A 72,089-nucleotide genomic window follows, 5' to 3' on the forward strand; every position below is an offset into this window, starting at 1 on the left:
TACCACAGAGTAGCCATTGTAGAAGTATTTTAATGACGTGAGAATTGTGCTTTACTCTAACAGGTCAGTAGTAATTGGCTTCCCTTATATATAGCATTTCAAATGTAAATGCCCTCGAGTCACATATTAACAGGGACATATCACTAGTTGAATTAGTTGGGTTCATTTTGCAGAGAGGGACAACACATTCACAAGGAACTATAAATCTCTCAGTAAAAGGGTGATAGGAAGAGCATAGTATGAGTTTGGACTTGGGTTGAGTGGTGGTAGGAGGGTCTGAAGAAGTAGATGTTTGCTCTATATTGGATGATGCCAAAAATAACAGATAAAGCAAGGATAGAGCTGCAATAGGCAGCAGTCACTCATTCTCATATTAGCCAGGAGAGGGGGCTGTTCGTCATTTTGTGGTTGTGTGGTGACCTTGTGTTTGTGCTCAAACGAAAGTATGAAGTAGCCTTGTTAGGCTCATTTGAACCCCACAATAAATTGAACCTATCTGATATTGATGTTCTGTGAAATTATTTATGTCCAATAAGAGACTGATACAGTTTAATTGTGAGTATATACCAGCCTGAAATGTCACCAATGCCTAGCTGAAAGTGAGTTCTTATAAAACCTATTTCTGTAGTTTATGGCTTTTTGAATCCTCTGTATAGGAATCATATAGAAATATAGTTATCTTTTGGGGCCCACGCTGTGGCACAGCAGATTAAAGCCCTGGCCTGAAGCGCCGGCATCCCATGTGGGCGCTGTTTTGAATCCTGGCTGCCCCTCTTCCAGTCCAGCTTTTTGCTATGGCCTGGGAAAGCAACAGAAGATGGCCCAAAGGGCCCCTGCACCCACATGGGAGACCCAGAAGAAGCTCCTGGCTCCTGGCTTCAGATCAGCACAGCCCTGGCCATTGTGGCCATCTGGGGAGTCAACCAGTGGATGGAAGACCTTTCTCTCTGTCTCTACCTCTCTCTGTAACTTTGTCTTTCAAATAAAAAATCTTTTTTTTTCTTTTTTTTCTTTTTTTCTTTTTGACAGGCAGAGTGGACAGTGAGAGAGAGAGACAGAGAGAAAGGTCTTCCTTTTTGCCGCTGGTTCACCCTCCAATGGCCGCCGCGGTAGCGCGCTGCGGCCGGCGCACCGCGCTGTTCCGATGGCAGGAGCCAGGTGCTTCTCCTGGTCTCCCATGGGGTGCAGAGCCCAAGGACTTGGGCCATCCTCCACTGCACTCCCTGGCCACAGCAGAGAGCTGGCCTGGAAGAGGGGCAACCGGGACAGGATCGGTGCCCCGACCGGGACTAGAACCCGGTGTGCCGGCGCTGCAAGGCGGAGGATTAGCCTGTTGAGCCACGGCGCCGGCTTTTTTTTTTTTTTTTTTTTTTTTAAAAAAGAAGTATAGTCATCTTTCTAGAGTCTTCTGAATAAGACTTTAATTTAAAGATGATTGGAGCCAGGTAGGGGATGAAGTCTGACAGGAGTGTTATCCTCCAAAGAGGGAGAACTGACTCTGATGCAGGTGGTGTTAGATAAATACCAGTGAAGGAGGAGATGTAGTAAGTGGTCATCCCTCTACTGTGTTGGCATCCATGTTGACCAAAACCTTTGTATTTCTTGGTAACCTTCTGAATCTGGTCTCTGGATGTGTGTAAGCACCCAGGTAGATGTGCTTCTGTCCCTGCAGTATCATCATCTTTGTCAGTCATTGTCTCTGCCGTGGCTTGCTTATATCTTTTAAACTATCAAATTTATTATTTTTAAGACATAAAAGTCTGAAGAAAAATGTAACAAGTATTAAGATACTTATTACTCAAAAATAAAATGTTGGCAACTCAATTACCGTTCTATCATCCCCTGATGGTCTTGCCTATCTGCTACCCAAAAGTAACTATAAAGTTGATTTAGAGTTTCTTTGTCATACATTTATTTATACTGTATACTTATGTATACATCAGAAAGCAATGTATTATCCTGCTTGACTAGTTTTTAAATTTCAAATGAAGAGTCTCATATTCAATCTACATATTTTGTTCAACATGTCTGAGACTCACCAATGCTGACATATATAGTTCTTGTTTACCTATTGTTTGATATGTAGAAATTCTTTTAATGAATATACTCTAATATATTACTGATTTTCCTATTTTTACATTAGCATTTTAGAGGTTTCTTTTGTTGCAAAAATACTTCTATGAATATTTTTGTACACATTTTCTACACTACAGGTGGGTGAAATTCTCTAGGATTTTTATGTAGGAGTACATTATCTGAGTCAGTGTATGTGTCTGCAACTTCAATTCTCTAGACTGATCGCATCAATTTACCCACCCAGCAGCAGTACAAAAGAACGTTCCCCCTTGTTCCACATTTTGTTATAGTTGGACTTTAAAATTTCTGTGGTATGAGGAAATGAAATAGTATCACTCTGATTTTTATTTTTATTTTTAAAGATTTATTATTTGAAAGGCAGAGTTAGAGAGAGAGAGAGAGAAAGATCTTCCATCTGCTGGTTCTTTCCCCAGATGGCCACAATGGCCAGGGCCAGAGCAGGGCTGATCCGAAGCCAGGAGCTTCCTCAGGGTCTCCCACGTGCATGCAGGAGCTCAAGGACTTGGGCCATCTTCCAGTGCTTTCCCAGGCCATAGCAGAGAGCCAGATTGAAAGAGGAGCAGCCAGGACCTGAACCAGCACCCATATAGGATGCTGGCACTGCAGGCAGTGGTGGCTTTACCTGCCACGCCACAGCACTGGCCCTGATTTTCATTCATATTTTTCTGTTTTGCTATGATATTAGGAAACCAATGGCAAAGGAAGACCTTTCTCTGTCTCTCTCTCTCTCACTGTCCATTCTGGCTGTCCAAAAAAAATACAACAAACAAACAAACATACAAAAAAACAGACCAGAGGAAATATTTTAAGAGAATGCAAGTGAAGGGGATGCTCCATCCCTAATCTTTGGACTAAACTAGAAATCTGTAGTCTTAGGCATGTTCTGAAATTGGTTTTTCTTTGACGTAGACAATGCCCATGAGGGGAAGCTATGTCAAAATGATGACCACTTTATTGATAAAATTTTAAATCATTAGTAAAACCCTCTTTTTTTGGCTTTAAAAAAAAAAAAGGATGTTTTGCCTTTTACTGTGCCTATGGCAAAGTAAATCGAGCTGTGGAATCATAATTTAAGCTCTCATTTTAGCTATGCAGAAAAGTGTTAGCCATCTCTTTTATAAGGTCTGAAGATCAAATTGTACATCCTAGAGAGTCCTTCAGAATAGAATTAGTTTCCCATCTTGAAGAAAATAGTGAAATGAGGGAACAAGTTAGGCTTCCCCAAGCTCTTACTGACAATAGCAATATCAAATGAAGACTTAGCCAACAATTTTAACTGTTAAATAACTTAAGAAAACATTTACCAGAAGGTCCGATGCCTTTTATAATTTTCAAGGCAAGAGTGCACGTATTTGGAAACATTACTTAAATAACTAACACAAGTATAACTTGTTTGACCAGCAAACCCATGTACAAACATGTCAACAAATTTAAAACATCTGGTACAGAAATTTAGGTCACATGAACCATAAAAAGTATCTTTGATTAACATAGCAGTTTAAGTTCATGAGCAATATTATCTATAAGCCTGTTAAAACAGAGCTCCAAATAAATTTTCCCATGTAGACATACAATATGTGCACGTGTGTAACATAACATACAAGATAGACAATAAAGCAGCTTCAGTAATAGTTTCCTAAAATATTTAGCTGTTCTTATTAACATCAACCAATTAGAATTACTTTCTGCTCTTAGTAATCTGAATTAATCATACTTTTTCTAAGGTGGAACCTGTAGAACATTATTTGCTTTATCTGCTTACAAAGCTGTCCCAGAGTATTGAACACAATAGAGGTCAGGGAAAAAGAGGTCCTTTGGAACCTAAAAGGACACATTTAAACACAGAGCCAACAATGTTTTTACTTCATGAGCAGTAAATCTGATTTTTAGGATTTGGAGAATACAGAACTGTGGATGACAAAGGATTTAAATAGCCATATTTAAAATTATGCTCATTTTTTAAAGATTTATTTCATTTATTTGAAAGTCAGAGTTACACAGAGAAGAGAGAGAGAGGTCTTTCATCTGCTGGTTCACTCCCCAACTGGCTGTAATGGCTGGAGCTGCGCCAATCTGAAACCAGGAGCCAGGAATTTCTTCTGGATCTCCCATGTGGGTGCAGGGTCCCAAGGACTTGAGCCATCCTCTACTGCTTCCCCAGGCCATAGCAGTGAGCTAGATCAGAAGTGGAACAGCTGGGACTCGATCCGGCACCCATATGGGATGCCAGCACCTCAGGCCAGGGCATTAACCCACTGTGCCACAGTGCCAGCCCCTAAAATTATACTCATTAACTAACAGGGAGCACTTGCTTATTCCATTCAGTATTTTTGAAAGCACCTGTAGAGTTATATAAAGCATTTAACCCTATTAGGCCTCCTGGCCTCTTTCATGAAGATAATCATGATGTCTGGTAACAATGCAAGATCATTATACACTAACTTTTGGACATTTGTATCAGTAGCATTTTACATTAACATAACAGAATTTCACACTGCTTCACATCTTGAGAATACTTCTAATATAATCCAAATAGCCTTATTAATTGGTACCTTTACAAGTTGAAAGATCCTTTGATATTTCCAGGGGCCCAACTGGAAATATGAAGTCCAAGCGATTGGGACTTTGATTTTTTTTAAATGCCTGTCAAGGATGCCAAGAAGGCTCAAAATACCTGGTTGAAATAGGATCCCTTAACATCATGACATGATATATATACCAGATTTGATCATTGATACAAAATGATACTCAAGTGCTTTAAGATAGGCACATATTTAAACAACCCATGGCTTTTAATAAAAAACTCAGCTGATTTTAAACAATTAGAGCTTAACAGAGACATTAAGAGAACACAATAACTTCAATAGAACACAATCTCTTTGGTAATCTCAAGAATTATAAATAAAAACAAATAGCACATGGAATTATCCCATAACTTGGAATAATTTTAAGAGTCAGAACTAGGGAAGAGAAAATAGCTTACTGCAGGTGGCTAGAAAACTGAACAGAGAGTCACCAATTAAACAAAGCTAAAAGGAAATGTTGCAGTTTTTAAATTTTTAACACTATTTCAGAATATTTACTAACACATGCATTACAAAAACCTCATTGCTTTAACAGAGGATCAGATTTTAGTGCTATGTCAAATAGACTAATAGCTTTTGCTTTCTGCTTATTTCCTTGATTTACTTTTCAAAATGACCCTTTAGAAGTCTCCAAATTAAGACAACATTTTCTAAATAAGATAACACATCGAATTTCAAGCTTGGTTACCTCCAAGTGGTGAATAATTTTCATGTGGACAATTTATGAAAACATGTTAGCAAACCCAAATATTTAATCTTAGCCCCTTGTAGTCTGTGGAAAAACTAAGTTTACATTTAGACACATTTTTATCATTTGCTTTACCCAATTTACATTTAGTGATTACCCCTAGATGACTGAAGATGCTGATATTATTTCATATCTCTATCTGAATTAAGGTCAAAGTTAAACTTATATCAAATTCTACTCCGTTTTATAAAACTCTAGGTATAAATCAGTGACATTAAGCCAGAGATTGCAAAATACACTTTGGGCAGGGGGTGTAACAGGCATTGCTTACCCACTGCTATCAGAAACCCATTAAATCAAGTTGTAAAACAAGTTTCACAAGTTACAAAGCAATATTTTTAAAGGCAGTGATCTTTCTAGATTCAAAAAAGAAGTTTCTTTAAAGCCGGTATTCAGTTACAGTTGAATTAAATTCTATTTACCAAAGATATCATTTTAGATTCTAATTGAATTTGAGTCTAGTTTTTCTTTTACTCAAAGAAAAAAATATCTTAGGCCATTGATGCCTGTTCAGCAGTCAGCTATGTGGTACTGCCTCTGAAACTAATAGCAGCTGTGAGATGGGTCTGTAAGCTAGGGACCCATGTGCCAGACAGGAAGTCCACTGGAGCTTGCTCACCCTTGTTAGGTTGTAGTGGGAGAGGGCATCCATCAGAGCAGGTGGGCACCCCTCCAGAGATTCCTAAAGAGAATATGATAGGTGATAGAATAGAGGGCAGTTACTACAAGGAGGCTCCTGCCCCCTAGGCTAGAGGAAACTGTAAGCCCTGTGAAGAAACAATAACCTTATACTGCAAAACCAAAAGCCAATACCAGAAGTGTCTAACACTGAGGCTGGCAGTCAAACCAGTCTCAGGGATGGGGAGTCAGGTCGGAAGGTGTCTCAAGAAGTCATCATGTGGATTAATCTATATGTGTGTAATAGCATCTGAAGTTATTGGGCCTAGAAACCCCCAGGCAAAATTAAAACAGTGGGAGCAATTGTCACCTGATTAAAAAAACAAAAAAAAAACAAAAACACCTCCTACACTGGGATTAAAACCTCAACAGTCACAACAATAATAGAAGAACCTTGGTGGCTCACTGAGCAGACCCAAGGACTTGGACACTCAGGAAAAAAAATTAATGCATATGAGAACCCTTGCAGGGTAACAGAGGGAAGAGGTCTGTTATGAGACAGAGTTCTGAGATGGGGAGTCAGAGTAGAGGGGCTGGCACTTTTTATAACTCACTTAAGAGAACTTCCCCATCCTCTAGCTTATAAGCAGGCCAAGTAGTGGTGCAGAAAATGCCGAAGCATTTTTCTGTAAGCTCACAGGCCAAATAAATAAAAGTAAATGGTTTGCCTCCTGGCTGGAATGAGAGCATAAAAACAGAAGCGTACTTCAGGTCTTATGGTCTCCTGAGTTTGAGAAATCTCTCAAGACTGTCTCGCTGCCTGTGGCATCTAGATGTGCACGAAGCCCACAGGGAAGGAAGGAAGGTTAGGGTGGGATTAGCATGTGTCTCCCGCACTTGCTCAGCCTTCCACGCCTGCTGGCTACAGCCTAGGGTATATATTTGTCAGAATGGCACACGCAGGGAGTGATCACTTCCCTTACTGGAAGTATGCTAGACTGGGCCTCTGCATGGTCAAATATATACTGTTGCTTTGTTTTTATACAGAAGGAAAAATAGTTCTATGCCTCTCCTTGAGTCTTGTCTAATAGGCCTGATTTCGACAATGAGCTTTCATGGTGAGAGCCTTAGCAGAGGTGTCTGTAAGCTAGAGTGCCAGCCCTGGCTACCACTTGTGTTGGTGACTACACAGGTGAAGTCACAAAGCAGACAGTGGGGACCTAAAAGAGTGGACTCAAAGAAAGTTGGGGGTTACCAGAGATGTGCTGAGACTCGTCTATGCCACGTGGGGACTACATCTAGTGGGAGTTGAGATCGAGGGACTGCCTGTCTGCAAATGAGATGGTTAGACTTTAACCCAGAACTAACGAGCTAATTATCTAGGAAATAACCCACTAATGAGACCAGGAAATGGAGTTTGTAGAAATTGTGGAGACTTGACGAGGTATAGAAAGCATTTAGAGAAAGAGAGAGAGGGAGAGAGGGGGAGGGAGGGAGAGGGAAAGGGAGGGAGGGAGAGGGGGATCTGTTGAGACCTGGAGTAAAGGAAAAACTCATGGAGGCATGGAGCCGGGAGCCCACGCCTCACTCCAGGCTGCGCCCAGTCTCGCCAACAGATTCATCTCCGGGAAGGAAGAACGGATTGCAGTTTTCAGCTGACACCCTGATGGGCCATTGGGATCTGGTGTTCAGTCAGGGAGTCCTTGAAAAACGCCAGGGAGTGGCCCTGGCCTGAATTTCAAGGTTACTCCCAACCTTTCTCCCAGTCCCATGTCTCAGGCTGATCCCTGTGAAAGGTAGCTGAGTAGTGCCCGCCCAACACTCCCGGAGCTGAGCCGAGAAGCAAGAAGAGTGCAGTGTGGCTTTCCAGCTCATGAGGACTCCAGAAGGGCAGGGGACTGGCCCCCTGCTGGAAAGCGCGTTTCTTGGCCCAGCACTATTCTGGCAGTGGGAGCCTGATGCCCAGCAGGAGGCCTTCTGAACACGCTGGGGTGTAGCCCCGGCCAGAACCCATCAATTGTCTCAGGCCTTCTTCCAGTCCCACGTGAAGGGCTGATCCACGCAAGAGGAAGGGGAGGGAGGTGTTAGAGTGTTAGGTAGAGTCCCAGCTCCGGGGCATTGATCTGGCCTTAGTCAGCAAGCCTTGCCCCTGAGTCTTAAGACCAGCAGCCGTGCTAATTGCTTTTAACTAGCTGGTAGGGACCCGGTGTTTTGAGAAAAATGCGATTTACTATAGGGAGAGTAAGACTCTCCGAGAAAAGCGACAGCAGTCCAGAGGCTCACCAGTCCAGCGGGATGATGTGACGCTGGATCCGCATCACATTGGAGTTGCAATCCGACTCATGGCACCGTGTTACGGGAAAATGGCGGCAGAGAAAGTGTTACCTTGGTTCTTTGTCTCACAGGGAAGAAGAATTTCCAAACAGATAGCAGAGAGATTTACATAGATTTATTAGAGTCAAAGGCCCCCAGCCAGAGTGGCATGGAGGGGACTTCGAGAGGAAAAAAAAACCCTAAAGATCTTTTACATGCAGCATTTTAAAATTAGTCTGATTTCTTTTTGTACCAAAGACTCAATTGAAACCAATATTTGAAGTGTTTCCATTTCAGATGCCCATCTTAAAAAAGTATCTGAAGCAATTTCTTCCTTAATTTGGGACTTTAAAAACTACATGAATAAATGATAGAGGAGCATTAGGGGAGCATTGAGACTTCATTTTAGAATTAATATTTTGTAGAAATTGATTTGTGATCTTCACCTTCAGACCAAACTCCTTATTAAAAGGGTATTAAATCAGTCATGACATGGGTGAGGGTAAATGGACTTTCCAAGGCCCTAGGAATCGGAAGGCTGAAGCATTAATCAGTGACATGTGGAGAATGACTCTAATGTTGATGTTCAGAGGAGTCATAGCTTGGTGATGCAGAATTTTAAGAACAAAGAAAGCCTGGTATAATTCTCTGAAACAAAAACCCATAGATATTTGGTACTCTAGTCCTCTCTGGAAAGCAAAGTAAGCCCAAAGTGAAAGATGGGTTAGCAAGAATCGAATGCTTTACAGTTGGGGAGATGCTAGCTGTAATGACAAAGCAACTAGATGTCTTAGAAAGGCTAAGGCCACACATGATTAGGAATCCTGTGTATGTTCCAATCCTTGCTGCCCCATATGGTTGATCTGTTTTTGAATTATCAGCAAAGCCTATTGGAGACTTAATCTAATCCTGAAGTAATCTTATGAGAAAAGCTGCAGAGCTTTACCCAACATTCCACGTTCTATCAAATACACTTAAATAAGCAGTAAGAGCTAGCCATCTAAATAAAATACACTGTAGTTCTATGCAATCCTAATGTGAGACTAACTTACAGTCACTCCTCTAATCAATGGATGTAACCAGGGCAGTGTGGGAAAATGGATTTTCTCCTTTCTGATGTGGTCAGTTTTTCTTTTTTTCTATTGCTTTTTCAGATTCTGCTGTATAATTCAGGGCTCAGGTTTGGACCTCATGCCATGTCACTTAGGTTTAAATAAAATAAGGGAACCTGGACTAGACCAGGTTGAAAAAGGAACTGTTTTAGCTCATGCAGTTGGACAGTCCCTAAGTACACAGGTTGGGGAACGGCTGGACTCAGGTGCGCACAGGTTGGGTGGCCTCTCCTTTCTCCTTCCTCACTCCCTTCACTTCCTTCTTGCTTCCCTCCTTCCCCTCTCTATTCTTTTTCTCTTTGCTTCCTCTTTCATATATTGACCCTTTTTCTTAGTTTGGCCTCCATTTCTGTGAGCTTTCCTTCCCTCCCCTGTGGCCCTGGGTGGCAGGAATGATAGCAGAACTCAAGACGAAGATGGCACTTAGAGCCCTTGGCTCCCTCCAGTTATCCACATGTCAAGCCTTAGAGATGGGCTGATGGCCCCTGTGACCTCATTGCTGCATTCAGATGAATGAAGTGTTCTTTCTGTCCACCACGAGACTAACGGCCATCACTGTAGACAGGAAGCAGGCAAGGTCAACTCCACCCAGGTTATAAGGAAGATATTCCTCACAGCCAATTGGAGAATTTTAATAATAAGGCAGAAAGTAATGCTAGGTTAAAAAATAATAGCAAAAAGCACATCATTGTCTGTCCCAAGTTCTGCTATTCTAGGGCAATCCTTACATAAGGGCCCTTATTGAATATGTACAGTATTTAGCATCTTGGTTCCAATTTTAAATACTATCTTCTTTAATATCATCTTGATTTATTTGCATAATGTTAGCTCTATAAATATATCTTGACTGCATAGAAGTTAAGGGCATTTCTCTTCTAATGGACTTTGCTTCTCTTTCTCTCTCTCCAGTTGTGGATATTGACGTTTGCTTGGTGCTTCTGTAACTTAGGTATTCTCTGGTTGTTGAGTTAAGGCAGAGACAACTTGAGGACTAGTGATCCCCTTCCCAACAGCTGACCTGAGGCAATTTGCCATCTTCTCAAATTGCCTGAGTTAGGCTTTTTGCATGATCCGATTTACATTTTATGCCCTTGTCATGTCTCCATTTAGAGGAATTTTTAATTAGTATTAGTCACAGTAATTACTGGCAATTCACTTTTTCGATTGATTTCTGTTGCTTATAAAGTGCCTCATTAAGCCCTACTACAGTGTGGTTTTACAGCTCTGATAGCCAGCATAAACAAGCACCTCCATGCATGAGCAGCACATAAGAAGCACATTGCTAATTTCTGATTGGTTATGTGGAACTCTAGTCCAGTCATTAAACATTCAGTTGTAAACATTCAAAGGTTATAAAGTTTAGTCTCTTATGGAAGAATAATATTTAATTCTTTTGATGATTTGTGTAATGGTTCTTATTTTTAACACACAACAAAGCTAGGGCTTAAAACACAGTGGTTTCTCCTTTAATAGGACTGAAAAAACAAATGTACAATACTTCTGTGAATCATGGAAACATGTTCATGCTAAGTGCTCAGCAGTTCAGGATTGAGATAAATGGTCCAGGGTAAGATCAAATTGTACAATGCTACTTTATCTGTTGCTACCACAGATTCTGCGTTCAGCCACTCATCATGCATGGTAGAAGATCTGACCTTTTTGATAAGAAGATTAATTTTATGGTTGGGGTCTCTTAACTTAGCTGCCAATGATCTTATATGTCTTCATGTCTTCTATTCTGTGAGCTATAGTAACACTTGTAACACTAATAATGGAGGTTTATTCATTGAAAAGAGAATTTTTATTAGGTTCAGGGACTTTAAAAAGTTCATGGAAAAACTATTATGAAAAACTATATAGGATTTTCAAATTTTCTTTTCATTAAAACTTTTTTTTTTTAAAATTTGTGTTGAGGCCAGTGCTGTGGTGTAGTGGGTAAGGCTGCCACCTGCAGTGCCGGCATCCCATATGGTTGCCAGTTTGGGTCCTGGTTGCTCCACTTCCAATCTAGCTCTCTGCTATGGCCAGGGAAGGCAGTGGAAGATGGCCCAAGTCTTTGGGCCCCTGCACGCATGTGGGAGACCCAGAGGAGGCTCCTGGCTCCTGGCTTTGGGTCGGCACAGCTCTGGCCATTGCAGCCAATTGGGGGTGAACCAGTAGATGGAGGATCGATCTCTCTCTCTTTCTCTCTCTCTCTCTCTCTTTCTGCCTCTCCTTCTCTCTCTGTGTAACTCTGACTTTCAAATAAATAAATCTTTTTAAAAATTAGTGTTTATTTTAAAGGTAGAGGGAAAGAGTGCTCCCATTTGCTGATTTACTCCCCCAAATGGCCATAATAGCCAGGGCTGGGCCAGGAAGAAGCCGCACACTAACAGCTCCATGTGGATCTCCAATGTGGGTAACAGGGGACTAAGTACTTGTGCCATCTTCCACTGCTATTCCAAGAGCATTAGGAGGGAGTTGGGTTGGAAGTAGATCATCCAAGACTTGAACAATACAGAATGCCAGTAACTCAGTGCGCAACAACACCAGCCTGATAAACTTATCTCTTAATTCCATTTTCCATTTCTCCCCCAAACTTTTTGAAGTCCTTGTATGGAATTTCTGATTTTGTTAATTGTTACATTAAAGTGACATGCAAGCAATTAATGGAAGCATAAATTTCTTTTTCAGGTTGTCATGAGGTAACCATCATTAATACTTTGATTAAGAGATTTTTTTCTTAGCTCCTTTCTCTTGCTTCATTATTTTACATAAATGAGATGATAAATGTTGATTTGTCATTGTAATCTGAAAATGCCATGCACCAATTTGTTTAGTTCATCTATTAAACTTTTTATTATCTGATAAAAATCAGGTTTTATAGGTTCAAAAAGTTCTATTTGTCCTGTGATTCTATTTTACTTCTTAATTTTATTTGAAATTTTTCAAGCAATTGTCATCCATCTCTTCAGTCACATTTTCCTCAGTAGTTCTTTGTTCAGGATTGTGTCTATACTCTTCTCTCTGGCTAGGTCCCCTAGCTATGTCAGTCTCCTTCGTGTAACTCGCCACGGCTAAGGTGAGTATCCATCAATGACACTGATGGTGTTTGCTGGGTCCCGTGGTCTGCCTCTCTGTGCTGGCTGCACACTGGACTCTGCTGGTTGTGCTTGCAGTCACTCTGCCAGTCTCTTCTCAGGGCTTCTGAAACATGTCCCTTGTTGCCTTTCTCATAAGCTGTAAAAGCATACATTTTCTCAACTTTGTGGGAATACAGAGCTCAACCTGTTTTTCTATCCAGTTGCTCTGAAGGGCCACAGAGACCAGAGTCCTCTGAGGAGTTTCATGTTGGCTCACTCTGTTCTTCATCTTTGAAGGCCTTATCTCTTGTAGGATAGCTCTCTCTAGGAAACTCTTGTTCATTGCCCCATATCGCTCTTCTGCTGTGGCCCAGGCTATCATGTAGCATGCAGTGGGGAAGTGCTACACAGGTCTTTATGTCTGGATCCTGGATCTTGTTAGCTCCTTCTAAGTATTCAATTTCCAACTGTAGCCCTAAGAGCAGCAATCCATTGCAATTATCTTAGGATGGTTGCTGGGGTTCTTAAAGACTCTACGCTTCCTGGAATTTTATCATTACTCTAAGAGTGTTTTCTTTTCTTTTCTTTTCTTTTTTGATAGGCAGAGTTAGAGAGACAGAGAGAAAGATCTTCCTTCCATTGGTTCACCCCCCAAATGGCTGCTACGGCCGGCACGCTGCACCGATTCGCAGCCAGGAGCCAGGTGCTTCCTCCTGGTCTCCATTGCGGGTGCAGGGCCCAAGCACTTGGACCATCCTCCACTACCTTCCTGGTCCACAGCAGAGAGCTGGACTGGAAGAGGAGCAGCTGGGACAGAATCCAGCACCCCAACTGGGACTAGAACCTGGTGTGCCAGCGCTGCAGGTGGGGGATTAGCCAAGTGAGCCACGGTGCTGGCCAAAGGAGAGTGTTTTCTTATTTAATCCTTAAAACAACAACGCTATGAGAAAAATTTAGTTTTGTCCTTACTAATTTAGTTGTATATGAATTTCCTTTAGGAGAAATTTGAACTAAAAAAAAGTCATCTTTCTGGGGCCAGCTCTGTGGCGCAGTAAGTTAATCCCTGCCTGTGGTGCCGGCATCCTATATAGGCGCTGGTTCTAGTCCTAGCTGCCTCTCTTCCAGTCCAGCTCTCTGCTGTGGCCCGGGAGGGCAGTGGAGGATGGCCCAAATGCTTGGGCCCCTGCAACAACATGGGAGACCGGAAAGAAGCTCTTGGTATTGGATCAGCACAGCTCCAGCCATTGCTGGATTTGGGCAGTGAACTAATGGATGGAAGACCTCTCTCTCTGTCTCTCCCTCTCACTGTCCAGAACTCTACCTCTCAAATAAATAAACTCCTTATAAAGTTGTCATTCTGTTTCAGCCTATATTAGATATCTTTAAAAATTAAGGAATTCTTTTCTACTGAGTTTCCATAATGAATTGCAGTAATTCTCAATGCACAACTGGAAACAACTGCTTATTGTCAGAGTCTGAGATCAAGGCTACAATTCTCCGCCAATGTTGATGTGCAGTCTTGAGCTCAACCATTCAACTGCCTGAGTATTGCTTTCATAAGTGGGTAAGATAGATCTGTGTGTCCCAGTTTTCCTGTGAGGATCAAAGGAGGGTTTGTATGTGGAATCATTTTGAAAACTCTAAGGATTTCTTTGACTAAAGAACAACATATTGAACCATTCTCTCCCTGTAGACTTGGTTCTGCCTTTCTGAGTTTTGTTGTTACTTTGCTACTCTTAACTTATTACTTTGTATTGCAATTGTAATTACATTTTATAGCTCTGTCTACTCCCAGAGGAGCAGAATGTGAAGATTTTTGTGGGCTGACAATGTATCTCCTTGTTTGCTCAGGACCTAGAATTATGCTTCATAAAAAACAAATGAATGGGTAAACTAGTGAAAGCCATACCATACTCCTGCCAAACCCTTCCAGTAACTTGAACTGTACTTAGGGGAAAAAAATATCCAACCTCCAGGTCACAGTCTACAAAGCTCCTCATGATCAGGTTATAGATAATTTTTCCTAGACTCATCTTAATAAATTTCTGCCTCATATCTGTCTATTGCTCTTTGTATTTTTTGACTACACCAAGCAGGTAACAAGAATATACACTCCGTTCACTTGTGGGGAAGATGACTATTTTGTGCATTTTATACATAAATGTTTCCTCTTGAATGAATCATGGCTTGAACAAAATCAGCTCCAAACAGATCCAATAGTGTCATGAGGTTTGAAATGTGTTTGGTAATATTTCATGCCTTAAGACCAAGATAATATAATGTCACCCATGTCTTCCTTGAATAATTCAGTTTCTCATCTATAAAATAGATGATTTCCAAAAGGCCTTTCCAAATTTGAGCCCATCACTCATATTCCTTTTTTGAAAGATAACAATATTTTCTCTTTCATTCTAGGCCATGTGAAAACTAGGGAATAACATTCTACCATGAGCTAATTGACTGAGACAACCTCCATTCCTGTATTTAACCTAACAGTTGTAATGGGGCTTACCCTATCAATAGTATTCATCTCTAGGAGGACTTCAGGGCTCAGATAAATCAATAGTAAACACTTTAGAGCAAGTAATCTCTTTTGGAGTGGAAAACAGATACACCAATGTTTTTGTTTTTGTTTTTTTCCATGCTCAGTGGTTTGCTCACAGATGGACCTTTTTCGTGATGTAGTTGGTACCTGTTAGGAAGCCCTGACCTTCGGCTCTGCATCAACATTTTCATTCTTTCTTCTTCTCTGTAGACATTTGATTGATCTTGAGCAGTCTTGTATATCATGGCCTTCTGAAACGTCTGCCTAATCAGTTTCAAAATCTCTATGTAAGCTCCCAGCGATTCTTAAACTTTGCCTTGCCTGGAATCAAGGGGGTGATTTGGATTTGGATTTGTTTTTATTCAGTTTGTGATACTCTGATTATAAAGAAGATTGTTTTGGTGTAACAAAGACTTGGACTTCATTGACTAGTTCTTGACCTTGAACTACTAGCTCAATGTTCCTGGTTCTTCAATTCCAACCTTAAAAATATTTGGCAGGTGGCTATGAAGGTTAAGCAAAGTAACACATGTCATAGGTTCTGCCCATTCTCTATTCAGGATGCAGTGAGTTCACACTCCTCATTCCTTGTCCCTGCATCTATCTGCCTTTTATCACGAATTCTTGTGCTTTCATTTGCCAGCTTGAACTTTTACCTACTTGGCATTTGTCTTGATTCACAAATAGATGACCTCATTACCTTAATTAAAGAGGACTGCTATATTTAATTAAAAAATTTAACTTGAAGATTTCTAAGATATAGGATTAGGTATACAATAAAAAGAACATTTTATGTAAGAGAAAACAAGCTGCTACTTGCATTCTCACCCTAATCTATCATTTGCTGATATTTAGAATATTTTTTTCTATTTGATCTCCTGTTAAAATAAAGTTCAGGACAGCTGACTCTTGTGTGATCCCCTAAGAGGCAATGTAATATATGGTTAAAGCAGAGATGTTGATGCCAACTGATTAAATTTTGGCTCTCTTGTATTAGGTGTCACTTTGGAAAATTACTTGATCATTGATCCTCAATTCCTCATCTGTCATATGGAAATAAGCAAATAGCACCATTCTTAGAGCACAGTAGCCAAAATATGGAACCAATGTGTCCATCATAAAATGCGTGCATAAAGAAAATGTGTGTGTGTATGCATGCACACACAGTGGAATATTATTCAGTTACATAAAAGAATAAAATTCTACCATTTGCTTTGAAGTGGTTGCAACAGGAGGTCATCATATTGAGTGAAATAAGCCAGACACAGAAAGACAAATACAAAATGCTCTCCTTTGTGTGTGAGAGCTAAAATTAAAGAAAAAATAAAACAAAAAAGGAAAGAAATGCCCATGTGTATCAGTATTGCTGCAAATACAGTTTTGTCAAACTTTGTTTTAGGTCTTTGTAAAGCAAATGGCTAAGAATGATGTACTAGTATAGGTTTAATCATCTGTGATTATTTTAAAACTTACTATGATTGAGTAAAAGTGACATCTCTTCATTTGACTATTATTTAGAGCCCTTGCCTATGTATTTTTTTTCACTTGCTAAATTCTTTATTTAGTAGAGCACTAAGCCTTTAATTATAAGTTAAAAATATGCTATCTGAAAAATGAAAAAGGAGGGAAGGGAAAAAGGGAGAGGGAGAGAAGCAAGTACCATTATATTTTTAGAATTATGTCTATCAACTACATTAACTTGTTCTTTTTTATATTAATCAAAATATATACAATTTTAAAAGAATAGTACTTGCAATATTATCATGAACATTAGATTTATGTGTGTGTTTGGTAGATGTGTCTATATCTTAAAAAATCTTACCTATCCATGAAAGAGTCCTAGACCACAGTAAGCACCATAAAAGTGTTAGCTGATACCATAATCATTGTTCCCATTGCTATTTCTACCTTATTTTGCCCATTGTAATAGACAAGATAATAGTGCATTAAACATAACAGAAAGTTTGTTTGTTTATAGTTGGACTAGCTCCTTTCATCCCCTCAACATCATTGACAATTGGTGTCTCTAGAGGAAATGCGTTCTCACATCTCAAGTGATTTGCCCAAGACCACATAGCCCATACATTGTGAAGCTGGATTCAAGCTGGGTTCAAGCTTACTCACTCCTTTATTCAATCTTACTTGCTCCTTGAGCCCCACATGCTGTGTGCTCTCTTGGTGTTCTCAGAGCAGATCCCAGCTGACAGGTTTGATGAGCTGGGAGGAGGCCTCTGCAGAAGGCTCTGACCACATTCTCTCTTGCACAGAGTAAGTCTAGCAAGTTGATTTCTGGCTTGCAAAAAAGTCTAGGGTAGTAGGTTGTCAGAAGGCAAGAATATGTCTGCTCCAAGAGGTTGTCCAAGGACGCAGCTCTTGTCTCTTTTGCTGATCTCCAGTTTTCCAGGATAGGGGCAAATCAACTTTGCAAATAAACTGTTATAGAAGGTTGAATGGTTTATGTCACAATTACCCATAGTTAGATGTGAACAAATAGATGTGGCTGTCTTGTTGATCTAGCTTCTCAGCATAATGCTCTCAGGTGTGTTGAGTGCCAACTTTGCCACCACAGCTAGCTCATGGGAACATGGAATAGAAAAGGAAGAAGTAAAGAGCAGCCTCCTCTTTCGAAGGGTGCCATCTGGAGTTTGCACACTTGAATCACTATTGCTGCCCAACTGGTTTGTGCTTTGTCCCACAGCCAACTCTGATGACAAGGGAACTTGGAACTTGGAGTCTGTGAATGGTTTGTCACATTCTCAGATAAAACAAAGGTGATTCTTCCAAAGGAATAAAAAGGAAGAATGAAGATTGGGAAACAATGAATGGTTCCTGCCATAAATTTGACAATTTTATAATGGAAATCTATGTGAGCATATTTAAAAAAAATTATGTAAAATGGAATTAAAAATCAAGCTTATTCTGATCTAAAAATGTTGAATTTCATGCATGTGAAGGGTCTTCAAAAATTTCATGTAAAATGTGTACTATGAAAACTATGCATGAATTTCAAGTTTTTTATACCAAAATTTCTGTTAATCACATTTTCACTAACTTAAATATCCTGATATTTCCTTGGTAATAGAAGTAATAAGCTGTATTTGTGATAATATATATAGTGAGTTTATATCCCTTTTAAAATCTGATACTTTCAACTTCTGCAAGATAAAGTCTATTATATTCAGTATATACAAAATGAAATTAAGCCTTAGAAAAATTGAGGGATTTTACTCATGATCATATTACTACCTATTGGCTGGGTCATTCCTTCAACTTCAGCTTCTATCCTTCTTGCTCCATCCACATTCCTTTAAAAGGCTAAACTCTTTTCTTGACTATTGGGAATTTACCAGCCTCTGCTACTCTGTGATGAGACCAGGAACAAACATTGACAGAAGGACATTGGATATATTAGTTTACTTTGAATGCTGTAACAAAATATAATAAATTTATTAGCTCAAAATAAAATTTCTTATCTTATTCTGCACCCCAGTAGTTAAACACAGTTCTCGTTGAGTTAAAATCAAGATGTTGTCTACTTTCCGTGTCCTTGCTGGAGAGTCTAGGAGAGAACCAGTTTCCTTGCCTTTTACATTTGCAGAGGGCAGCCTGTGTTCCTTGGATTATGATCCCCTTCCTTGTCCAAAGCAAGAGATGGCAGATTGAACACTTCTCATCTGACGTATTTCTGATCAGTGAAGTCGGGGGAAGTTAGAGGGTCTTCAGAGCTCATTTAAAGAGATTGAGCCCATGGTATAATTTAGGATGATTTCTCCTTTGCAGGTCCATAACCTTAATCACATCTCCACAAGCTCTTCGCTGTGTCAGATGCATTCATTCATGCATGCATGCATTCCAGGGATTAGAGCATGGGCATATTTCATAGCTATTATTCTGCCCCCTACTTTGAAAAACTCTTTTCTTCTTTTTTTTTTTATTTATGTCTCAAGACAAATGCCCCCAACCCTCCACCCACAGCCCACCCTGCTGTGATGGTATTTCTGGTAACCCACCCATTTTTCCCTTACAGGAAGTTAACGGCTCTCGTCATGAGTTGCCAAGGCTATGGAAGCCTTCCAAGTTTGCCGACTCTGATCATATTTAGACAAGGTCATAAAAGACAGAGTGAGGATAGTAACCAATGATCCTAAGAGTGGCATTAACCAGGTCTGAACAATTATACAGCATTAAGTGGGGAAGAGGGACATCAGTACACACAGGTTGGGAATAGAGCCATTGGAGGTAGAGTAGAGGTTATGATTACAAAGGAATGAGGCCCAAGTGCGCTAGACAGGGTCTAGAACAAAGGACAGAGTCATTATTAGAGGAGCTAAGAAAGGTGCTGTCTAAGCTACAAATAAGTTTTCTGATTGAGAGGCAAATAGAACCTGACAGAAGGGGCTTGATAATAATCTGGTGGGCTTTAGGCCTTGTAAGTTAAGAGGCCCAGACCTACCTATCTCTTCACATGGGGTATATCCTAAGGGAGGTGTGAACCTCCTAGGGGAAGGCACTCTGTTGACTTTCATTACTTGGCTGGCCTGGGAGGAGAGCTGGCCAGGTAAAGGCAGGTGGCATCTCTAACAAGAAATTTACAGTTCTGCCTGCAATGTTGCTGACCCTACTTGACCATCCCCTCAGCTGCAGTGGTCACTTTGGAAGTTGGGCTGAGTGAAGGGCTTTTCAGCTTAGAGCCAATAAGATCTGTGGCTCTGACCTGGGCATCCTTCGACTCCAGGGCAGGTCCATTTCCAGTGACCCAACTCTTGGCAGAGCTGCCAGGGCTCTTCACAAGCTGACTACTGCTGAAGCCCAGGCTTACCACATTGAAAGCCACTGCAGTGGACTGGCCTGTTTGGTCTCCTTGAGGACAGATCACTGTACAGATCAGCCATTAATAGGCCTGCCACCCATTGCTTCTGATGCCTAGCTTTCTTTTCATCCTGGTTTGTGTTAAAGCAGACCAGAGGATGCAAGTCAAGGGAGTGCCCAAGTCCCATCTCTAATCTTCAGTGGCCTGAACTACAAGTCTATAGTCCCAGGCATGTTCTGTAGTAGTTTTTCTAAGGTAGATAATGCCCATGAGGAAAATTATATTCTCACTTTAAAACTTTCTTTCCCTTTGGTCTGAAAGGGAGGTTTTTTCGACTTACTGTTTACTTCGCTGATGGCGCAGTAAATCTAGCTATGAGATTATTATTTATGCTCTTATTTTGGCTATGCTATTACAGAAAAATGTTAGCCATCACTTTTATAAGGTATAATGATTAAATTGTGCGTCCTACAGATTCCTTCATAATAGAATTAGTTTCCTACCTTGAGGAGAATAGAGAAATGAAAGAACAAGTTGGGCTTAGAATAGAGAAATGAGGGAGCAAGTCCTAGATCGCTTGCTGACAATAGCAATATCACATGAATACTTAGCAAACAGTTTCAACCATTAGATAACAACTTAAGAAAACATTTACCAGAAGGTCCAATGCCTTCTATAAATTTTAAGAATCATGTATTTGAAAACACCTCTTAAATATCTAACATGGTGTAGTTTGTTTAACCAGTAAACTTAAGCACAACCATATAAAATGTTTTTAGGTTCTTTCTACCAACAAGTTTAAAACATATGATACACAGATTCAGGTCACACAAATTAAAAGGTATCTTTGATTGATTTTAGCAGCTTAAATTTATGGACAATCTTATCTATAAGCCATTTAAAATGAAACTCTTAATAAAATTTCCCCATGTGGACATACAATATGTACACACATATAACATAACATAATAGACCAATATAGTAATTTTAATAATAGCTTTTAAAATCTTTAACTCTTTTTGTAGATTGCCAATTGATTTGAATTGCTTTTTGTTTTTAGTAACCTCAGTTAACCATACTTTCTCTCAGTTGGTACTGTTAATACATTATTGGCTTCATCTATTTACAGAGCCATCCCAAAGTACTGAATACAATAAAAGTGGCTGGAAAAAGTCCATAGGAACCTATAGGAGGACAGCTAAACACAGAACCAACAACGCTTTAGTTTTATGAGCAGCAAATCATATATAACTGTGGATGACAAAAGACTTTAAGTCACCATGTTTAAAATTATAAACTCATCAACCAACAAGAGGCACTTGCTTACTTCACAGTATTTTTGAAAGCACCTGTAGGATTTTACAAGTATTTAACCCTTTAGGCCTCTGGGGCTTTCTCATTAAGATAACTATCATGTCTAGTAACACAAGATCATTAGACTTTTTAATTCTCAAACATTTGTATTAATAGCATTTTCCATTATAGAAACTTAAAGTTTGGTACCACATCACATCTTCACAGTACTTCTAATATAATCCAAATAGCCTGATTAGTTGGTGTCTCTATAAGATGAGAGACATAGGTCCTTCGATTTTTTCAGTTGGGCCCAAACTGGAAAAACCAAAGTCCAGGATTTACTGGAAATTTTAGAGACCAGATTGTTTGAAACTTTGATTTTTGAATGCCTGTCAAGAATGCCAAGAAGGCTCAAAATCCAAAATATCTGGTTGAAATAAGATTCCTTAAAATCATGACATAACATAGACCAAATTTGATCATTGTTACAAGGTGATTATTCAAATCTTTGAAAATAAGCACATATTTAAATAACCCTTAGCTCTTAATAAAAATGCAGCTGTTTTTGAACAATTAGAATTTAACAGACATCAAGAGGACATAATAGATTACTTTAACACATTGCTTTAACAGAGCATCAGAGTTTAATTCTATGTCAAAGAGAAATTTAGCTTTCTGTGATCTTTTGCTGTGAGGTTTCCTTCCTTTACCTTCTTTCATATTGGTGACCATGTTTCTGTGTTTCTGTGTGTAACACATCTTTAAGCATCTTTTGCAGGGCAGGATGAGTGGCAACAAATTCTTTCAGTTTCTGTTTGCTATGAAAGGTCTTAATTTCACCTTCATTCACAAATGAGAGCTTTGCAGGATATAATATTCTGGGCTGGCAGTTTTTCTTTCTTAGTCCCTTGGTTATATCTCGCCATTCCCTTCTAGCTTGTAGGGTTTCTGATGAGAAGTCTGCTGTGAGTCTAATTGGAGATCCTCTAAGAGTAATCTGACGTTTCTCTCTTGGACATTTTAGAATCTTTTCTTTATGTTTCACTGTGGTGAGTTTGATTACAATGTGTCGTGGTGAGGATCTCTTTTGGTCATGTTTATTAGGGGTTCTAGAAGTTTCCTGTACTAAGATGCCTCTTTCCTTCTCCAATCCTGGGAAATTTTCTGCTAGTATCTCACTGAAAATGCCTTCTAATCCTTTCTCCCTCTCCATGCCTTCAGGAACTCCTAGAACCCGAATGTTGGGTTTTTTAATAGTATCCTGTAGATTCCCGACAATATTTTTTAGATTTCTAATTTCTTCTTCTTTTCCTTGGTTTGCCTGTTTCCTTTCCTGTTGTCTGTCTTCTAAGTCCGATATTCTCTCTTCTGCTTCACCCATTCTGTTTTTAAGGCTCTCTAATGTGTTTGTCATTTGATCTATTGAATTCTTCATTTCATTGTGGTTTTTTGTCACTATCACAGTTTCTTGTTGTACTAGTTGTTTCATTTCATTTTGATTCCTCCTTAGTATTTCATTTTCATGAGAGAGATTTTCTATCTTGTCCATTAAGGATTTCTGTAGTTCAAGAATTTGTCTTTGAGAACTTCTTAATGTTCTTATCAATTTTTTGAGATCAGCTTCTTGCATTGCTTCTATCTCATCATCTTCATAATCTTGAATTGGGGTGTCTTTTTCATTTGGGGGCGTCATAGTGTCTTCCTTGTTCTTGTTACCTCGGTTTTTGCGTTTGTTGTTTGGCATGTTGGAGATATTTGGTTTCTTCACTGTGGTGTTTTTTCTTGTTACACTATGGCTCTATATTAAGTGGACTGTCTGCTTTCGGTGGAGCCTTAGAGGCTTGAGATGAGTGTGGCCTGAGAGCTGTGTTTGGTTCCTCAGGGTTGAGGGTGTGTCAAAGATGACACTCCCAGGTTAGGCGTGGTAAATCTCTCTTTCTATCTTTTTTTGATTCAAAAGGGAAGTAATTCCTCACAGCTGAACGTAATTGGAGGTAGTTAGCAGGCAAATGATATACCCACAGGAGCCAGAGATTGCAAGCTCTTTCCCAAGGACCACACAGGGAATCTGTGCTGCCCTCAGTGTGGGCTCCAATTCTCCTGCAGTCTCCCACTGGGTTGCCAAGTTAGATGGTAATCTCCTGTTATTTCACCCCTCCCCCCAGAGTCAGGATTTTCTGCTAGGCTCAGGGCCGGTGCAGACCTGAGGTCGCCCTGCTTATGACGTATGTCAAAATGGCACCTGCTCTTTGTCTTGCTCGCCTTTGAGGGGTGAGCGGAGAGAGAAACTCGTGTCCGTATCGGTCACTTTTTTTTTTTTCCTCTCTCTCTTCTAGTTAGTCTGGTGAACTTTTCCCTACGGAGTTTCAAGCCTCGTTCCCTCTAGTCTCCTCTTTCTGCTTTCCCGCTGGTGCCTCAGGCTATTGAGGTTCGGCTCACCTCGCATTCCAGTGCTGGTGTGTTGAGTCTGCCACTGGTGTCCCGAACTTGGGCTCCCACGCTCTCCACGCAGGTCCACTGTGAATCACTAGTTCCAGAAGTGTTTCCTCTGCTGTTTCTTCCCCTATTCTTCCTTGACCCTGCAGGATCTCCACTTATATTAACCTGTCTCTCCCCCGCATTAATAGTGTGCTCCCTTCCTATTCCGCCATCTTGCCGCTCTCTCCTACATGATATTTTTAAAAAATTGATTAATTTTCTATGCAATCTCCAATTTAACACCAGGTTTTTTTTTTAATTTTCAATTATCTTTATATACAGAAGATCGATTCAGTATATGCTAAGTAAAGATTTCATCAGTTTGCACCTACATAGACACACAAAGTGTGCCTACGCCTCCTCTGCTGGCCCTTCCAATGATTTTGTAAACACTTAATTCCCTCTGATAAATCCTTTTTGTTTTATGAAGAAACTAGAGTCCAGGGAGAGAAACGATTTGCACACGAGTATACAGAACCAAGTGGCTGAACCAAGACAAAAATCCAAGCCTCCTCACTCCCACTTGAGTGCTTTTCTACCCGAGTATACAAGGGAGAGAGAATTCATGCAGGGCTTCCTGTATTATTTTGTGGATTTTCTGCATATATGTGAATGTGTGTGTGTTTGTGTGGACCAGTTCGCAGAGCATCCTTATATATCCAAGTTGGAGGCAGTGAATTTGTGTGAATGCACACTAATGTCTAATGCCTTTTGTTGTCAGTATTATATACAAATGCCTTCTATCAACTTCTGTGGAAGTAAAAATCTGGTTGTGAAAGAACATTCAACTTTCAACATCTTAAAGTCATAAATCTGCAAATAATTTTTCAGATCTCAGAAAATTCCCTTCATCTCGGTCTTCTTGAGGTAAAATTAATAGATAAAGCTTTATGTTGCCAAATAGTTTATGTAAAGGCAATTTTAAGTCCTTTAACATAATAGTTATATGGTACATTTAATAGTTATGTGAGATAATTTCTTCAAGAGTATGTTGAAAGACATGGAAAATGAGAAGAAATGAACATCCTCAGGTAGAGCAGGAACAGGAATTAATAGAAGAAAGACGTCACAAAAAAAAACACTGGAAGGAAATGGTTGCAGTCATAGTCTTCACAAGCATTTGCTCGGTGGACTTTGGCCAAGTATCTGCAATGTGCAAGACACTCTAAACAAAGATACCATGTGAACCCTTGGTCAGTTTCTTACAGAAAGCAAAAGTTTCTGCCAGCTACTCAAAGTGTTTACTAACCCTAGCCAAGAAGAAAATCTGACTGACTGTACAAGACTATTTCTAGGTGAACCCATCGTGGCCTCTGTTTATCAAGGTTTATTTTTTGAAGCATTCACAAAGTTCCTGTTCAGTTTTTCAGTATAGGATTTAACCTGAAATCAACAAGCAAATATCAGTGAATGATTTGCTGGAGAGTTGCTCCACTTTTGTCAGTTCAGACAGTTGCTTTCCATCCTTTTTGATTTTTAAATTCTCTAATTTTTAAGGCTTAAGTGTGGATAAATAATCTAATTTGCAGTTTTTCTCTGTGCCTTGACTTGTAGTTAATCATGAATATTAATTAATAAAGCACCTGTTAAGGACTTAGTGCTAAGCTAGGCATTGGGACTCCAACAGTGAGCAGAGGATGATGCTTGTGCTCAGAGGTCTGACCTGCTAACTGAACAGTAGTTCATTACTGTGAATCATGATGTTTCTGCAAGGTAGCACGGGGTGTTGCAGATGCCTGTAGCATTAGGGACTCAATCACTGGAGCCATTCTGAGTCCTCTTAGAAGCAATCACAGAGCCACGCAGGCTGGGCCCCACAGAGAGCGACTGGAGGGCCTTTTATATCCTTGTCATTTACTTCAGTGTCCTCAGTCACAGGGCTAGTTCTGCTTTTTGTCTCAGACTTCTTTCTGTCCCTCGTTCTTTAGTCGTTTCAGTATTTTTAATCAAATCACTTGTGACAATAGTTTTGATTCACATGTAATGTTTGAATGTTTTTATGGGGTATGGGGCAATATTTCAATGTATATACACAGCATAACTGAAAAGCCAGGCAGTGAAACTTTGCATTTCCTCATCTTCTCTGTGTGTGTTTGGAGTTAAGAAGACTACAGCCTCTTATGAGAAAGACTTACTAACAAGGGGCTGGTGAGCCTTTCCTCTAAGATCATTTAACAGATCTTTGTCGAGCATCAGCCATGCTGGGCTAGTTACTGAGCTAAGAACCACTGCAGATGCAGCAGTGAGCGAAAACCAGTTACCTGCCCTCAAGGAGTTGACAATTTATAAGAAGAAAAGACAAAGTAAATCATAGGAAATATGTGAAATGATATATGGCAGGAAGTGCTAGGGAAATATAGTAGGGAGGGAGATAGAAATGAAAAGGGTGGGAGTTCCACTTTATTTATGAGAGGAAGAAGAGAGAGAGGTGGACACAGAGACATGTAGACTGCTCCTCTCCATTGGTTCACTCCTAATGGCTGCAGCGGCTGACAGTAGGAACCAGTTCAGGGCTTCAGCATGGGTGGCAGGAACTCAACCACTCAACCAGGACTGCCTTTCAGGATCCACACAAACAGGAATTGGGAGTCGGGAGTTGTAACTGAGAACTGGACCCAAGGGCTTCGCTGAGGGAGGCTACACTGGTGCCTTCCCTGCTAGGCTGATTGCCTGCCCCTAAGGTTGTGATTTTTAAAAAAAATTTATAACGAATGTAAACTTCATGCATTTCGTATATACAAATTTAGGAACATAGTGATTCTTCCCAACCTGCCTCCCTCCCGCTCGAACTCTCACCCTTCTTCCTCTTCCTTTTCCCATTTGCATTTTTATTTTTATTTTTTTTGACAGGCAGAGTGGATACTATAGCAAAATAGAGTGTCCCTTCTTACGTGATTCAGTTTTGTCTCAAGCAACCATGAGAAGTGCTGAAACTTACTTTGTTTACTCTCACTACCTTCCTTGCTACTAGGATTTGTATCTGTCAACTCACACGAATGTATCTGGTATGCAGCATAATAGCTCTCCAAAGATGTCCATGTTCTGATCCCTAGAACCTATATATAATGTTATCTTACAAGGCAAAAGAATCCTTTAAAATGAGAGTAAATTAGGAACCTTGAGATGGAGATAATCCTGGATTATGTGGGTGGGCCCAACACAATCAAAAAGGTCCATCAGAAACACTAGCAGAAAGAGTGAGAATGATAGATGTAGTAGTGGTGTGGGTGTCCCCTGAAGGTTCATGTATTATAAAATGCTTCGTTATCAAAGTTTTTTTGTTAGTGTTACGAAGAAAGTGGAAACATAACCTGATTATTTGTGGGTAGAGGTTGGGCCTTTGAGAAGTGACTGGGTTAGGGTTATTGGGATGGGCACCTGTGATCAGATCATGGGAGCTTTAGAATAAGAGGCATTGCTAGAACTGTATCTTCCTTCTTGCTCTGCACTGCCTGAGGACTCTCCTAGCAAGATGCTAAGCTCTCAGGGCCACCTGATCTTGGATTGTGAACCCCTTCATCCGTAGCTGGTTATTAGGTATTTCATTGTGATAAGACATAGGACTAATATAGTGCTACAGTGCTGGATTGGAAGACAAAGAAGCCATGAGCTAAGGGAGATCAGTGGTCCCCAGAACCTGGAATGGAGGATGGGATTTCCTCTGGATCATCAGAAAGAACACAGCCCTGCAGCCCCTTGATTCAGAGCTTCTGACTTCCAGAACCGTAAGGTGATATACTTGTGGTTTGTTAAGCCATGAGAAGATGATTGTTAGAGCAGCAATAGGAAATTAATACAATGTAGTAGCCCTGGTTCACCTGTATGGAACAGCTTCCCTTGTATGGAGAAGGACATTTTAGGGGTTCTGTAAGTATCATGAAGAACAGAGTATTACGGTTAAAAACTACATTTTGTGGGGCATTTACTGTCTCGGAAGATTCTCTTCTTAAAATTACAGCCTTTTCATTCCCTCTAGGGCAGTTTTATGAAGCTATTTATTTTTTGGATGACAGGAGATGTTTAAAAGTTTTCTCCCCCCAAGCATAAAATGGTCTCAAGTGTCCTTATTTTATGGCCATTTTATGGTTTAAAGTGTCACTATTTCCCCATAATACTAAAGTAAAACTTTGCATCTCCTAGAAATAATAATACATTTTTATTGGTCTTTAGAGATGAGATTATTCCCTAGAGAATGCCTTGGCTTTGGAACGGAACAGTCTATGGTCAGTGTCGGAGTCACTTCCTTATAGACCGTTCCTTTGGGCTTTTTCCCAGGGCTCATGCCTGATAGTAATTAATTACCTACTTAGTTGGGAGGGCAGTGCAGGGCATTGAATTGATGACCATCCTTGAATTAAGGATTTAGCACTGGTTTATACAGGTACCAGGCTACCTAGACATGCAGAGTTTAAATCTAGTGTGTTATCCCATATCTACTACTACTAAATATACAGAAAGCTTTTATTTAATGAATTAATCAGTCTCTTAACCAATCATGACAAAGTCATATGCAAACTAATTTGCACTAAAGCTGCTAAAATAGAAAAACTGTGTGTGTGTGTGTGTGTGTGTCCAGTCCCGTATCTTTTCTATTTTAAAAACAGATTGGTTGATTTGAAAGGCATGGTGACTTACAGAATCTTCCATTTAGCAGTTTACTCTCCAAATATCTGCAACAGCTAGGGTGAGCCAGGCTGAAGCCAGGACCAGGGAACTCCATCCAGCTCTCCCACATGTGTGGCAGGAATGTAAGTACATATACCATCACCTGCTGTCTCCCAGGTATGTTAGCAGGAAGCTGGATTGGAAGCACAGAGTAGTAGGGACTTGAACCAGGCACTCTGATGTGGGATGCTGGCGTCCAAAATGGCAGCTTAACCTGGTTGGAATTACTTGCCATGCTTCTACCTTTAAAATCTTAGATCAGTGTTCTTTATATCATCTTTGGTCTCATGCTAAAAAGATAAACATGGTGATATCTTTGCAATCCCAATATTGGTCTGTTTAAGGCTGTGCACTCACATGCTTATGGGGGTCTAGTAGGCAATGTAAATAAGTATGCCAGGCAGCAAGTGTGAGACCTGAGCCTGGATCAAGGTGTAACTATTTTAAATTGGGCCTCTGTTTTGTAGCTTGGGCCTGACCAGGCCCTGAACCCTGAGCCAGAAGCTCCTAAAAGTAAATAAATGAACTCCCGTTGCAATAAACTCTCCTAGCAACAACCACTTAACAGAGGAATACCTAGAGTTCCTGGTGTCTTCTCAGGGCAGATAAGGTCATTAATAGCTACCCGAGACCCTGCAGTTCAGCACGTACACCCCAGCAGCTCGGACCCTATGCTTCGGCCAATTAATTTAAAAAGCATCAACCCCAAAGCCATCCAACCACCTTTACTAGGCCCATTCCCACCACTGGATGCACTAATTAATTCTAAGATATGTCCTTTGAATTTCCCATGGGACGAGATGATTTGCTAAATGGTACCATGATGTATAGAATGTCTCTAAAAACCCTATAAAAACCCTGTTAACTGAAGGGTCGGGGCTCTCAATTCAGACCCGCTGCGGTGGTGTTGATTGAGAGTCCAGGCCCGGACCTGCAATAAAACTCTGGTGTGCTTTACAGCGGTATCAGCTCCTTGGTGGTCTTTGGGGACAACTGAACTGGGCATAGCACAAGAAGCTAGTGAGTGGTGAACTGGAGCCCATTGGTCCTCTCAAAGGGGTTAGCTGCACCCCAGGCCCAGCCCCAGCCCCAGCCCATAGCTGTCATGTTGAAACATATGCCTAGTATTGCCAGATATTCTGATGCTTAAGGGAGAAGCCAGAAAACTGTATTTTGGTATCTCAGGATTTTTAAATTCTGTAGATCATACTTAATGGAATGGATTCAGCCTGTATTGATTATATTACTATAAACTGTTTTAATATTATAAACTGGTCCTTTCTCGTACTTAGATATGTGTATTTCTGCATTCTCAGTTTTTCTTCCTAGGGCATAATTAATTAATTCTCGGAGGATCGGAGCTTGTTGTAGTAGCCTCTAAGAATGTCAGTTATAAGGAATCTGGGTATACCAAAGAAGGGTTCTTTGACGAAACATGACTGAGCTGAGATCTGAAGGATTGGTAAGAGCTGGTTTGGGGAAATCGAGGGTGAGGGGGTACATATGTGAGGACTGTGTGAGCATGCATGGGAGACAGCACTCTTAGAGTAGTGTGAACACAGGTGCAGAACGAGAGGGAGGGTGTTATAGAAGAAGTCAAAGCTGTTCACTTGGTTGGAACTGCATATGAGAAAAAGAATCAGAAAGATGAACTTGCCAAGGAAGGCAGGCAACCCAAATTGGGAAGAACTCCTTGCACTGTAACAGTTTAGTTATAACCTGAGGCAGTAATGACCTCATCTGGTTCTCTTCTTTCTAAGGGTCATTATTCTCCAGTCCCAAGCATATACCTCTGTTTTTTTTTTTTTCTTTTTCTCAAAGCTGTTGATGATTTCATACAACAATTCTCATGTAATTGTCAACAAAGAGAGTAGGGGCTCTGGATGTGAGATGACCTGAGAAAACCTGTTATTGATGCCAGCCAGAGATCTCCCTGGAGCTGGGGACTCAGTAATTGAACTGAATTAAACTAAAACTGGCCTGGAGGCTCTATTGCCTGAGATGCAGAACCGCTCTTGCTGAGAAAGAGAGAACTCATTTAGGTGTATTATCTTTCATGCTATTCCCAATGGCCCTTAACTGGCATAGGAATGCAAAATCTATGGTGGTAGCTGTGGTTGTGACTTTGGATCTCTGTTTGACAAGGTTCACAGAAAGGATACATAATACCATATGTAATATATAGCATTTTAACTGCAGCCTTGAGAGAGGGCTGGTGCATTCAAACGGTTCTGACCTATTTCCTCAGGCAGAGAGTGGCTGCAAGCATTTTCAGTGGTCAGATGGCTATGGGGGACAGGGGGAGGGAAGCAGCATGCAGATGACCATCTGATAGGCAGAAAACCAGGTGAAGCAGCAGTTTGGTCATGTAGGAACAGGTCATCCAATTAATAAAAAATACATTTTTGGTCATTTTTACCAATTCAGGATGTATTATAAATGACAATATCCTAATGACTGTTTCCTGGGTAGCATTCTCATCATTTTCCTAGCCTGAAAATATTAAAAAAAATGGTGAGACCAAGACAGAATGATAGTGCTGGTATCATTGGACAAGCGAGCTAGCTGCTTTTTTTCATGAGTGAGACATTTTGGGTGTAGATGTGTTTGCTGTGCTTTTATTTTCATTATGCAGGAAATAGTATACCAGGCTCCATTATGAGTTACAGAATTATTTCATTAGCATAACTGAAGCAGATGCTATTTCTTGTGATAATAGATAATGTGTGCAAATATATGAGGCTACCGTCTCTGGATTTTTCTCAGGCTGCAGTGTGTTTGCAAGCAAACACCTTTAACAATGAAGTCCAGGAGCATACAGTAACAAAATAATAAAGCAAATTTACAATTTGCAGCCAAGGTAGATCTCCCTTGAGAAACCCAGGTTGGAAAATTAGTCATTTTTGTTGGCTAATTAGCAAGATATAATTGGAATAAATTGTTTCTTTGAATATCTTAAGTACAATGAACTGCACATCTGTGAATATCTAGAGCTTCTCTGATCAAGTATTCCTTATTCAAAATGCTTGGGACCTGAAGTGTTTTGGATTTTTTCAGATTTTGGAATTTTTGCATTTACATAATGAGGAGGTGGGGCCTGAATTGAAACACAAAATTCATTTATTGTTTCACATAGACTTTATACACTTAGCCTAAAGTTTATTTATACAGTACCCTTAGTGCACCTTCATTTTGACAGCAACCTGTCACAAGAGGTCTTGTGTGAGATTTTCTACTTATGATCTAATGTCAACATTCCAAAGGTTTCTGATATTGGAGCATTTTGAATTTTTGTACAAGGATGTTCAATCTGTGCATGCTTCTCTAATTAAAATAGTATAAGATCTTTAGTTACAAATGATATTTAATCTTATCTTTAGGCACTTATGTATCTAGATACAATTCTTCACCTTAAGCACCAATGCCTTTTATGAATTACTCCTCTCTCTCTCGCCCCATATTTATATATGTATATAAATTCCAATGCCTTTTATGAATTATGAATATATAAGAATTATGAACATGTAATAAATATAAAATTATATAAACATAAAATTATATAAATAGAAAATATTTTATAATTTTATATATACATATAAATTCCAATGCCTTTTATGAGTTATGAATATATAAGAATTGCCTTATTCCTTGCTCATTTTCAGAAAAACGTCTTTGGAAGAACCAAATTGGTCTCTCAAAGGATTCCTCAATGCTATACTTATTTATAATATCTTTTGTTAGGTTCATACTTCTTAATAAATGATTTTCATTCATTTATTTGCCAGGGATTACATACATATACATTATTTTCCCAAATAACCCTGAAAATAGGTATAATTTCCCTTTTTATGGGTGGAGAAGGTAAAACTTCTGAAGTTAATGAGTACGCTCCATCACGTAGCTATTATATACCAATGCCGGGGCTTGAGTTAGTGTCAACCTCACATTTTTGCCTGTCCTCTTAACCTCAATGCTACACAGCTTCAAATAGAAATTGCCTAGTCTTTGGTCATCTATTAAAATTCCACCTTTAAGCCAGCTAACATCCTGATATCTTCAAGATACTTCTTTTCTATAAAATCAGTAGGCATGGGACCTGCACTGTGGTGCAGTGGGTTAAAGCCCTGCTCTGAAGAGCCAGCATTCCATATGGGTGCTGGTTCTAATCCCAATCCAGCTCCTCTTCCAATCCAGCTCTCTGCTATGGCCTGGAATAGCAGTGGAAGAAGGCCCAAGTGCTTGGGCCTCTGCACCCATGTGTGAGACCCGGAAGAAGCTCCTGGCTCCTGGCTTTGGATTGGTGTAGCTCCAGCCATTGTGGCCATCTGGGGAGTGAACCACTGGATGGAAGACCTCTCTCTCTGTCTCCACCTCTTTCTGTAATTCTGTCTTTCAAATAAATAAAATAAGTCATTAAAAAAATAAAAAATAAAATCAGTGGGCATTATGCTTTTGCTTTCTTTAGTTACAGTGACAGTGGATCTCAAAGTCATGTAGTAACAATGTGGAAGTTTGGATGCACTCTGTTAACACCAGGAAATATCACGATGTTTCATTCTATCATAACAGAAGTTATAACTTTGATTTGCTATATGAATATATAGCTCCTTATCACACACAAATAGCCAGAGACCTAAGGCATAGAACTAAGAAATTTATTCTGCCATTAATATTTGAGTTTAGTTTCTTTTTTTTAACTTTTATTTAATGAATATAAATTTCCAATGTACAGCTTATGGATTACAATAGCTTTCCTCCCCATAAATTCCCTCCCACCCACAACCCTCATCTATCCTGCTCCCTCTCCCATTCCATTCATATCAAGATTCATTTTCAATTCTCTTTATATACAGAAGATCGATTTAGTATATATTAAGTAAAGATTTCAACAGTTTGCACCCACATAGAAACACAAAGTGAAAAATACTGTTTCAGTACTAGTTATAGCATTAAATCACTATGTACAGCACATTAAGACAGAGATCTTACATGAGGAGTAAGTGCACAGTGACTCTTATTGTTGACTTAACAAATTGACACTCTTGTTTATGGCATCAGTAATCACCCTAGGCTCTTGTCATGAGATGCCAAGGCTATGGAAGCTTTTTGAGTTCGCCAACTCTGATCTTATTTAGGCAAGGTCATAGTCAAAGTGGAAGTTCTCTCTTCCCTTCAGAGAAAGGTACCTCCTTCTTTGACAACCAGTTCTTCCACTGGGATCTCACTCACGGAGATCTTTCATTTAGTCATTTTTTTTTTTCATGACAGAGTGTCTTGGCTTTCCATGCCTGAAATACTCTCATGGGCTTTTCAGCCAGATCCAAATGCCTTAAGGACTGATTCTGAGGCCAGAGTGCTATTTAGGACATCCACCATTCTATAAGTCTGCTGTGTATCCCACTTCCCATGTTGGATCGTTCTCTCCCTTTTTTGTTCTATCAGTTAGTATTTTCAGACACTAGTCTTGTTTATGTGATCCCTTTGATTCTTAGTCCTATCATTATGATCAATTGTGAACAGAAATTGATCAAATGGACTAGTGAGGTGGCATGGGTACATGACACCTTGATGGGATTGAATTGGAATCCCCTGGTATGTTTCTAACTCTACTGTTTGGGGCAAGTCAGCTAGAGCATGTCACAAATTGTACATCTCCTCCCTCTCATATTTCCACTCTAATATTTAACAGGGATCACTTTTCAGTTAATTTTCAACACTTAAGAATACTGTGTATTAATTACAGAGTTCAACCAATAGTATTAAGTGGAACAGACAAAAAAAATACTAAGAGGGATAACGTATTAAGTTGTTCATCAACAGTCAGGGCAAGGGCTGATCAATTCACCATTTCTCATAGTGTTCATTTCACTTTAACAGGTTTCCTGTTTGGTGCTCGGTTAGTTGTCACCGATTAGGGAGAACATATGATATTTGTCCCTTTGGGACTGGCTTAATTCACTCAGCATGATGTTTTCCAGATTCCTCCATTTTGTTGCAAATGACCAGGTTTCATTGTTTTTGACTGCTGTCTAGTATTCTATTGAGTACATATCCCATAATTTCTTTATCCAGTCTACTGTTGATGGGCATTTAGGTTTATTCCAGGTCTTAGCTATTGTGAATTGAGATGCAGTAAACATTAAGGGGCAGACAGCTTTTTTGTTTGCCAATTTAATTTCCTTTGGGTAAATTCCAAGGAGTGGGATGGCTGGGTTGTATGGTAGGGTTATATTCAGGTTTCTGAGGAATCTCCAGACTGACTTCCATAGTGGCTTAACCAGTTTTCATTCCCACCAACAGTGGGTTAGTGTCCCTTTTTCCGCACATCCTCTCCAGCATCTGTTGTTGGTAGATTTCTGAATGTGAGCCATTCTCACCGGGGTGAGGTGAAACCTCATTGTGGTTTTGATTTGCATTTCCCTGATTGCTAGTGATCCTGAACATTTTTTCATGTGTCTGTTGGCTGTTTGGATTTCCTCTTTTGAAAAATGTCTATTTTTTTAAACTTATTTAATGAATATAAATTTCCAATGTACAGCTTATGGATTACAATGGCTTCCCCCTCCCATAACTTCCCTCCCACCCGCAACCCTCACCTCTCCCGCTTCCTCTCCCCTTCCATTCACATCAAGATTCATTTTCAATTCTCTTTATATACAGAAGATCAATTTAGTATATATTAAGTAAAGATTTCAACAGTTTTCACCCACATAGAAACACAAAGTGAAACATACTGTTGGAGTACTAGTTATAGCATTAAATCAAAATGTACAGCACATTAAGGACGGAGATTCCACATGAGGAGCACATGAGTGCAGAGTGGCTCCTGTTGTTGACCCAACAAATTGACACTCTAGTTTATGGTCCCAGTAACCACCCTAGGCTCTCGTCATGAGTTGCCAAGGCTATGGAAGTCTTCCAAGTTCGCCGGCTCTGATCATATTTAGACAAGGTCATAAAAGACAGGGTGAGGATAGTAACCAATGATCCTAAGAGTGGCATTAACCAGGTCTGAACAATTATACAGCATTAAGTGGGGAAGAGGGACATCAGTACACACAGGTTGGGAATAGAGCCATTGGAGGTAGAGTAGAGGTTATGATTACAAAGGAATGAGGCCCAAGTGCGCTAGACAGGGTCTAGAACAAAGGACAGAGTCATTATTAGAGGAGCTAAGAAAGGTGCTGTCTAAGCTACAAATAAGTTTTCTGATTGAGAGGCAAATAGAACCTGACAGAAGGGGCTTGATAATAATCTGGTGGGCTTTAGGCCTTGTAAATTCAGAGGCCCAGACCTATCTATCTCTTCACATGGGGTGCATCCTAAGGGAGGTGTGAACCTCCTAGGGGAAGGCACTCTGTTGACTTTCATTACTTGGCTGGCCTGGGAGGAGAGCTGGCCAGGTAAAGGCAGATGGCATCTCTAACAAGAAATTTACAGTTCTGCCTGCAATGTTGCTGACCCTACTTGACCATCCCCTCAGCTGCAGTGGTCACTTTGGAAGTTGGGCTGAGTGAAGGGCTTTTCAGCTTAGAGCCAATAAGATCTGTGGCTCTGACCTGGGCATCCTTGGACTCCTGGGCAGGTCCATTTCCAGTGATCCAACTCTTGGCAGAGCTGCCAGGGCTCTTCACAAGCTGACTTCTGCTGAAGCCCAGGCTTACCACATTGAAAGCCACTGCAGTGGACTGGCCTGTTGGGTCTCCTTGAGGGCAGATCACTGTACAGATCAGCCATTAATAGGCCTGCCACCCATTGCTTCTGATGCCTAGCTTTCTTTTCCTCCTGGTTTGTGTTAAAGCAGACCAGAGGATGCAAGTCAAGGGATTGCCCAAGTCTCATCTTTAATCTTCAGTGGCCTGATTACAAGTCTATAGTCACAGGCATGTTCTGTAGTAGTTTTTCTAAGGTAGGTAATTCGCATGAGGAAAATTATATTCTTACTTTAAAATTTCTTTCCCTTTGGTCTGAAAGGGAGGTTTTTTCTACTTACTGTTTACTTTGCTGATGGCGCAGTAAATCTAGCTATGAGATTATTATTTATGCTCTTATTTTGGCTATGCTATTACAGAAAAATGTTAGCCATCTCTTTTATAAGGTATAAAGATTAAATTGTGCATCCTACAGATTTCTTCATAATAGAATTAGTTTCCTACCTTGAAGAGAATAGAGAAATGAAAGAACAAGTTGGGCTTAGAATAAAGAAATGAGGGAGCAAGTCCTAGATCGCTTGCTGACAATAGCAATATTACATGAATACTTAGCAAACAGTTTCAACCATTAGATAACAACTTAAGAAAACATTTACCAGAAGGTCCAATGCCTTCTATAAATTTTAAGAATCAAGCCTTGGCAACTCATGACGACAGCCTAGGATGGTTACTGGCGCCATAAACTAGAGTGTCAATTTGTTGGGTCAACAACAGGAGCCACTGTGCACTTGCTCCTCATGTGGGATCTCTGTCCTTCATGTGCTGTACATTGTGATTTAATGCTATAACTAGTACTCAAACAGTATGTTTCACTTTGTGTTTCTATGTGGGTGCAAACTGTTGAAATCTTTATACTAAATTGATCTTCTGTATATAAAGAGAATTGAAAATGAATCTTGATGCAAATGCAAGGGGAGAGGGAGCAGGAGAGGGGAGGGTTGCGGGTGGGAGGGAATTATGGGAGGGGGAAGCCATTGTAATCCATAAGCTGTACACTGGAAATTTATATTCATTAAATAAAAGTTAAAAAAAATCATGTATTTGAAAACACCTCTTAAATATCTAACATGGTGTAGTTTGTTTAACCAGTAAACTTAAGCACAACCATATAAAATGTTTTTAGTTTCTTTCTACCAACACATATAAAACATATGATGCAGAGATTCAGGTCACGTGAATTAAAATGTATCTTTGATTAATTTTAGCAGCTTAAATTTATGGACAATCTTATCTATAAGCCAATTAAAATAAAATTCTTAATAAAAATTTCCCATGTGGACATACAATATGTACACACATATAATATAGCATAATAGACCAATATATCAATTTTAATAATAGCTTTTAAAATCTTTAACTCTTTTTGTAAATTGCCAATTGATTTGAATTGCTTTTTGTTTTTAGTAACCTCAGTTAACCATACTTTCTCTCAGTTGGTACTGTTAACACATTATTGGCTTCATGTGTTTACAGAGCCATCCCAAAGTACTGAATACAATAGAAGTGGCAGGAAAAAGTCCATAGGAACCTATAGGAGGACAGCTAAACACAGAACCAACAACACTTAGTTTTATGAGCAGCAAATCATATATAACCGTGGACGACAAAAGACTTTAAGTCGCCATGTTTAAAATTATAAACTCATCAACCAACAAGAGGCACTTGCTTACTTCACAGTATTTTTGAAAGCACCTGTAGGATTTCACAAGTATTTAACCCTTTAGGCCTCTGGGGCTTTCTCATTAAGATAACTATCATGTCTAGTAACACAAGATCATTAGACTTTTTAATTCTCAAACATTTGTATTAATAGCATTTTCCATTATAGAAACTTAAAGTTTGGTACCACATCACATCTTGACAGTACTTCTAATATAATCCAAATAGCCTGATTAGTTGGTGTGTCTATAAGATGACAGACATAGGTCCTTCGATTAATTCAGTTGGGCCCAAACTGGAAAAACCAAAGTCCAAGATTTACTGGAAATTTTAGAGTCCAGATTGTTTGGAACTTTGATTTTTTGAATGCCTGTCAAGAATGCCAAGAAGGCTCAAAATCCAAAATATCTGGTTGAAATAAGATTCCTTAAAATCATGACATAACATAGACCAAATTTGATCTTGTTACAAGGTGATTATTCAAAACTTTGAAAATGAGCACATATTTAAATAACCCATAGCTCTTAATAAAGATTCAGCTGTTTTTGAACAATTAGAATTTAACAGACATCAAGAGAACATAATAGTTTAACACATTGCTTTAACAGAGAATCTGATTTTAATTCTATGTCAAGGAGAAATTGAGCTTCCTGTGATCTTTTGCTGTGAGGTTTCCTTCCTTTACCTTCTTTCATATTGATGACCATGTTTCTGTGTTTCTGTGTGTAACACATCTTTAAGCATCTTTTGCAGGGCAGGACGAGTGGCAACAAATTCTTTCAATTTCTGTTTGCTATGAAAGGTCTTAATTTCACCTTCATTCACAAATGAGAGCTTTGCAGGATATAATATTCTGGGCTGGCAGTTTTTCTCTCTTAGTACCTGGGCTATGTCTCGCCATTCCCTTCTAGCTTGTAGGGTTTCTGGTGAGAAGTCAGCTGTGAGTCTAATTGGAGATCCTCTGAGAGTAATCTGGTGTTTCTCTCTTGCACATTTTAGGATCTTTTCTTTATGTTTCATTGTGGTGAGTTTGATTACAACATGTCGTGGTGAGGATCTCTTTTGGTCATGTTTATTAGGGGTTCTATGAGCTTCCTGTACTAGGATGTCTCTGTCCTTCTCCAAACCTGGGAAATTTTCTGCTAGTATCTCACTAAAAAGGCCTTCTAATCCTTTCTCCCTCTCCATGCCTTCAGGAACTCCTAGAACCCGAATGTTGGGTTTTTTAATAGTATCCTGTAGATTCACAACAATATTTTTTAGATTTCTAATTTCCTCTTCTTTTCTTTGGTTTGACTGTATACTTTCTGTTCTCTGTTTTTTAAGTCCGATATTCTCTCTTCTGTTTCACTGACTCTGTTTTTATGGCCCTGTAATGTGTTTGTCATTTGATCTATTGAATTCTTCATTTCATTATGGTTTCTCGTCACTATCACAGTTTCATGTTCTGCTAGCTGTTTCATTTCATTTTGATTCCTCCTTAACATTTCATTTTCATGAGAGAGATTTTCTATCTTGTCCATTAAGGATTTCTGTAGTTCAAGAATTTGTTTTTGAGAACTTCTTAATGTTCTTATCAATTTTTTGTGATTCTTGCATTTCTTCTATCTCATCATCTTCATAATCTTGAATTGGGGTGTCTTTTTCATTTGGGGGAGTCATAGTGTCTTCCTTGTTCTTGTTACCTCGGTTTTTGCATTTGTTGTTTGGCATGTTGGAGTTATTTGGTTTCTTCACTGTGGTGTTTTTTTCTTGTTATACTATGGGAAAGCAGCAAGATGGCAGAATAGGAAGGGAGCACACTGATAATCCGGGAAGAGACAGTTTAATAAAAGTGGAGATACTGCAGGTTCAAGGAAGAGTAGGGGAAGAAACAGTAGAGGAAACTCTTCCGGAACTAGTGATTCACAGTTGACCTGCGTGGAGAGCGTGGGAGCCCAAGTTCGGGACACCAGTGGCTTACTCAACACACCAGCACTGGAACGCGAGGTAAGCCGAACCTCAATAGCCAGAGACACCAGCGGGCAAGTGGAAAGAGGAGAGTAGAGGGAACGAGGCTTGAAAATCTGTGGGGAAAAGTTCACCAGGCTAACTAGAAGAGAGAGAGAGAAAAAAAGTGACCGATATGGACATGAGTTTCTCTCTGCTCACCTCTCAAAGGTGAGCAACACAAAGAGCAGGTGCCATTTTGGACATATGTCATAAGCAGGGCAACCTCAGGTCTGCACCGGCCCTGAGCCTATCAGAAAAACCTGACTCTGGCGGGGAGAAATAACAGGAGATTAGGATCTAACTTGGCAACCCAGTGGGAGACTGCAGGAGAATTGGAGCCCACACTGAGGGCTGCAGAGATTCCCTGTGTGGTCCTTGGGAAAGAGCTTCCGATCTCTGGCTCCTGTGGGTATATCATTCACCTGCTAACTACCTCCAATTGCATTCAGCTGTGTGGAATTACTTCCCTTTTGAATCAAAAAAAAAAAAAAAAAAAGAACGAAAGAATGAGATATTAAACTGGGAGTGTCACCTTTGGCATACCCTCAACCCTGAGGAAACAAACAGAGCTCTCAGGCCACACTCATCTCAAGCCTCTAAGGCTCCATTAAAAATGTCTGTTGAGGTCTTTGGCCCATCTCTTAAGTGGGTTGTTTGTTTTGTTGTTGTGGAGTTTCTTGATTTCTTTGTAGATTCTAGTTATTAATCCTTTATCTGTAGCATAGTTTGCAAATATTTTTTTCCCATTCTACCGGTTGTCTCTTCACTTTCCTGACTGTTTCCTTTCCAGTACAGAAACTTCTCAATTTGATGCAATCCCAATAGTTAATTTTGGCTTTGACTGCCTGCGCCTCCAGGGTCTTTTCCAGGAAGTCTTTGCCGGTGCCAATATATTGCAGGGTTTCTCCAATGTTCTCTAATAATTTGATAGTGTTGGGTCATAGATTTAGGTCTTTTTAATCCATGTTGAGTGGATTTTTGTGTATGGTGTAAGGTAGGGGTCTTGCTTCATGCTTCTTCATGTGGAAATCCAATTTTCCCAGCACCATTTATTGAATAGACTGTCCTTGTTCCAGGAATTGGTTTTAGATCCTTATTCAAATATAAGTTGGCTGTAGATGTTTGGTTTGATTTCTGGTGTTTCCATTCTGTTCCGTTGATCTATCCATCTGTTTCTCTACCAGTACCATGCTGTTTTGATAACAACTGCCCTGTAGTATGTCCTGAAATCTGGTATTGTGATGCTTCCGGCTTTGTTTTTGTTGTACAAGATTGCTTTGGCTATTCGAGGTCTCCTGTGTCTCCATATAAATTTCAGCATCATTTTTTCTAGATATGAGTAGAATGTCTTCAGTATTTTGATTGGTATTGCATTGAATGTATGAATTGCTTTTGGGAGAATGGACATTTTGATGATGTTCATTATTCCAATCCATGAACATGGAAGATTTTTCCATTTTTTTGGTATCCTCTTCTATTTCTTTCTTTAAGGTTTTGTAATTCTCATGTAGAGATCTTTAACGTCCTTGGTTAAGTTTATTCCAAGGTATTTGATTCTTTTTATAGCTGTTGTGAATGGGATTGATCTTAGAAATTCATTCTCAACTGTGGCATTGCCTGTGTATACAAAGGCTGTTGATTTTTGTGGATTGATTTTATATCCTGCTACTTTGCCAAACTCTTCTATGAGTTCCAATTGTTTCTTAGTAGAGTTCTTTGGATCCTGGAAATAAAGAATCATGTCTTCTGCAAAGAGGGATAGTTTGACTTCTTCCTTCCCAATTTGTATCCCTTTAGTTTCTTTTTCTTGCCTAATAGCTCTGGCTAAAACTTCCAGAACTATGTTGAATAGCAGTGGTGAGAGTGGGCATCCCTGTCTGGTACCAGATCTCAGTGGAAATACTTCCAACTTTTCCCTATTCAAGAGGATGCCGGCTGTGGTTTTTTCATAAATTTCTTTGATTGTTCTGAGGAATGTTCCTTCTATACCCATTTTGCTTAGGGTTTTTATCATGAAAGGGTGTCGTATTTTTTCAAATGCTTTCTCTGCATCTATTGAGATAATCATATGGTTTTTCTTCTGCAGTCTGTTAATGTGGTGTATCACATTGATTGATTTGCAAACATTGAACCATATGCATACCAGAGATAAATCCCACTTGGTCTGGGTGGATGATCTTTCTGATGTGTTGTTGCATTCTATTGGCCAGAATTTTATTGAGTATTTTTGTGTCTATGTTCAGAGATATTGGTCTAAATTTTCTTTCAATGCTGCATCTTTCTTTGGCTTCAGAATTAAGGTGATGCTGGCTTCATAGAAAGAATTTGGGAGGATTCCCTCTTTTTCGATTTTCAGAATAGTTTGAGAAGAATTGGAGTTAGTTCTTCTTTAAATGTCTGGTAGAATTCAGTAGTGAATCCATCTGGCCCTGGGCTTTTCTTTGTTGGGAGGGCCTTTATTGCTGTTTCAATTTCTGACTCAGTTATGGGTCTGTTTAGGTTTTCTATGTCTTCCTGGTTCAATTTAGGTACATTGCATATGTCCAGGAATTGATCCATTTCTGATAGATTTCCCTGTTTGCTGGCATACAAGTCCTTGTAGTAATTTCTGATGATTCTTTTTATTTCTGTGGTGTCTGTTGTTACATTTCCTTTTTCATCTCTGATTTTATTGATTTGGGTCTTTTCCTTTTTTAGTTAGTTGGGCCAATGGGGTATCAATTTTATTCATTTTTTCAATAAACCAGTTCTTCGCTTGGCTGATTTTTTGGATTCAATCCTGTGGATTTCTTCTTTGATTTTAATTATTTCTCTTCTCCTCCTAGATTTGGGTTTGGTTTGCTGCAGTTTTTCTAGATGCTTGAGACTCGTTGAAAGCTATTCATTTGGTGCCTTTCCAATATCTTGTTGTAGGCACCTATTGCTATAAACTTTCCTCTCAACACTGCTTTTGCTGTATCCCATAAGTTTTGGTATGTTGTGCTGTTATCCTCATTTACTTCCAGAAAGTTTTTGATTTCTCTTTTGATTTCTTCTATGACCCAATGTTCATTCAGGAGCATGTTGTTCAATGTCCATATGTTTGCATATGCTCTAGGGATTCCTGAGTTGCTAATTTCCAACTTCATTCCCCTATGGTCTGAGAAGCTGCATCATATGATTCTAATTCTTTTGAATTTGCTGAGACTTGCTTTATGGCCTAGTATGTGGTCAATCCTAGAGAAGATTCCATGCACTGCTGAGAAGAATAAAAAATCTTTTGATGTAGGATTGAAAGTTCTGTAGATATCTGTTAGATCCATTTGGGCAATAGTGTCGATTAAATCTGCTGTATCCTTGTTGATCTTCTGTCCAGTTGATTTGTCTATTTCTGAGAGTGGAGTATTGAAGTCCCCCAGTACTATTGTATTGGAATCTAAGTCTCCCTTTAAGTCCCTTAACCAGCCTTTTAGATAAACCAGTGCCCTGTAATTAGGTGCATATACATTTATAATAGTTACATCTTCCTGTTGAATTGATCCATTAATCATTATATAGTGTCCCTCTTTGTCTCTCTTACAGTTTTTTTTTGTTAAAGTTCATTTTCTCTGATATTAATATGGCTATACCTGCTTTTTTTGGTTTCTGTTGGCATGGAATATCTTTTGCCAGCCCTTCACTTTCAGTCTGCATGCATCTTTGTTGGAAAGATGTGTTTCTTATAGGCAGCAAATAGATGGGTTTTGTTCCTTAATCCATTCAGCCAGTCTGTGCCTTTTAACTGGAGAGTTAAGTCCATTAATGTTCAATGTGTCTATTGATAAGTAGTGACTTTGCCCTGCCATTTTCCCAAAGATATTTTCTAGTATATGCTTTGAGCTTCCTATGATCTTTTACTAGTAGGTTTTCTTCCTTTACCTTCTTTCATATTGATGGCCTTGCTTCTATGTTTCTGTGGGTAGCACATCTTTAAGCATTTTTTGCAGGGCAGGACGAGTGGCAACAAATTCTTTCAGTTTCTGTTTGCAATGAAAGGTCTTAATTTCACCTTCATTCACAAATGAGAGCTTTGCAGGATATAATATTCTGGGCTGGCAGTTTTTCTCTCTTAGTACCTGGGCTATGTCTCGCCGTTCCCTTCTATCTTGTAGGGTTTCTGGTAAGAAGTCAGCTGTGAGTCTAATTGGAGATCCTCTGAGAGTAATCTGGCGTTTCTCTCTTGCACATTTTAGGATCTTTTCTTTATGTTTCACTGTGGTGAGTTTGATTACAACATGTCGTGGTGAGGATCTCTTTTGGTCATGTTTATTAGGGGTTCTATGAGCTTCCTGTACTAGGATGTCTCTGTCCTTCTCCAAACCTGGGAAATTTTCTGCTAGTATCTCACTAAAAAGGCCTTCTAATCCTTTCTCCCTCTCCATGCCTTCAGGAACTCCTAGAACCCGAATGTTGGGTTTTTTAATAGTATCCTGTAGATTCACAACAATATTTTTTAGATTTCTAATTTCCTCTTCTTTTCTTTGGTTTGACTGTATACTTTCTGTTCTCTGTTTTTTAAGTCCGATATTCTCTCTTCTGTTTCACTGACTCTGTTTTTATGGCCCTGTAATGTGTTTGTCATTTGATCTATTGAATTCTTCATTTCATTATGGTTTCTCGTCACTATCACAGTTTCATGTTCTGCTAGCTGTTTCATTTCATTTTGATTCCTCCTTAACATTTCATTTTCATGAGAGAGATTTTCTATCTTGTCCATTAAGGATTTCTGTAGTTCAAGAATTTGTTTTTGAGAACTTCTTAATGTTCTTATCAATTTTTTGTGATTCTTGCATTTCTTCTATCTCATCATCTTCATAATCTTGAATTGGGGTGTCTTTTTCATTTGGGGGAGTCATAGTGTCTTCCTTGTTCTTGTTACCTCGGTTTTTGCATTTGTTGTTTGGCATATTGGAGATATTCTTTGGTTTCTTCACTGTGGTGTTTTTTCTTGTTATACTATGACTCTAGATTAAGTGGACTGTCTGCTTTTGATGGATCCTTAGAGGCTGTGATGGGTGTGGCCAGAGAGCTTTGTTTGGTTCTTCAGGGTTAAGGGTGTGCCAAAGGTGACTCACCCAGGTTGTTCTCTATCTCGCTCTCTCTCTCTTTCTTTACTCAGAAGGGAAGTAATTTTGCATAGCTGAGTGGAATTGAGGGTAGTTGATGTATGAAATCTGGCCCCTGTGGGTATTCGTCTGCTCTACCCCAGGGACCACACAAAGGGTTTATGCAGCCCTCAGTGTAGTCTCAAATTTCTCCACAGTCTCTCACCTGGTTGCCAAGGTTACCGAGTTTGTGTACTTGGTGAGTTCTCTCACCCCCCCCCCCTCAGATTTTCACAGTCTCAGTTCGTTAGCTCCACACTTTCACTAGGTCCTAACCTCCTGTTATTTCTCCCCACCTTAGTCAGTTTTTTCTGCTTGGCTGATGACGGGCGCCATTTCACATATGTCCAAAATGGCACCTGCTCTTTGTCTTGATTAGCTTTGTAAGGTGAGTGGAGAGAGAGGCTAGTGTCCATGCCGGTTCCCCTTATTTATTCTTTTTTTTTTCTTCTCTCCTCCAGTCAGCCTGGTGAACTTTCCCCAGTGGGGCTTCAAGCCTTGTTCCCTCTAGGCTCTTTCTGCCTTTCCCCGCCAATGTCTCTGGTTACTGAGGTTTTTGTCTCACCTCCCCTTCCAGCGCTGGCACGCAGACTCTGTGGCTATTCTTCCACACCATGGGTTTCCTTGTTCTCCCCGAAGGTCCTCCGTGTCATATCCACTAGATCCTGAAGAGTTTCCTCTGCAATTTTTTCCTGAGCCTTTTCCTGAGACTATAGTAACTCCACTTTTATTGAAGTATCTTTTCCCGGACTATCAGTGACGCCCTCACTATTCCACTATCTTGGCTCTGCCCCCTGAGTTTAGTTTCATTGTGATATTTGGTAGTACTTTTGAGCAAGCTATTAAAAGCATGCACATTGATATTTAAAATATATTGTGGTAAAAACTATACTTGAGGAATTCTATCAGCTTTTTTGATTCTTTGACTTAGGGCAAGCCCATTGCATGTATTAGTGCACAGTCTTACTGTTGCTCGGAGTACCTAGTATTCCATGATGGCAGAATTAGAAATTCACTGGCATATAGTCTGCATTATGAGAGGCAGGGATTATGATTTAGTTATAAGAAGAATTTTTTGTTGCTGTTTCTGGTATTGCTAGGTTTTGTTTTTATGTCTGTGACACATGTGAACTTTTTTCTATGAGGCTGTCTTTTATTTGCAACATTGCGTTAACTTTTAGTTTTATTTAAATTTATAGTGAAATGCAAAAATCTTAAATGTAAAATTCAATGAGTTTCTGCTGATATATACAGCAGTGTAAACATCACCCAGCTGTCTTAGTCCATTCAGGTTGTTTGAACAAAATCCTTTAGAGTGGATAATTTACATATAATAGAAGTTTATTTCTCACAGTTTTGGAAACTTGGAAGTCTTACATTAAGGTGCTAGCAGAATCAGTATCTAATGAAGCCTCGCTCTTTCTTTGTGGTTGGTTCCTCTTCCTATGTCCTCATATGCTGGAAAGGACCCATGGACCTTCAACATGTATTCATGAGAATGAAGCCCTCATTACCTTATCACTTCCAAAGAGCCCACCTCTTAATACATTGTACTTAAGTTTAATTATCTTTTGAATATATTACATTGGGGATTAAATAATAAATTAAGAATTTGGGGGGATAGACATCAACATTCACCATAGTACCTATTGAGATAGAGAATACATTTGTCAACCCAGAACATTTTGAAGTACTGAGGATTAGCACTTCAAATACATATTTTGGAGGGATGAAACTTAAACCTCAATACTTATTTTAAGTTACATCTGTTTGGGTTTACTTGTATTGGTTGCTCAATGGTTATAATATGTGTCCAAAATTCATTGCAGTCTGTATAGAGTTAACATCGTATCACTTCTCTATAGAGTGTACAAACATCTAGACAGTAAAGTGTCATTTAATTTACTGCTCTATCCTTTGTCCTATTGCTGCAGTGTATATAATCTATATAAATAACAAACCTTAAAATCATATATATAATTTTAACACATTATATTTATTAAACTTTGTAATTAAATATATAATATACTTCAAATACAATTCATAATTTTTAAGAAGATTTTATTTATTTATTTATTTGAGAGGTAGAGTTAGAGACAGGGAGACACAGAGAAGAAGGTCTTCCTTCCATTGGTTCATTTCCTAGATGACTGCAATGGCCGAAGTTGGGCTGAAACAAAGCAAAGAGCTTTTTCCGGGTCTCCACCGTGGGTCCACGGGCCCAAGCACTTGGGCCATCTTCCACTGCTTTCCCAGGCCATAGCAGAGAGCTGGATTGAAGAGGAGCACCTGGGACTCAAACCGGTGCCCATAAGGGATGCTGGCACTGCAGTTGGAAGCTCAGCCCACTGTGCCATAGTGCATAATGCTTTTTTAAAATATTCAGTCCAATGCAGAAATGTATATTTGTATTTACTCATTTATTTGAATTTCTGGTGCTCTTTATTCTTGCAGATCTGTAGGAATCCATACATTGTGATTTCTTTTAGCTGAATGACTTCCTTTATTATTTAATTCAATATAATCTGCTCTATTAGTTTTTTTGCTGTTGTCTTACTTTCCTTCATTTTTAAATCGTATTTCCTCTCTTTGTAGAGGAATCCTGTGCTGATAGGATTATTTTCTTTCCATTGCCTTTTGGATTCCATAATTTTGAATGTGATATTAGCCATCACTGACATATTTGAATTTCTTCTGTATAATGTATTTTTTGGATTCTCTGAAATTTCCTCTTTATCCTTTATTTTCCCTAATTTGACTCTATTTTACTTAAGTGAGGTTTTCTTTGAATTTATTTCCATTTTGGTACCCTAAACATGAAAGATCTAAAATTTAATATTTTTATCATTTTGGGGAAATTCTTGGCCATTCTTCATATTTTTCAGAAATCTCCAATCTATTAAATTCACCTGGTAAATTTTTCATTTCAAATGTTGTACTTTTTAGTCCAAAAATTTAGATTTGGTATTTACTAGTTTTAATTCTTCTGTTGATGTTCCACATCTCTTTATTTCTATGCTCACAGTTTCCTTCCAACTCTTTAATATATTTATAACAAATACTTTAAAGTCCTTGTCTGTGAGTTCCAACTTCTGAATTATCTAGAGGTTAGTTTCTCCTGTCTAATTTTTTCTTAAAAATCTGTTTAACTAATAGATTTCAAGTGATTATATTGTAGAAAGTTTGATTGTTATCTCCTGAGGAGTGTTCCATTTGGCTGTCAACTTGGTTGGACTCAAACTCATACTCAGCAATCTCTGTGGGAGATAGGAGCTGAAATCTCTGCCCAAGTTCTTTAGTCTCCATCTGTTGCTTTCTACCAGGTTTCTTGGGATCCCTCACACATGGGCTGTCAAGGAAGTAGCCAAGAATTGTGGTGGTAGTGGTAGAGTGTGTGTGTGTGTGTGTGTGTATGATAATTAGTAAATAACTGACGTGGATTTCTCCCTTGAAGACTCAATCCTCAATTTCCACAGATTTTTAAGCCTTAAAATTCATCTCTTATCTTAAAGGTATTGCGACTTTAGCTTTCTGACTGAGTTCTAGAAACCTAGTAATGTGGGAATGTTTATTGGTCAAAAATCATAAACTTACTGTAGTTGACATCTCCATTTTTTGCCTGCATTTGACCTAATCATTTATTGAAATAGCTGCTTTATTTTAATACTTGCCCTGATTTATAATTATAAGCTATGGTAAACTTAGTCCAATACAAGCTACTCAGCCATTACTGGGAAGCAGAATTCTGTGCATAACATCTTTTGGGTCCCTAATACAGTATAAAGGTTTTTTTTTTTTTTTTGATAGGCAGAGTTAGACAGTGAGAGAGAGAGAGAGAGAGAAAGGTTTTCCTCTTTCGTTGGTTCACCCCCAAATGGCTGCTACAGCCAGCGCACTGTGCCGATCCGAAGCCAGGAGCCAGATGCTTCCTCCTGGTCTCCCATGCGGGTGCAGGGCCCAAGGACCTGGGCCATCCTCCACTGCCTTCCCAGGCCACAGCAGAGAGCTGGACTGGCAGAGGAGCAACTGGGACAGAATCCGGCTCCACAACTGAGACTAGAACCCAGGGTGCCAGTGTTGCAGGTTTGAGGGTTAGGTTTTCACAAAGTTTTTAAAGAATCTACTAGTGAACTATCCGCACAGTAAGTCAGAAAATACATGCTAAAGGAAATGAATTTTACTAAAAATTTGCCATGCCATATCCATATGATAATTTAGTTATTATTATTAAAATATCCATGTTGGCATGGGTATGGAGCTTCTAGAATTTTAGGAAGTGTAATACAAGTCATCAGTTTTAAGATAGCCTTTGTTAATGTTTGCTGTTGTTTGTAAACCTAGCTTTATTGAATTAGGATTAAAGTGTTGATTTTTTTTTTCTCAAAGTTATAGGTCCAAGTTAAGATGCTGTCACTGGGAGGAAATGATACTCTGGTTGTAGGCATATAATATCCCTAAGTCTATGGTAATGCTGTTGGCAAGAATTCCAGGTGTATTCTCCTGAGTTCAGTACTAAGAAAGATTCTAAGGTTGAATTTTGATAAATGAGAAAAGCATAATTTTAGCAAGTAGCTCTGTTCTCCATAGGCTTTGATTATACAAGAGTGCCATGAGTCTACTTTTAAATAGACTTTCAATTGCGTTTTTCAGAGGCATAGTCCGCATTAGGTGATCTAGTTTTATTCTTTTGGCTTCAGAAGTGAACCATAATCAATACCTAATTAGTGTTATAAATGTCATTTGTTTATGTGAGTGGGTATCTGCAGCTTTAAACTTAACAAAAATTATATGGAAGCAAAAAATCTATTTTTAATCCTTTTGCATTCCAACATTGTTTCTAGGTGCATATTACGCTAAAAAATGGGAACTCACTGCTTGTATTAAGTGTTTACTTGTCTGCTGATGCCCTAATTTTACCCAAGAAGGGAATTACTGAAAATCCTTTAGCACAGGAAAAGTAAACTTTTAGAAATATCTAATAGCATAAACAGTCAACCCTAGGGCATTGCCAACATCTTTATAGCATAATGCTGCATTTAAATGTGCTTATTAATTCTCCAGTTATGCATTACCATAGGGAATGCTCATAGAAGGCATTGTCTCGAGAGAAAAGGTGATAAAATCTTCTTAATCTAAAGTAAGCCAAGGTTTCTTAACAAATTTGAAATGATTCACTTGGTCTAAGGAATTTTAGTCTATATATTTACTTCCCTATAGCTATGGTAGGCTATCCAATGTGGGAGTCCTTCTTTAATAAGTGCGTATTCTATACCTTTTTTCTTAGTAAACGCTTTAAAGAAATAAGGATTACAAAATTTTAATATCTTAATTATCTTTGAAATATATATGGATGAAACAGGAACATAATTTCTTAAATTTATCTGAAATAAATGAAAAAAAGTGGGAATATGGTTTAACTTGATTTCAACTCTTAGTCACTCATTTGTCTTTTTTTACGAAGGTTTAGAGGGCACTAAATATGTGCTGCGTACCACCCTACATAGCGAGGCAAGTCTGATGCTCGAAGGTTTCACAGTAGAGGGAAATATGCATATAAACCAATTATTTCAACGCAGCATGCTGCCTGCTTTTAAGAGAGGTTTGGAAAGACTGTTTTGGGAGTCTTAGGGAGATAATACACTCAGGTTCATGTGTGAGAAGGTTCATAAAGTGATGCAGAGACAATTCTAGTTTCAAGGGAATCTTTATGAAAACTTCAAATCATATTAGTAAGAACTTATCCTCCCTATATTTGACACTGCTTCCTTGTTACTGGTTCCATTCTAAGGAAGATTCTTTAAACTTAAGATGGGTCCTAGCAGTTCCTGGGGGTGCATGCTTTTTCATTCACACTTAAGTAAAATCATTCATTTTGTCAATAGCTAAAGCATGTCCAATATTAAGTCTCCAGGCACCTTACTGTTCTTAGATTATGTATCCATCCTTGAGTCATTCACTCTGACCAAGGAAGACTGGTAGTGGCAAAGTCATAGGTGGAATTGGAGTTGGGTGTTCGGTGCAAATTTCCTATCCTGAATGGCTTGGAATTCGAAGTACTTTAAAAAGAAAGGAAGGGATAATGTGCATTGAAGAGGCAACTGCTGGGTGTCCACTAAAAGGTGCTCCTAATCTAGAACTAACTTGACCAAAAGAAGCCCTGACTCTGTGAGGTCTAAGACTCTTGCAAAACTGACATCTGAGTATCTTGGGTATCTTGGGATTCACCAACTGTCAAAATCAGCCAGATCGATGCCAAGGACTAGAGATTTTCAAATGGAAGCCAACATAGTCAGTAAGTGAACCAATGCTTAACTTTGGGTTGGCTCATTTATCCATCCATTAAATAGTCATTGATTGTCTTAAAATTGTTTTCATTTTATTTGAGAAATGGAGGTAGGAGGGGAGAGAACAATGGAGAGAGATGGAAAGCAAGAGAGAGCAAAAGAGTGAGCAAGAGCAAGCAAGAGTGAATGTATGTTATATTCTATTTACTGAATCTGGGAGCAGGGAATTCTATCCATCCACATGGGTGGCAAGGGACCCAAGTACTTGAACTATCATCTGCTATTTCCCAGGGTACGCATTAGCTGGAAACTGGGTTGGAACAGGGGAGCCAGAACTTGAACAAGGCGTTCCGATATGGGATATAGGCGTCCAGAGCAGTATCTTAACTACTGGGACACACATGCACCTCTGATTGTTTTTATTCTGTACTAAACAATGCAACAGTGATATTTAACAATGCTTAGCAAGAATACACAACCTAGTGGAGGTGACAAGATGGTAGGTGAAAAATATGAACGAAATGTTATGGTAGTAGGACAGAGTTTTAAGAAGTATGTAGATAGAGACTTTGACCTTGGTTTGGTACATCCAGGAAGCTTCTCAGAGAAAGTGTAATCTGGCTTATAGGCGAAGGTTCCGTAGGCATCAGGTAGATGAAGTGGGAGAACATCATCTTAGAGATAATATGTGGATTTCATTTGGTAGACTTGTGCTTCTGATTAAACATCTATGGCGGATAATATAAACTATCCAGTATCCAATTTTATATCAGACTAAAATGTGCTCACCTAAAAATATTTACCTTCCGTGACTCCCTTAAAGTCTTTCTTAAGCAACAGAGAAACCAAACAAAGCTAAAGCATATAAAGGAATGGAAAAAAAAAAAAGGGTTTTATACACACACACACACACATACACCCATATATATGTATATAAAGGTGATGTATATAAAAGGCAACAGAAGAGAGTTTCCAGAAAAAAACTTCCTTGAGTAAACAGAATTCCAAAAGTTAGTTTTGAAGCCAATCAAGCAACTTTTTAAAACTATGTCATGAAATTAACTTGGTGAACCAAAATTTATGTTACCAAAATACTTTCTCCCTTCTTTCTCTTGTTTAACTTGATTTTAATATTTATTAAAATTCAAATTCTTGTGGAAAACGTTGTTTATCTTGACAATTGAATTCCATTAAAAGTGCTCAATTAGTGCTCTCAACTATTCAAATAATAATTTGCATTTCAGTGCTTTGAGTCATAAGTGATCTTTAAAGTCCATTAAAGGCTTACTGTTGTGCTTAGTAGGCAGGTCTCCTTTTTTACTAATGAGGAGTTTAGCAAAGGCATAAAAGGTTAAGCAAGTACTGAGGGTGAAGCTGGGATAATGAAGGTGGGAACTGTTGCTGATTTTTTTTTTATAAGCTTGTATTTGCCTTAAGTCAATATTTCTGTTGCATGGCAAATAACACTCCTCAGATTTTATTAGTACATTTCAGAAGAGTTCATTGAGCCAGAGGTCTTTGTTTCCCATAATTATTGTAACAGAAACTGGTCCTCAGTTACTTAATTATTCTTAAAGTTGTGTGTGTAATCAGAGTGCTACCTTAAAGAGAAAATCCCATTTATGAATCTGATTTTATTATAAGGAATATTTCTGTTATATGGAAAGGCCTTTATTTTCCTGGACACAACGATTCTGTTGGTGTCAGTTTGGACGCTTTTCTGCATAATAGTGGAAGAAGAATTTGAAACTATAAATAATCTTGGATGAGAAATGAGAGAATTCACCTGTAGGTGGCAGATCACATATTCTACTGATAACATGCATATCTGAGTGATACGTTTTTTGACTAAACCTGTGTTTTCAATTTCCTCAGGGAGAGAAGTTTTTCCCTGAAATTTTCTATCCTTCAAAGACTAATACTGATTCTCATTAAATTTTTACAGCATTTAAGATCTACAGGAAGTCCTATTGAATGTCTTGTTCAGACTCCATTTTCATCTTCCTTTCTTGGGCTGTTGGTGGGAAGCAAGGCTGTGGAGAAATGATATGGTCCAGGGAGCGTTCTCCAGCTTCCTGAGTGTCTGGAGAGAGTTGTGCTTATGACAGTGAAAGCAGTGGTGATAGCTATATCCCCAAGTCCACTGGGAACTGGGTGTAAATATCAGATACATTGGAAGATTCCTTCTTAAACACGGTAGCCTAGGCTGTGGTAGTTTCCCCATGGGTCAGTTTGTGTTATTCTGAGAACATTCTCACCAGCCCTGCATAGGTGCTGCTGAACAGTTCTCTCCTGGCTGAAATTGTTAGGTGTGGTTTTTCAGGCCTCATCACAAGTCACCTGCAAGACCCCACAGGGGAAGGCTGCCTTTTTCTGATTAGATTAGAGACTTCGGGGCGGTGGTGGTGGTGGGGGGGAATGCAGTCAAGGACTGGATGGCCCTCCTGCTTTTAAGTATATCTGTATGTCTTGCCCAAGTGTGTTCATTTGGCAGTATCCTTACCGGGGGACCCTCCTTGCTGACTTTCCTTGTGGTTGGAGTCAGGGCTGGTGTGAGGCGAGTGCTAGGGAAACCTTGAAGACACTTGAGCTAACTATCAGTACTCACTGCTTTTTTACTCACAGTCCCCCCACCCCCCTCCTTCCACTGCAACTTCCAGCTCCAGGGTCTGTAAGATTTTAAGAAACTTTTATTTGGGATATCCTCAAAAGTGAGATGACTTCTGTGTCTAAACTGATCCACTGACCCTCCATCATGGTGCCTTTCTGGGGTGAAATGGAACAGCCAGGGGAGTCAGCACTTTGGTTTTCGCCTCTTAGACTGCCCTAGTAAGTAGAATAAAGACGTGATTATCACGGCCACTTTGGCATTGCTTTAATCAAGTCCCTCTCCAACACAGCTGAGTTCTTGACAGTGCTACTCTAGGTCATATAATGGTTTGGTTTAGGACACCTTTGTCAGATCACTTCTGATCTAAAATCCCTAGTGTGGTTTCTTTTTCCTATGCTAAACCAGATGTGTTACTTAAAAGGGGAGCTGCTTTGGCTTAGTGGTCAGGCAGATATTGCAGGCTGCAAAGATGATGATCCTTATCATGCTGTGACAAATATTTGGTAACACTAATACTGCAAAGCTTTGAGAATGGGTGTGCACCTACATACAGAGGCTAAAGCTGTGGAGAATAAATTAGAAAAAGGCAGACTATTGGTAGGTACTAAGTGTTACTTGCTGTTTTTAAGCAAATGCTAGAGATAAGCTAACTATGAGCTTGCTAGCAAGCACAGATAAAAAGTCTGCAGCTCTGCTTAGGGTGGCTTTTCCTGTCTATAGCCTGAAATGTGTATTAACTGATAGTCCAGTATTTTGGGGTCTCACAGTTTGGAAAGCCCATTTGCTTCTGTACTTCAGACTTAAAGTGATAAAATTGTGATCCCAGTCTTCTTAAAAATCTCCCCCTTAAGTATTTTTTGGGGCGAACAGTGGGAAGCTACTGAATAGCAAGATAAAAGGTATTGCTCTTGGATGGAAGATCAGTTTCAGATGTACTTGCCAATAGCCAAGCATAGCAGTCAGTGTCGGACACGTGAGAATGCTCAATGCTAGTTACTGTAACTCTTATGTTTTAACAAGAAAATAGGGCACTTATTTTTGTTCTGAGAATCTTGAGGCTTTTGTTTTAACAAACAATTAGGAAATAAATAATTTGAACTAATCATTTATAATGGATTATGTTATTTTAGGCTTTGTGGGTGATGTAAAGCTATGAAGTCCCTGTCTTTAGGCAACTCACCAGCCTACCTATGCAGATAAGCCTGCTATACATACATTAGGATAAACTGAATACTCCTAGGGAACTACAAAATACATTAAGGACAATATACTAGCCTGGTAGAGCATCCATAACAAAATATCCCACACTGGGTGGCTTGAATAGCAGAGATTGATTTTGTACAGTTCTGGAGATCAGGAGTCTGAAATGAAGGTATTGGCAGGTTTGGTTTTTCTTCAAGCCTCTCTCCTTGGCTCACAAATGGCCCCCTCCTTTCTGTGTCCTCACATGGTGTTTCTGCTGTGCAGGCATATCTGATACCAAATGCATGTGGAAAACAAAATGCGAAATGTTTTAGTGGACACATTTACGTACAATATAAGTAAAGTTTATGTGAAAAAAGTCCTTCATACATAATTGACCGCCTTCCCAGCTACCCTTTGCTAGGAAAGCTGTGGATCAATCAACAGAATGTGGTTATCAGTGTTTGATTAGCAAATATAATTATTCAAAAGGCACATAAAAACACATTGTAAAAGTGAAAATATAATCTAGAGATAAAAAGGAATTTGCTAAGTAATTGAAGATAAAACTTTAAAATAGGTACATAACAAAAGAGGAGAGAGAATCTTTTGATGTGGTTGGCTTTGGCTGTCGACCTACTAGAGACCTGTTTTAGATCTAATTTGAAAAATTACTATCAAAAAGAAAGCTGTCTTTTATTCCCTGTGAAGTGTCTACAAACCAAGGGCTTTCTTCAGACTTTAGACTAAAGGAGTAATGCACAACTGGGGCTAAATTTGTCACCCAGAGAACATCTGACAAGAGCTGGGGATGTTTTTGATTCTCACAACTGGGAGAAAGGGAGTGTGCTATTTGCCTCTACTGGGTAGAGTTCAAGGGTGCTGCTAGATATCCTGCAATGCACAATTCTAGTCCTTACAGTAGTGACTTACCCAGGCCAAACTGCTAATAGGACTGAGGTTGAAGAAGGTACTGCACTAGAGCCATGGATGTTTTCACTTGGCTCCTGCTCCTCCGTGTTGCTTCTGCCTCTTAGAAAGTCTTGGGAATAAAGTGTTTATGCTATACCCTTGTGCTCTATTACCTGAGGGGACCTAGAAGCAGTGAATCAAGCACTAAAGAATACACCTAATGTTCAGCTCTAAGTTTCTATTCCATTCCCCAAGAACCTTTGGAGCAATGGCTGATTCTAAGACTGAGGCAGAAAATACACAAGATGATCCAGGAGCTTCTTACAGTGCCAGGAATGAAGAAAGTTCTCAAAGTAAAATGCCATAATGATGAGCGTAGTTTGAAGAGATCCAGGTTCCAACTGAAAGAGCTCCGAATGGCCAAAGCTGCAACAATTTGAGCAATTTGATACTGGTTGATAATCCACGATATAATAAAATAAATATTAATGAGTCCTAATAGTGGTAAGCATTTAGGAAGTAAGTATTTACTGATAATAGTAAACAACTAATTGAAAACACAAACTGGGAAGAATAGAGAACTCTCCCATGGAAAAGTTCCAGATCCTGTATTCTTATGGAGGGTGCATAACTTTACAATGTACTACACATAGTGGCTTCCTCCCAAAGAGCACAGTATGGGAAGGGGGACAATGGAGTCACTTTACAGAGGAGAAATATAGCAAGCACTGCATTGGCAAGGTGGTCCAGGTTAACATCAATTGTGAGAAACTATGTCATAAAAATGTTTATTTGTGATTTTTTTCATCTCCAAAGTCTAAATTCCAATCTAATCATGAGAAAAATACCAGAAAAATGCCACTTGTGGGACATTCATGACTGATATTTTTTTAAAATCATTAAGATGATAAAAAACAAAATGTGAGACACTGTTATAAGCTGGAGGAGCCAAAGAAAACATGACAACTAAGCATGATTTCATGGACTCCAGGGACAGAGAAAGAATATTGGGTAAAACTAAGGACATTGGAACAAAATGCTGACTTTAGTTGGTGAAAATATGTTAATATTGGCTCATCAAAATTTATACAAATACCATATGTAATAAAGAATATGATTCTATATGTTGATATTTGACTTCTCACAATGTGTAAGCCTTATCTACCCATCTTCTTATGGTGCTTAGAGATAAGGCTTTGGGAAGTGATTGGGGGTGGATAAGTTCATCAGTGTGTGTCTCCTTGTCTGCATCTGGGCAAGGTAACAAGAAAGCTTGGTGCCTTCTCCTCTAATATCACTGGAAGACTTAAACCACATAAGCTCCTGTCTGTACCTGGCAACCAAAATTAAAACTGAACATCAGTCTTCTTTCTTGATCCACTCAAACCATTTGGAACTGCCTTGGGAAGCCTGTGTTTTTGTGCTTTGACAACCTCTTGCTGTGTGTGTACGGCATCATTGGCCTTGGTACCTAAACTAAATTTTGGGTGAAGAGCTATTCTGTTTTTTTCAGAGTGGCTATCAACATTGCATTATTATTATCAGATGTAAATATCAGGGAAATTTGATTAGAGTATATGAGAATTTCCTGTTTGTAATTCTGTTTAAGATTTAAAAGTATTCTAAAATAAAGTTTATGTTTGAAAAAGTTTGCATCATAGTTCAGCATGAGAGGAGTGTAACACAGCCATTGAGATTCGTGCTGACTTCCAGATGAGGCTTTTCCTAGAAGACACCATTTAATTTTGACAGAACACGTTTCTTCAGGGCCTACATCAGGGTTATTTAAAGCCAATTTTCACTGTGAGGTAAATTGGGTTTCCCTGTGATTTACTTTTATTAGACAATTTTTTTGACAATGCACATAACAGATATGTCCTTCTCTTCAGTTCATCATAGCAATGGCAGCTTCAGAGCAATGGCCACCTCTTACATAGTCAATGCATGTTGATCTGGAATAGAAATGGCCTCATGAGTATTACTGTGAAAATGTCTTAAATATATCTCAGTAAACACACTTGATCTGCGCCCCTTTTGTAAAGGGCACATGTAGCCCAGAGCAGAGGTCTAATGAGCAGAAAAAATTGCTTTCATGGCACATTGCCTGTATTTCTATTAATATTTATTTGCATCCTATATAATAATGTGTGCTAGCATCTGGAGACGTGCTGAGCCCTCTTGATGTGTTATCCCCTTTAATCCTCCCAGCACCTCAGGAGGGAAGTATTCGGGTTCATAAATGAGAAAACTAAAGCCTGGTAGAGGTTAAGTATCTTGCTTAAGGTCCTCCAGTAATAAGTGATAAAGCTGCGTTCACTCCTTGATCTATGTGACCACAGACCTTGAGCTTTGCCCTTGAGATTATAGCACTTGGTTTTTTTTTATTATTATTTATTTTTTTATATACAATGTCCGTGAACTAGATTTGGGTTCTTAGAGATTGATAACTGTATTTTATCCATTTTGGAATCTCCAAGCATAACTTAAAACTCTTGATTTTGTTTTTAATATGTAAAGTGGACTCAGTAACATGTAAGAATTATTCTTCCAATTATTTTCATAGACGAAGCTATCATTTTTATGGGAAAATAACACTGCTAGAAGCCTGCATTATGTAATATGACTTAGAATTATATAGAATTATATAGAAGGAAAATCCATTCTCAGCTGAAACTAGTTAGAAAATGAATATGCTACTGAAATTCAGGTGAGTTTTGGTGTTGTACTACTGTGTAGCATTCACTGTTTGTGGAATAGGAAAGACATTTATAACCTGCTTTTCAAAACTCAAAAGAGAGTATACTATTAAAGAGCTCTTATGGGAGAGGCTGTGGAATTATTGTTTGTCTATGGGTTCTGGATGATCTTGCTGCCTAAAATCTCAAGATACAGTAAAATTCATTTTAGATAGGAGATAGCTCTCCATTACAAAGGAAAATATGGGCAGTAATAACAATTTTATAACTTGAACTACTTAGATATTGAGAGCCAGCAGGCTAGCCACCAGGTTGGAATGCTGAACACAGATATAAATGTTTATAATTTTCCTATTTTTAAAACTAATTTACCTACTAATTTATAAATTTCATCAAAGTATGTATAGAACAATAGCACATATAGAGTTTGGTACTATCTGTGAATTCAGACAACTGCAGGCCTTGAAATGTATCTCCCACAGATGAGGAAAATTAATGTCTTTCAAATTTGAGATGTTTATAATATATTCAATTAGAGGTTTTCTGTAAATAGTTCTAAGTACAAATCCTTTATTCCTCCCAATGACCATATGAGGTAGGTTTGATGATTGTCCTGGTGAATGTGTAGTGTGTAATTATTATCCCAATTACATATGTTCAAGATAACATAGGTAGCCAGTAATCTAGGCATCTTGAGTCCAGAACTATGGTCGTCAGGATGTACTTAGTCTCTTCCCAGAGATTTCCATGACATCAAAAAAAGACATAGAAAGTTACCATGTTATAGGAGATATAAGTAGACTTAATGACAGATTTCCCAAGAATTATCATCTGTACTCAAATGTCCATGTAATTGATCTAAGTGGTTGGTTTTACAAGTTAACAGTTCATAAATATATAAAAATTCTATTCAATATATTATATATTCCAATCATTCTGGATAATGGTCCATTCACTCATCATTCAGTGGACATCTATTGAGCCCCTAGTGTGTCACAGATCTTGTAGTGCATATAGAATTAGCAGTTTCTTACCTCAATAAATTTATTCTTAGAGTAACATAAATCTGAAGCTGCATGTACAAATGTAAAATTCAAATATAATGAGAGCTATGAAAGATAAGGGATTCAGAGGGAATAAAGTACTAAACAGAAGAAAAGTCATATGCATAGGTCAGGTACAGAGATTCAGGACATTTTTCTCTTTACTGCATATTACATTGTATGGGGAGATTCCTGAAAGATTCACAAATTATGTGACTGTGTCTAATGCATTTTCCCTGTCAGATGATGGAATTCATCCTCTGTCTGTTCTCTTAGTTACATTTTAGTGTCAATCTTTTCCCTAAAGAAGAACCAACAATTACTACATTGATAGACACTTTGCCTATGGCATGATATTGTCTTATGTCCTGAGATCCATATCAGTTTGTTTGCCTTTAGGAAAAGGATAAAGTTTTTCAAAAGCAAAGCCATCACTTCTTTGATCCTGGTATTAAACTCATCTTCCAAGTCTTTTTTTTTAATTGAAGTATTATTTAATGAATATAATTTTTTATTAAACTTTTATTTAATGAATATAAATTTCCAAAGTATAGCTTATGGGTTACAATGGCTTCCCCCCTCCCATAACTTCCCTCCCGCCCGCAACCCTCCCCTTTCCCGCTCCCTTTCCCCTTCCATTCATGTAAAGATTCATTTTCAATTCTCTTTGTATACAGAAGATCAGTTTAGTATATATTAGGTAAAGATTTCAACATTTTGCCCATATAGCAACATAAAGTGAAAAAACTACATTGGATTACTAATTATAGCATTAAATAGCAATGTACAGCACATTAAAGACAGAGATCCTACATAATTTTTTTCAAATTAATTAATTTTCTATGCCATTTCCATTTTAACACCAGGTTGTTTTTTTTCATTCCCAATTCTCTTTATATACAGAAGATCACTTTAGTATGTAATTAGTAAAGACCTCATCAGTTTGTGCCCACACAGAAACGCAAAGTATAAAAATACTGTTTCAGTACCAGTTATAGCATCACTTCGCTTTAGACGACACATTAGGGACAGATCCCACATGGGGTGTAAGTACACAGTGACTCCTGTTGCTGATTTAACAATTTGACACTCCTGTTCATGGCGTCAGTAATCTCCCTAGGCTCTAGTCATGAGTTGCCAGGGCTATGGAAGCCTTTAGAGTTCGCTGACTTTGATCTTATTCCGATAGGGTCATAGTCAAAGGGGAAGTTCTCTCCTCCCTTCAGAGAAGGGTACCTCCTTCTTTGATGGCCCCGTTCTTTCCACTGGGATCTCACTAACAGAGATCATTCATTTAGGTCTTTTTTTTTTTTTTCCATGATATCTTGGCTTTCCATGCCTGCTATACTCTCATGGGCTCTTCAGCCAGATCCGAATGCCTTGAGGGCTGATTCTGAGGCCAGAGTGTTGTTTAGGACATCTGCCATTCTATGAGTCTGCTGTGTATCCCACTTCCCATGTTGGATCTTTCTCTCCCTTTTTGATTCTATCAGTTAGTATTAGCAGACACTTGTCTTGTTTGTGTGATCTCTTTGACTCTTAGACCTATCAGAGCCATCAATTGTGAGCTGAAATTGATCACTTGGACTAGTGCGATGGCATTGGTACATGCCATCTTGATGGGATTGTGTTGGAATCCCCTGGCACATTTTTAACTCCACCATTTGCGGCCAGTCCGATTGAGCATGTTCCAAATTGTTCATCTCCTCCCTCTCTTTTTCCACTCTTAGATTTAACAGGGATCACTTTTCAGTTAAAATTTAAACACCTAAGAATAATTGTGTGTTAATTACAGAGTTCAACCACTAGTACTAGAACAACAACAACAACAACAAATACTAAAAAGGATAAAGTATTACATTGTACATCTAAAGTCAGGACAGGAGCTGATCAGTTCATTGTTGCTTATAGTGTCCATTTCACTTCAACAGGTTTCCCCTTTGGCGCTCAGTTGTCACCGATCAGGGAAAACAAATGATATTTTTCTCTTTGGGACTGGCTTAATTCACTCAGCATGATGTTTTCCAGATTGCTCCATCTTGTTGCAAATGACTGGGTTTCGTTGTTTCTTATTGCTGTATAGTATTCTATGGAGTACATGTCCCATAATTTCTTTATCCAGTCTACTGTTGATGGGCATTTGGGTTGGTTCCAGGTCTTAGCTATTGTGAATTGAGCTGCAATAAACATTAATGTGCAGATGGCTTTTTTATTTGCCAAATTAATTTCCTTTGGGTAAATTCCAAGGAGTGGGATGGCTGGGTTGTATGGTAGGGTTATGTTGAGGTTTCTGAGGAATCTCCACACTGACTTCCATAGTGGCTTAACCAGTTTGCATTCCCACCAACAGTGGGCTAGTGTCCCTTTTCCCCCACATCCTCTCCAGCATCTGTTGTTGGTAGATTTCTGAATGTGAGCCATTCTCACGGGGGTGAGGTGAAACCTCATTGTGGTTTTGATTTGCATTTCCCTGATTGCTAGTGATCTTGAACATTTTTTCATGTGTCTGTTGGCCATTTGGATTTCTTCTTTTGAAAAATGTCTATTGAGGTCCATGGCCCATCTCTTAAGTGGGTTGTTTGTTCTGTTGTTGTGGATTTTCTTGATTTCTTTGTAGATTCTGGTTATCAACCCTTTATCTGTTGCATCGTTTGCAAATATTGTTTCCCATTCTGTTTCTTGCCTCTTTACTTTCCTGACTGTTTCTTTTGAAGTACAGAAACTTCTCAATTTGATGCAATCCCAAATGTTAATTTTGGTTTTGACTGCCTGTGCTCCTGGGGTCTTTTCCAAGAAGTCTTTGCCTGTACCTATATCTTGCAGGGTTTCTCCAATGCTCTCTAATAATTTGATGGTTTCGGGTCATAGATTTAAGTGTTTAATCCATGTTGAGTGAATTTTTGTGTAAGGTGAAAGGTAGGGGTCTTGCTTCATGCTTCTTCACGTGGAAATCCAATTTTCCGAGCACCATTTATTGAATAGGCTGTCCTTATTCGAGGGATTAGTTTTGGATCTTTGATCAAATATAAGTTGGCTATAGATGTTTGGATTGATTTCTGGTGTTTCTATTCTGTCCCATTGGTCTATCCATCTGATTCTGTACCAGTACCATGCTGTTTTGATAACAACTGCCCTGTAGTATGTCCTGCAATCTGGTATTGTGATGCCTCTGGCTTTGATTTTGTTGTACAAGATTGCTTTGGCTATTCGAAGTCTTCTGTGTCTCCATATGAATTTCAGCATCATTTTTTCCAGATCTGAGAAGAAGGTCTTTGGTATCTTGATTGGTATTGCATTGAATGTATAAATTGCTTTTGGGAGAATAGACATTTTGATGATATTGATTCTTCCAATCCATGAGCATGGAAGATTTCTCCATTTTTTGGTATCCTCTTCTATTTCCTTCTTTAAGGTTTTGTAGTTTTCATCGTAGAGATCTTTAATGTCCTTGGTTAAGTTTATTCCAAGGTATTTGACTGTTTTTGTAGCTATTGTGAATGGGATTGATCTTAGAAGTTCTTCCTCAGCCGTGGCATTGCCTGTGTATACAAAGGCTGTTGATTTTTGTGCATTGATTTTATATCCTGCTACTTTGCCAAACTCTTCGATGAGTCCAAGTAGTCTCTTAGTAGAGTTCTTTGGGTCCCCTAAATACAGAATGATATCATCTGCATAGAGGGATAGTTTGAGTTCTTCCTTCCCAATTTGTATCCCTTTAATTTCTTTTTCTTGCCTAATAGCTCTGGCCAAAACTTCCAGAACTATATTGAATAGTAGTGGTGAGAGTGGGCATCCCTGTCTGGTACCAGATCTCAGCGGAAATGCTTCCAACTTTTCCCCATTCAATAGGATGTTGGCCGTGGGTTTTTCATATATTGCTTTGATTGTATTGAGGAATGTTCCTTCCATGCCCAGTTTGCTTAGAGTTTTCATCATGAAAGGGTGTTGTATTTTATCAAATGCTTTCTCTGTGTCTATTGAGAGAATCATATGGTTTTTCTTCTGCAGTCTGTTAATGTAGTGTATTACGTTGATTGTTTTGTGAACGTTGAACCATCCCTGCATACCAGAGGTAAATCCCACTTGTTCTGGGTGGATGATCTTTCTGATGTGTTGTTGCATTCTATTGGCCAGAATTTTATTGAGTATTTTTGTGTCTATGTTCAGAGATATTGGTCTAAATTTTCTTTCAATGCTGCATCTTTTTCTGGCTTAGGAATTAACGTGATGCTGGCTTCATAGAAAGAATTTGGGAGGCTTCCTTCTTTTTCGATTGTTTTGAATAGTTTGAGAAGAATTGGAGTTCTTCTCTAAATGTCTGGTAGAACTCGGCAGTGAATCCATCTGGTCCTGGGCTTTTCTTTGTTGGGAGGGCCTTTATTACTGTTTCAATTTCTGTGTCAGTTATGGGTCTGTTTAGGTTTTCTGTGTCTTCATGGCTCAGTTTAGGTAGGTAGTATGTGTCCATGAATCTGTCCATTTCTGGTAGATTTCCCTGTTTGCTGGCATACAAGTCCTTGTAGTAATTTCTGATTCTTTTTATTTCTGTGGTGTCTGTTGTTACGTTTCCATTTTCATCTCTGGTCCTATTGATTTGGGTCTTCTCTCTTCTTTTTTTCTTTAGTTGGGCCAATGGGGTGTCAATTTTGTTTATTTTTGCAAAAAACCAGCTCCTTGTTTGGCTGATTTTTTGTAATGTTTTTTTGGATTCAATCCTGTTGATTTCTTCTTTGATTTTAATTATTTCTCTTCTCCTACTGGGTTTGGGTTTGGTTTGCTGCAGATTTTCTAGATCCTTGAGATGACTTGAAAGCTCATCTATTTGGTGCCTTTCCAATTTCTTGATGTAGGCACCTATTGATATAAACTTTCCTCTTAACACTGCTTTTGTTGTATCCCAGAGGTTTTGGTATGTTGTGCTGTTATCCTCATTTACTTCCAGAAAATTTTTGATTTCTCTTGTGATTTCTTCTATGACCAATTGTTCATTCAGGAGCATGTTGTTCAATCTCCATGTGTTTGCACGTGCTCTAGGGATTCCCGAGTTGCTAATTTCCAATTTCATTCCTTTGTGGTCTGAGAAGCTGCATGGTATGATTCTAATTCTTTTGAATTTGCTGAGACTTGCTTTATGGCCTAGTATGTGGTCAATCCTAGAGAGGGTTCCATGTACTGCTGGGAAGAATGTAAAGTCCTTAGATGTAGGATGAAATGTTCTGTAGATATCTGTTAGATCCATTTGGGCTATAGTGTCATTTAAATCTACTGTCTCCTTGTTGATCTTCTGTCCTGTTGATCTGTCTATCTCTGAGAGTGGAGTATTGAAGTCCCCCAGTACTATTGTATTGGGGTCTAAGTCTCCCTTTAAGTCCCTTAACAAGTCTTTTAAATAAGCTGGTGCCCTGTAATTAGGTGCATATACATTGACAATCGTTATATCTTCCTGTTGAATGGATCCCTGAATCATTAAATAGTGCCCCTCTTTGTCTCTCCTGACAGTTTTTGTGGTAAAGTTTATGTTGTCCGATATTAAGATGGCTACGCCCGCTCTTTTTTCATTTCTGTTGGCATGGTATATCTTTTTCCAGCCTTTCACTTTCAGCCTGTATGGGTCATTGTTGGAAAGATGAGTTCTTGTAAGCAGCAAAAAGATGGGTTTTGTTCCTTAACCCAATCAGCCAATCGGTGTCTTTTAACTGGACAGTTCAGGCCATTAGCATTCAATGTGACTATTGAGAAGGAGTAACTTTGCCCTGTCATTTGCCAAAGATTTTTTCTAATATATGGTTTGAGACTCCTGTGGTCTTTTGCTGTGAGGTTTCCTTCCTTTATCTTCTTTCATATTGGTGACCATGTTTCTGTGTTTCTGTGTGTAACACATCTTTAAGCATCTTTTGCAGGGCTGGACGAGTGGCGACAAATTCTTTCAATTTCTGTTTACTGTGAAAGGTCTTTATTTCACCTACATTCACAAATGAGAGCTTTGCAAGATATAATATTCTGGGCTGGCAGTTTTTCTCTCTTAGTACCTGGGCTATATCTCGCCATTCTCTCCTAGCTTGTAGGGTTTCTGATGAGAAGTCAGCTGTGAGTCTAATTGGAGATCCTCTGAGAGTAATCTGGCGTTTCTCTCTTGCACATTTTAGGATCTTTTCTTTATGTTTCACTGTGGCGAGTTTGATTACAATGTGTCATGTTGAGGATCTCTTTTGGTCATGTTTATTAGGGGTTCTATCAGCTTCCTGTACTAGGATGCCTCTGTCCTTCTCCAAACCTTGGAAATTTTCTGCTAGTATCTCACTAAAAAAGGCCTTCTAATCCTTTCTCCCTCTCCATGCCTTCAGGAACTCCTAGAACCCAAATGTTGGTTTTTTTTAATAGTATCCTGTAGATTCCTGACAGTATTTTTTAGATTTCTGATTTCTTCTTCTTTTCTTTGATTTGCCTATTTCCTTTCCTGTTCTCTGTCTTCTAATTATGATATTCTCTCTTCTGCTTCACCCATTCTGTTTTTAAGGCCCTGTAATGTGTTTGTTATTTGGTCTATTGAGTTCTTCATTTCATTATCATTTCTCGTCACTATCACAGTTTCATGTTCTACTAGTTGCTTCATTTCATTTTGATTCGTCCTTAATATTTCATTTTCACGAGAGAGATTTTCTATCTTGTCCATTAAGGATTTCTGTAGTTCAAGAATTTGTTTTTGAGAACTTCTTAATGTTCTTATCAATGTTTTGAGATCTGCTTCTTGCATTTCCTCTATCTCTTCATCTTCATAATCTTGGATTGGGGTGTCTTGTTCATTTGGGGGCATCATAGTGTCTTCCTTGCTCTTGTTACTTCGGTTTCTATATTTGTTGTTTGGCATGTTGGAGATAATTTATGGTTTTTTTTTTTTTTTTTTGGCTGTGGTGTTTTTTTTTCTCATTATACTATGCCTCTAAGTGGGCTGTCTGCTCTGATGGATCCTTAGAGGCTGTGATGGGTGTGGCCAGAGAGCTCTGCTTGATTCTTCGGGTTTAAGGCTGTGCAAAAAGCGACTCACCCAGATTGTTCTCTCCCTTTGCTCCTTACTGGATTGCTCTCTCTCTCTCTCTCTCTCTCTTTTTTTTTTTTTGACTCAGTTGGGAAGTTATTTGGTACAGGTGAGTGGAATTGAGTGTAGTTGAAATCTGGCCTCTGTGAGTATTCGTTTGATCTACCCCTGGGACCACACAAAGATTTTATGCAGCCCTCAATGTGTTCTCAAGTTTCACCAAAGTTCCAAGTTACTGAGTTTGTGAACTCCTTGGTGGCACTTTACATATGTAAAATGGCGCCTGCTCTTTGTTTTGCTTGGGGAGTGAATAGAGAGGCCTCTGCTTTCCCCCACAATGTCTCGTTTTTCTGACGCCTTTGTCTTACCTTCTGTTCGTTCCCATGCTGAGGAGATTCTGTGGCTCGGCTCCCACGGTTGGGTTTCCACGCGGTGGGCTCCCTGTAGGTTCTCTGTGTCACATCCACTAGATCCGGAAGCGTTTCCTCTGCAGTTTTTTTCTTGAGTCTTTTCCTGAGGCTACAGTAATTCCACTTTTATGAAACTTTATTTTCCCAAACTATGGCGCACGTCCTCACTATCCACCATCTTGGCTCCGCCCCCTCATCTTCCAAATCTTAATAATTGTCTAATTTCTCTTCAATTTCTTTACTACAAAGTACTATTAGCCAAATTTACTAAACATCCCGTAGAGAATGTTACGGAGTTGGAAGACTGATGAATAGTGGTAATTTGGCATAATAGTAGTGATTTAAATAAAAACTTAAAAGAATGATATAGGTAAAACTATACAAAAATATCGTTTATGAAGCAATTTTGCATACAGAATATTTTTGAGCCTCAGAAATCTCCATGAAAGGGGTTCTCAGCTCTGACTGTACATCAGAATCAGTTAAACAATGTATCTTGGAGTCCCACCATTGACTAAATGAATCAGAATCTTCAAGACAGGAGGTCCTGAAATAAAAAATTTAAAAATCACCTGGTGTTTATGAAGTAAGGTTAGATTTCATGAATTGCAAAGTGGCTCATATTATTTCTTTATTATCGATATGGGAATGAACAGAAAATGTTTATAAATCATGTCTTCCTAATTTAGGGTTTCTTAAATTTTCCAATACTAAAGCCCCTTTTATGACAAATTTTGCTAACTTCTTTATGATCTTGAAGTTCATGCATAATATACATCTAAAACATAATGTAAGAGTTTTGTGTAGAATGTGACTTCCAGTTAAGATTCAGAAGAATGTGAAAGAACTTCATCACCACCAATAAAATTTAAAAAAGTAACAACAAAAATATCACATATTTAAAAAAAAACATTAAAAAAAACCTGTTGATTCAACAGGCCATTCTACTTTGGGAACAAAATGAATTGAAAACCCAAATTAAAATTTTTCATCTAGGGACTTAAAAGTTACTGAAATTAATGTTAAACTATAGTCAACTTACAAATCAAATTTTTCATTCAGATAGTTCAATATGTTCCACAAAGGCTTAAGATGAAAAAAACTATATCTATGCTGGTCAAACTGCTGAAAACTCACTCAAAAGGAATAAAAAGGACCACAGAAAAGTAGAAAGATTACAGAGGAGAAATAATTGATAGCTGACTTCTCAGAGGAAATAGATTAAAGAAGATAACAAAATGACATCTTTGAAGTACTGAGAAGAGAAAATTTCACTTATAGATTTAATTCCAGCAAAAATGCATTTCAAAAATGAAGGTAAAAGAAGAAAATGTTGCATAAATGATGATTGAGATAATTTATTGTCAGTACCCATGTATATAAAGAATGTTATAAGACGTTTTGAAAATCTCGGCAATCCAGTTAAAAATGGTCAAAGGACCTAAATAGATAATTCTCAAAAGACAAAATAAAAATGGTCAACAAACAAATGAAACATCAGTAACCCTTAGGGAAATGCAAATCAAAACCACAATGAGATACCACCTCTCCCCTGTTAGAATAGCTGTTATCCAAGAGACAGAGTAACAAATGCTGGCAAGGATGTGCAGAAAGGGGAACTCTTACATAGTGTTGTGTGCATATAAGTTAGTGCAGCCACTGTGGAAAATTGGATGGAAATTTCCTTAAAAACTATAACTACATTTGTCATATGATCCAGCAATCTCACTACTGGGTATATACTCAAAATACATGAACACGCCTTATGAATACCTGCAGCACCATGTTTACAGCAGCACTATTCACAATAGCCAAATATGGAATCAATTAAAATGTCCATCACCAGCTGAATACATACAGGAAATATGAGATACACAGCCCCCCCCCCCCAATGAAATACTATTCAACTATAACAAAACAATTAAATCCTACCATTTGCATCAAAACAGATACAACTTGAAGACATCATGTTGAGTGAAAAAAGCCAAACACAAAGACAAATACTGCATATTCTCCCTTATATATGAGAGCTAAGCTTGAAAAAATACAAAATACAAAAAAAAGGAGAAATGTCCATATGTATCAGTATTGCTGCAAATGCATTTTTGTCAAACTGTTTTACACCTTTGTGAAACCAATGGTTAAGAATGATATACCACTATAGTTTTAATGATCAGTGATTATTTTAAAACTTCCTATATGTGAGTGAAATGGTTGTATTTTCATTTGATTATTGTTTATAGCCCTTGATGATATTCCTGCTGAATTATGGTCTTTTTACTTTTTATGTGTTGAACTCTTTATTTAGTGGAACGTTACACGTTTGTCTATAATGCCAATCAAAAAATGTTATCTCAAAAATTAGAGGGAAGGAAAAAATTACATTTTTACAATTGTAACTATGAACTACATTGGGTTTGTTCTTTTTGTATAAATATCAAGTTGACCTGAGAATTTATGAGAATTGTGTTATAGTAATTACCACACATTTGCTGTGACCCTGATATTCTAGTGTATTAATCAATCCCTTTGAAAATAAAATTTATGTGTGGTTTTTCCATAAAGCCTCTAAAAAACCCTTCATAGGCATCGGTTTAAAATTTTTGGGGGCCAGACTTTCATGAACTTTTGGAAGTACCTAGAAGAGATAAAAGTTAATATAGGATACAAAATTTAATTTAAAAATAATGAGGAACAATATCAGTTTTGAAAGAGAAACATTACTCTTGATTTCAGATTTTGAACAAGAATTACTAACGTACTTATGCCAGTAAATTTCATCTAGAGGAAATTAACCAATCCCATAACATGAAAAATCCAGAAGTGAACTCTTTCATCTGCTGGTTCACTCCACAAAGGCCTACAACAACTGTGCTAGGTCAGGTTGAAGCCAAGAGCCTGGAATTCAAACTGGGTCTCCCAAGAGTATCAGTGACCCAATTACTTGAGCTACCCATCATCTTCTGCATCCTAGAGCAGAGCTGGTCTCAACCCAGGCACTCTGATAGGGAAGTGGGCATGCTAACTGGCACTGTTACTGCTAGGTCACCGTCTTTGTTGCCTGTCAGGATGTGCTTTAGTGGGAAGCTATAATTGAAATTAGAACCAAGACCTGAACCCAAGTAGCTGGATATGGGACACAGCTGTCTCAAGCAGTGCCTTAGCTGCTATACCAAACATCCAGCTCCATCCTTTTGTTGGCATATTTTGTCACAGGATATGGAGAACACCAAGAATGAAAGATGTAAGTTTGGCCTATAAAGGTTTATTTGTTTTTAACTTATATTTAACAGATATAAATTTCTAAAGTACAGCTTATGGATTACAGTGACTTTTTTTGCCCCCATAACTTCCCTCCCACCTGCAACCCTCCCCTCTCCCGCTCCCTCTCCTATTCCATTCACATCAAGATTCATTTTCAATTATCTTTATATACAGAAGATCAATTTAGTATATATTAAGTAAAGATTTCAACAGTTTGCACCCACACAGAAACACAAAGTTTAAAGTACTTTTTGAGTACTAGTTATAGCATTAATTCACATTGGACAACACATTAAGGACAGAGATCCTACATGGGGAGTAAGTGCACAAGTAAGTGCAACAAGCAAGTTGTTGACTTAACAAATTGACACTCTTGTTTATGGTGTCAGTAATCACGTGAGGCTCTTGTCATGAGTTGCCATGGAAGCCTTTTGAGTTCGCCAACTCCGATCTTATTTGGACAAGGTCATAGTCAAAGTGGAAATTCACTCCTCCCTTCAGAGAAAGGTACCTCCTTCTTTGATGGCCTGTTCTTTCCACTTTCCACTTTCTCACTCATAGAGATCTTTCATTTAGGTTTTTTTTTTTAATTTTTATTTATTTTATTTTTATTTCTTTTGCCAGAGTGTCTTGGCTTTCCATGCCTAAAATACTCTCATGGGCTCTTCAGTTAGATCCAAATGCCTACTAGTGCTATTTAGGACATCTGCCATTCTATGAGTCTGCCGTGTATCCTGCTTCTCATGTTGGATCATTCTTTCCTTTTTTTATTCTATCAGTTAGTATTGGAGACACTAGTCTTGTTTATGTGATCCCTTTGACTCTTAGACCTATCCTTATGATCAATTGTGAACTGAAACTGATCACTTGGACTAGTGACATGGCATTGGTACATGCCACCTTGATGGGATTGTATTGGAATCCCCTGGCATGTTTCCAACTCCACCATTTGGGGCAAGTCAGCTTGAGCTTGTCCCAAATTGTATATCTCCTTCCTCTCTTATTCCCACTCTTATATTTAACAGGGATCACTTTTCAGTTAAATTTCAACACTTAAGAATAATTGTGTATTAATTACAGAGTTCAACCAATAGTATTAAGTAGAACAAAAGAAATACTAAAAGGCATAAAGTATTAAGTTGTACATCAACAGGCAGGGCAAGGCCCCATCAAGTCACTGTTTCTCATAGTGTCTATTTCACTTCAACAGGTTTCCTTTTTGATGCTGATTATGATTTTCTGAAATAGAAATCAATCACTGTAATGCTTTTTAAAAAAGATTTATTTATTTATTTGAAGGTCAGAGTTACACAGAGAGAAAGAGAGAGATCTTCCATTTGCTGGTTCACTCCCCAATTGGCTGCATGGCTGGAGCTGTGCCAATCCAAAGCTAGGAGCTTCTTCTGGGTTTCCTATGAGGGGGCAGGGGCCCAAGAACTTTCGCCATCTTCTACTGCTTTCCCAGGCCATAGTATGGAGCTGGATCAGAAGTGGAGCAGCCGGGACTCTAACCAGCGCCCATATGGGATACCAGCAATGCAGGTGGCGACTTTACCTGCTATTCCACTGCGCTGGTGCATTGTAGTGCTTTAAAACCAGGGACTCCCTTTTTTGTTTTGTTTTTTTGTTTCTATGGTGGTTAAATTTCTGGATATTCAAGAGATAATAAAATTATGCAAAATATACTTTGTATTTTTGTGAAAACAGGTATATTTTTGGCTTGGGTTATTAACATTTTTCACCTGCAAGAAAGCCCTATACAATAAATTGAGATGTTGAGCAGCTTTGGCTCAGCATTGTGGTACAGTGGATATAGCAGCTGCTTGTGACTCCCAG

The sequence above is a fragment of the Lepus europaeus genome, chromosome 17 (assembly GCF_033115175.1).
Source record: "Lepus europaeus isolate LE1 chromosome 17, mLepTim1.pri, whole genome shotgun sequence".
Taxonomy (NCBI): Eukaryota; Metazoa; Chordata; class Mammalia; order Lagomorpha; family Leporidae; genus Lepus; species Lepus europaeus.